Source organism: Eulemur rufifrons, chromosome 7 (genome assembly GCF_041146395.1).
Source record: "Eulemur rufifrons isolate Redbay chromosome 7, OSU_ERuf_1, whole genome shotgun sequence".
Taxonomy (NCBI): Eukaryota; Metazoa; Chordata; class Mammalia; order Primates; family Lemuridae; genus Eulemur; species Eulemur rufifrons.
Genome location: NC_090989.1, coordinates 55719283 through 55773633, shown reverse-complemented (window position 1 = coordinate 55773633; position 54351 = coordinate 55719283). Strand labels below are relative to the sequence as shown.

Here is a 54351-nt window from a genome sequence, read left to right as displayed (position 1 = left end):
CTTCTGTGTTCCTCTTCCCCATCCATGCTGTCCAAAAACACTGCCCAGCTGTGAAAACATGCTGGTCTGACTAGTGCTTTTGTCCTACTGGCGCTTGTCCAGGCCATCTTGGGTGAGGTTCCAGGCACATGGGCTTTGGCCACTGTCCCTCCCTTGCAACCTCCCACCCTCTCTGAGAATGAAAGGTTTCAAGTCTTGAAAATAATAACACTCCTTTGGTTATAGTGAGCAGATTTGCAGAGGGGTAAACAAAGAAACATACTGCTGATTAGGAAGAATTCCTTTGGGAAAAACCACAACAAAAATCCAGGACATTCAGGCCTCTTAACCTCAGGGATTCACAGAAAAGGATGTCACTTTCAAAGTTGAAGAAATGGCATTTGGTCTCTGCATTCCACATTTACCAAGTTCAGCCATATATAAGACTGAGTGACTCCAAGACCTTTCTTTCCTGCTCCTCAGGACAACATGCAGAGAGATGATCTGAGCTTGGATTTCTACAGGCAACATAAAGAAATTTCCCCTATGCAAAAAAGAGATGATTTGCAATCTCAAATAGAAGTTTATTTATACATTTAGTTGGCTACTAAAGAATGTGTAGAAAGAGCACAACCAAACCCAGTTCTAGACAAAAAATTTATGGTAGAATCAATTGCATTTTTGTCAGCCTGAAAAGGATCATACACTTAGGTCATTCCCATAGCTTCTCCACAGTGGACTTCTTAAAAAAACTTAAATAAATTTATTTTGAAAGGGAATTTTATATCACTATTGAAAACCCAGGACCACTTGCTACAAAGAGAAGGTAACCGTAAAATAAATACAATAGAAATGAAATGAGATTAAAAGTTAGCTAGATACTATTGCTTTTTGGTTTTTGGTTGATAAGCAAGGGATAGAGATGTTTCATCACTAAACTAAGACTTCCCTCTTTACTAATCAGCTCTGATTAAGTAATTATTAATATTAATGCTATTTAAGGATGTGGCCATCTTCCACCCCACATCATCTTGCATACCACCAGTGGCCCGAATTCCACTTTCTGAACAATGTTTTTAGTCCAGTAATTCTCCAACTGGCTACACATCAAAATACATGGTATTTCTAGCCACACTTCCTGAGATATACTTTAAGATATAAATAATTATAATCTCCAGGGATCAGGTCCAGAAATATATAATGATATGAGCACCTCCAGATTAGGAAGCTTCCAGACATGGCAACCACCAATAGCTAAACCCAAAGACTTTGTCTCTAGTGCCCAGTCTAGAATGAATGATCCAGTCTAAGCACCCAGCTGCCTTGACTTTCAACTGCAGAGCCCCCATGAATTTGCCACACAAAGAGCTTTCACAATCTTTTTCACTGTCCAAATTTATCTGCTTTATCTCTCATTAATTATTTCCTGCTAAGTCATTTACCAATCAACACAAAGGCTAGCATTCAATCATGTTGAAGGGATTGTGCTGGGTGCTATTTGGAGGAAGTGGGTGCAAAGTATCTTCCCCTACTGCTAAGCCTAATAGCTACTATTGAGTATTTACTATGCACCATGCTCCGTGCTAGAATGCTTTCCATATACTTTCTTATTTGGTCTTCTCAACAACCCTTCATATTAGGTATTATTAGTGCTATATTCTATATATGTGGAGATGTTAATTTGCCTAAAGACACACAGTCAGGTTGTGATGGAGTTGGGATAAAAACCCAGGTCTGTGCATTTCTGAAATACCTATTTTTAGCTTCTGTACAAAACAGAATGTTTATAACCTAGTTGCAATATGATAAATTAATCTGTGACTAGATATTAAAGAGTTCATACATAATGTAAGAGCTCCATTGTTATAGAGGCAATGTCTCAACCCAAGTATATGTTCAGAAATTGAGGCACACCAGTAGTATCTTTGCAATTGCACTATGCATGCTAAGTACAAACATGCTTTGCTTATGTTTGGATTTAGCTCTCTCTACATTGTGTCATTTATTATTAAAAACCAAACAGGAATGACTGAAAGTGGTGCTTATTAAAGCCAATCAGAGGATAGTATGGTAGATTTACTAAACAGAAACTATAAATACAGGCAGAAAATCTTGACTATGATTATGTTTTTATATTTATAGGGTAACTTGAATGGACACATAATTATCCTTAATTGCCTGTTCCAACATTTGACTACATAAAATGGATAACTACTTAATCTAATCTTTGCTAAATGCATACAGAGGACTTTCACCTCAACCCATTATTTTTATAGAGGATACGGAAGAAAAGAATTGACAGAAATTAAATGGTTTTAGATATTCTATTAAAAAGAATTGGGGCCAGGCGCAGTGGCTCACGCCTGTAATCCTAGCACTCTGGGAGGCCGAGGTGGGCGGATCGTTTGAGCTCAGGAGTTCGAGACCAGCTTGAGCAAGAGCGAGACCCCATCTCTACTAAAAATAGAAAGAAATTATATGGACAGCTAAAAATATATATAGAAAAAATTAGCCGGGCATAGTGGTGCATGCCTGTAGTCCCAGCTACTCGGGAGGCTGAGGCAGGAGGATCGCTTGAGCCCAGGAGTTTGAGGTTGCTGTGAGCTAGGCTGACGCCACGGCACTCACTCTAGCCCGGGCAACAGAGTGAGACTCTGTCTCAAAAAAAAAAAAAAAAAAAAAAGAATTGGAAAGAAGGAAAATATTGGAATCTTCATTGCAACAGAAACTGCAGTTACACCCTTATCTATTCTTTGTATACACAAATACACAATCTCCGCATTGCTCTATTTTTGGGCATTCAGCAATCACTCAAATTAATGTGGGCAAAGATGGTGGTCAGATGAGATGTGATGTCAGTATGGATGTCAGTAAGGCGTGGTCTTAGCTTTGTGGAAATTACTGAAGTGCTAAGGATGAAGCTTGGAAAAGCATGTGTGACAAGGGTGTGTACACATTTCAAGCACTACTTACCTTGTGAATTGCAGGCACGTTTAGTTAATCCCAATATGTTCTAGACATGCCTGAGAGAGTTTTCATCCAATACTGTATAACAAAGTGTTTTATTGACGTTGAGTCTATAGCTCTTTAAAACAAAATTAGAAGTGGCCAATAACAAAATGTTCATTCAAACAAAGGAAAAGTGCTTGCCAAAGTTTTATATTTATTATTAAGTTTAAGTCTATTTATGTAGTTCAAATCAAATACAATAAATCACATCATGTCACCATATCTATTTAAATGTTTTCACTGTCAAAATGAGGTATTCTGGCTTTACAATGTTATAGGTTGAAGTAAGTAGTTTAATCAAGGTTATAAGAAAGAAGATGAGAGAGATAATCGAACAATTACTTCCTAGGGGAAAAAAGCCAAGTGAAATGTGTGTGAATGAGATAATTAAGCCACAAAATACATTTCAGAGTATTAAGCAGCATATATGCAAAATTTTAATCCTAACCTTAAAATTGGTATAATTTATTATTATTATTTTTACTTAGCAAACAGCATGCACTGTAGTGTAAAGCAAGCAATAGAGGATAAAATATCATACCTATTAGAGCATTTATCAGATTCACATGTCATCTGAATTGACCAAGACTTATTTTCACTATGATAATTTCTGTATTTTCTAATTGCTGATCAGTGAGGTTAAGTATTACAGTTGGCATATACACAATATAAATAATGCATACACAATCTGCATTTAATACTTATTAATACTGGGGTATAAATTAGTAAGTATAATAGCAGCAAGGTACCACTATTTCTAGAATATGTTCTAAGATTTATCATATTGATACTATAGATTCATTACTGAAGTGTTATTAGTGCTATAAACTAATAACAAATGTAAAATTGCAAATGTACAAAGCTACCAAAGGCCTATTTGACTTTTCAAAGTGCTGTGCTTTGTGTTGGGCTTAGAGCTTGTGAGCAAGCTCCTGCTACTTGAATTAAGTATTGGTCCCAAGTTCTGGGCCCCAATCAGGTATAGTTCTAATGATGGGGGCACAATAATGCATTTGAGAAGAGTAAGGAGCAATGACCACTATAGTAAGAGTGTGTTGGATGGCACTGGATGCACGTGCCTTCCACTGTAATTTGCCAGCATCCTGTGATTAACAGTAATCAGCAGATGATGGAGAAAGGTCAGGAGACGAGAGGAGAAAGTGGTATTCCATGAAGGAGATCAGAAGGAATGACTTAGAAAATGCCTCCAGACAATTGATGGGGCTGCCTCCATAGACTGGGAGATTGAATTCCCAGAAAACAGAAGGGAAATATTTTATCTAAACTATTTGGCTTAGAATGAGTTTGAAAGTCCCAAGCAGAGGTTTTGTTGGAGAAGATACCAGAATACTGTATCCACTGCAGGATAGAGTTATCTTAGAATATTTTTATAATGCTAAGACTGTGCTATTTTAAGAAAATCAATAGCATTTTGTACTGCATTCTTCTGGGTTAGGGCCAGTTCAGAGATATAGTACCATTAGTGTCACTGTTTCTAGTGGAACAGTCTGTATTCTAGGAAGCTGGGGAATACAGACACTAAGGAGATAGTGGATCTCTTGGGGCAGGAAAGAGCTGTTCAGTATCATTTGGAATTAAGGGTAAAGTTTCTAGCTAAACACTTATCAACCAATCAGTTCACTCCTGTGTGTCCCAAAGCGATGTGTGTGAGTGACAAAGCTATGGTGGCTAATACCAGGGAGCAGCCTGAGGCAGAAGGCCAACATGTACTGGACAGTTGGTGGAACTTAGAGGGACAACCATGTTCTATGCCACATAAAACAAACTTCCTGTCAGTCTGGATGCCTGATGCTATCAAATTTCTATTCGTTTCCTCTTGTCATAACAAGATTGTTTAGTATGTATTGGGAAAGTCCACCTCTCAGGAGCCCACGTACATATTGGAAGATTTCTTTGAACCCTACACATTTCATTTTACAGATCTCCAAAGGTGCCATTCCTGGACAAGTTCTGTCGTCCTACACCACACTTTTGGGAAATAAACCCAAGTAGCATTCTCCACACATGTCATAGAAAGAAGAATGCCACAACTGTACCTCCCCTGAGTATAAGACATTTAATCTAAACATTAGGGACCTTATATTTTGGGGAGCTAGTCAACCAAGGTTTGCAAAACACTCAGCACTAAAGTAGCAGACAACCTCTTTATTACAGATGAGAGAACCAGGAAAGATGTAGCACAGAATCACTTGCTCAGCTACGGAAGGGGAGTCTCATGGCTGTGTTCATTAGCCCATTTTGTTTCCCAGAACTTAACAGTAAAAATCTGCAGTCAGCCAATAAAGAACATTGCAAAAACTTCAGCTGTGGCATGAACTAAATCTGTAAGATGGTCTGATTTCATGTAGACCCTTTGCTTCCCAGGAAAAAGAAGTAGTTTCATTTCAGTCCACATTTCTTGTGTTGCTCCATCTTTAGCTCTGTGCTAAGTCTTCTAGCTGGATTGTAATAATACTTCCTTGGGGAGCACTTTCTGATGAACAGATTCCGAAAACTAGAGAGAGAAAATCCTGACACACCACAAAACTACATTTAATTCTGGAATGCACCATTACATTGTCTTCTGGAATAGAAACATAAGTTTTTTTATTTGAATGTGAAGTCTTGAAAGAAGAACTAGGATTCTTAAGATCTATTATTACCTGGGCTCAGATCTTGTGCTTTTCTTTGAGTTTATATAAAATCCTGGGTTTGGACTGTGGCTTAACTGTTCTCAAGAATTTTAGAGTCTGCATTAGGTCTAAGGAAAATGACTAAACTTAATTAATATCAAGTCTAATACAGCAAATATAAAAAAAAATTTTTGGCATGACCCTCTTAGAGATCTGCCATTAATTTAAAATTTAAACTTTAATTTCTTCCATCAAGTCCATCTTGACCTTTCTCTCCAATCCTAAGAATATCTCGTATACTCATGAACCACAGCAGTACCTCTAAGAGGTTCAAAGTTCAAGACTGTAAGCTCTGCTCTAACCTAACTGAAACCTGGGATGGTCCCTTTTGCTACAAAGCCGTGGAAATGTGGCCATGTGTGAAAATGGTCCAGGGAGCTCATGAAAAACTCAGTTACATTTGGAATAAATACGATCCCAATTCTGTCAAACTAAAGTCCTCTTTGGCTCAGTCCAGTAGCTTCTTAGCTGATCTTGAAGTTAATTCTAAGTCAGTGAGAGCCTTGTTTTGCTCTGAAAATTCTCCAGAACTTGTGAGAATAAGTAATGTGGTTGGGTCACCATTTATATTGTTGGCAGTTGCAGAATGAGTCACCGTCCTAAAGTCTATTTTCTCTCTGTCCCATGTGTCTGAGTTCTCCTCCCTGGCCGTGAAATCAAGGACCAGAAGGCACACACCCTTTACAATATGTTAAGCAACTTTTTCTTGAGACAGAGATTCTGCCAATTCGAGGGTGTTTATCAAGGGAAAATTGAAAATAATCCTTTTCCTACTTCCCAGAACTCCAGTGCAGACTTTCAAAATGGAAGCAAGTCTGGGAACCCAAGCAGCACGAAGGAGTGGGCACCTGCACCCACCAGGCAGAGCAGGATCCCATGCACCCAACCTTGGTATAGTCTTCTGTGTTTCTGGGTCATGCTTGATGACTTTTATCATGCAAACGCTGAGGTGCACTTAAATATTAGAACCCAAGTGAAGTGCAACTATATATTTAAAAACTAAAGGAGAAAATCAAGTAAACATTTCACGGAACAGTCAGCAGCCCTTGGGTGTTACTGGCATCCTGTGTAGATAACTTGTCAACACACCTGGCCTCATAGCACCAAGCACCCAGACAAAAGCTGAGGCTCAAATAAAACAGAGCAGAATAGTTCTCCTCTTGCCTCCTTATCTCTTTGTCAAGTATTGATAACAAAGGTTTAAAAGAGGGGAAATGATCTAGTCTCTAGTAATTGATTAAGATTTAAAAACAAAAGCAAAATGAAACAATAACAACAAAAATAAAACCCTGAGGGTAGAGTGGGGATTTCAGAGTTTGCCACTAGGGTTTAACACCAGAATTGAGGGAAAGTTAAGAGAGTAAAGAGACCCCCTTTCTTTCTCCTATCCAGAGAAGGCCCTACAGAATTCCACAGTACTATCCCAGAAATCTCTTTGGGGAGGGGTTCAGATGCAAGAAAAGGGAAAGTTCAACCAGATTTTCCCAGAATTATTTGTATTATGACCTCCTCAAGCTTGTGGAAGCTAAAAGTCAGGGTTTAAATTACATTACAGAAAGTAAAGGCTGGAAGACCAAGAGTTGGGGGTGTGTATGTGCTTTTAGTAGCTCACCTAAGACATCCCTCTCTGCGGGTAACATGCAAAATCCATCTATGAAAATCAAAGGATAGAAATGGGAAACTGCTGGGAAGAGTCAATCTTTATGAATGCATACATCCATTCTGGATTCGTGTTTAGATTTCCTCCTTAAGAATCCAGAAGCTGACACTTCCTTGGGGATTCTCAGGTAGTGCTGAGGAGTGGCAAAGTGCACACAGTCTCATGCCCAGTTTTTTTTTCTAGCTCCTTCCTTTTCAGCACTCTTCAGGAGGGTCTACCTAAGAGCTAAGAGTTCTTCATGACCCATTTCATCTTCTGTCCCAGGGCGTGGCTTGGTAGTGACTCCTCAGATCTGGGCTGCGTGCACACATATACAATGTCCCCAGTAGGATTGGGGGAGCCAGGACATCTACAGCAGTCAGAGGCCACTCACAGCCCTGAGATGCATGGTCCTGTTGAGGGGAGGAAGACCATAGCAGCATCTGTCCTGGGTGAGAAAAGTTCAGTAAGCTCCTGTGTGAGTGCTCTTGAAGTAAGAAGCACTGCAGATATTTAATCTATAAGTAAATAAATTAATTAATAAGTCAATCAATTAAATCACAAGAGGGCTCTTTATAGATAAGCACCTCTTATCTTTAAAAAAAAAAAAATCCCCTCTTGTGTTTCGGAGCCCTCATGCAATGGTGATTTGTAGGCTCAAAACAACCCGCAGAAAGTAGAACAATTGAGACAAGGACTGGAAATGTTCCAACGCTGGGTATTTCTCACTTGATGACACACAAGTCATCCTAAATGTCCCCGAGGTAGTCTTGTTTTCAAGGAGTTACAGAATGGCTCCAAACCCACTTGGAGTGCCCTCCTGTAATGCCATTGCACTTTCCCATATATCCTGTGTCTGCCTCCTTGGTACCACCGACAAGGTGCCTTCCACCTAGTGTTGCGTCCCACACAGCGCAGACCCAAGTCCTAGGTAGACCACAGTGAAATGCAATTCCAAGATCTGGCTTGAAGACCGCACTCCAAAGAGGACTTTCCCAAAATGATGCAGGTACTTACCTGGCAGCCATTTTGTTAAAAATCTACAGAATTAAATCAAAGAAGTCTGGCATGCAACAACATGCATGTCTACCTCTTGTTGGGCCCCACGCTGAAAAGATCTCCCATCATTGTTCCTTTCGCTTTTAGAAAAGGGCCAAAAGAAATAGAAAGGAATTGGTGTTTTAAAACTGGGAAACATATTTCTGACACCAAGGGCAGTATGCACTGTTTATCTGAAAAATGAAGGTGACCAGTTACCAGCACAAGCTATGCAAGAACAGCTGTGGTTGAAACACCTTGGTGATAAGTAAGTCTTACTCTCTCAGAGAAGAAACGGTGACATTCAACAATCCTAGAGAGAACTGGTGCTTGGTTTCTTCCCTGCTCAGAGCCCCAGGTTGGTGTTAGAGCCACCCCACAGGGCAGTCCACACCTGAATGAGCCATTCTGTTGACCAGGAATGCCTTTCTGGTTCAACCTTCCCACTGGCTCAAAAACAAAACCCTGGAAGACAATAGGGAACTGGGCAAATTAGGAGATATTCAATACCTCAATGGAACTTGCAGACCGTTTCTGTGTTCCATTCACCACCAGAAGCTATTGGGGAGGTCCTGACCTTGATCACAAGAAACATGCTTTCTTCCCTTGGACTTAAGTTTTTAAAAAGTCTCATTTGGGAAAAATGCAATTAAAAGCCCTGTAATTTTATCCAAATGGCCCTGTGAGGAAGGAAAAGAAAAAAAGCCATCCTCCTCTTACTTCACCATCACTGCCCAAGGGCCATCCTAATAGGAAACCCTTCAGAACTCTACCCTGGATCAACAAATTCAACATTAAGTTAAATAAAAAATTAAATCAGCATTTAGCCAGAGCTTTGTCCTCTTGTAAGAGGTCATTCAACTCGATGACAGTTGTGGCAAAGTCCACCAGGTCAACGAAGTCAGACGTGATGATGTTGACACCCATGGCTCCAGGCTTCTGAGTTTTCACCCAGTCCAGGATGGCAGGAAGATTCCTACACAGAGGAAGGTGTTGAGGGAAGAGAGAACAGACAGTACAGTTTAGAAGCACTCCTCCAGAAATGGAAAGAAAACATTTCCATCAATGTAAGAAAAGCATGTTGATAGAAGCACAAGCCTCCAGAGTTATGTCTGTTTAAGCTTTACATCTCCTTCAGGGATGAGGTGGTCTCTATTCTATCAGAGAATTGTACTTCCCAGGATTTCTTTGCTGGAAGAGGAGATTATTTGCTCCAAGCACCAAAAGAAATACGATGTCAATAGGACTTCAAAAAATTAAAATTGAGAGCTTCAGTACTGGTGGGTTCTTTAAATTTTTTTTTTTTTTTTTTTTTGAGACTGAGTCTCACTCTGTTGCCCAGGCTAGAGTGCTGTGGCATCAGCCTAGCTCACAGCAACCTCAAACTCCTGGGCTCAAGCAATCCTTTTGCCTCCGCCTCCAGAGTAGCTGGGACTACAGGCATGTGCCACCATGCCCGGCTAATTTCTTTTCTATATATTTTTAGTTGTCCGGCTAATTTCTTTCTATTTTTCAGTAGAGATGGGGTCTCGCTCTTGCTCAGGCTGGTCTCAAACTCCTGACCTCAAGCGATCTTCCCGCCTAGGCCTCCCAGAGTGCTAGGATTACAGGCGTGAGCCACCGCACCTGGCCTAAATTTTTTATCATGAAAATTTTCAAACATATGACAGCATTGAAAGAATTTTACAGTACATATATCCACCACCTAGATGTCACAACTCACATTTTACTATACTTTCTTAGCATATATATATCAACCCATCACTAGCTTTCCATCAATCCATCTTATAGTTTTAACATATCCCAACTGCAAACATATATACGTATTTCCTAAGTACTTCAGCATGCATATGATTAACAGGGGCTCAATATTTGCTTTCAGTTTGCTTTTCTTTTGACATAAAATTCACATTCAACAAAATGCACAAATCTTAAGGGTATACTTGCTGAGTTTTGACAACTATATACACATAACCCAAACCCCTATCAAGGTATAGAACATTACCAGCACTCCAGAAAGTTCCTCCATGCCCCTTCCCCCTCAATCCCTGCCCCATCCTAGAGGCAACAACCCTACTGATTTTTTTTCCTACCATAGATTAGATTTGCCTGTCCTAGAACTTCATATTAGCCATGCAAAAGGTGTTCTTTTTTGTGAGCTTTCTTTCATTCAGCACAATGGTTCTGAAATTCATCCATGTTGTTGCATGTATCAGTAGTTCACTCTTTTTTTAATCACTGCATAGTAGTAGTCCACTGTATGAATATACTGTAGTTTGTTTATCCATTTCCTACACCAGCTGGATGTAGGCATAAGCTATTTCCAGTTTTTTGGATATTATGACTAAAACTATTACGAGGATTCTTACATGAGTCTTTTTGTGGGCACTTGTTTTCCTTTCTCTTGCGTAAGTACCAAGGAATGAAATTACTGCATTATAGGGTTGGTTTACATATAGTTTTATAAGAAACTGCCAGACATTTTCCTAAAAAGATTTTTTCATTGTATAGTCTTACCAACAAAGTGTGAGAGTTCTGGTTGCTTCACCGCCTCCCCCAAATTTGGTGTTATCAGTCTTTTTACTTTTAGCCATTCTCGGGTGTGTGTAGAGATATCTTGCAAGGTTTTGATTTGCATTTTTCTGATAACTAACAATGTTGGACAGTTTGTCATGTGCTTATTGGCTTATCTACTTTTTGGAAGTCTCTGTTCAATTCTTTTACTTATTTTTTCATTTTCTTTTCTTTCTTTCTTTTTCTTTTTCTTTTTTTTTTGGTTGTTTGGTTGTTGAGTTGAAGTTATTTATATACCCTGCATACAAATATTTTGTAAATATTTTCCTCCAGCCTGTAGTTTGTCTATTAATTATACCAATGACATATTTTGATGAGCTGAATTCCTTAATTTTGATGGAGTTTAATTTATCAGTTTTTTCTTTTACGGTTTCTGTGATCTGTTTCAGAAACCTTTGTCTACTGCCAATTCACAAAGATATTCTCCTATGTTTTCTTCTAAAAGCTTTATGGTTTTCACTTTTATGTTTAGCTCTAAGATCCATCTCAAACTAATTTTTGTATATGGCATAAAGTAGGAGTGAAGGTTCACTTTTCCCATATGGATATACAGTTATTCTATCATTATGTAGGGCTTCTTAATGGACCAATACTTAACCAGTTGTCTCATGAACAGTCTTTCAGTCTCCTTTTATGAAATGAAGGCTTGGTATGTGACAGCTAGTTGTTTAGTGACATAATGTGATAATTTCTATATTAGTAGTGAGTGTAAAGTACCATGGACAGTAGAGAAGAGGGAGCAATAAAGTGTGCTCATAGCTTTACATCATGGTAAAAACAGCTCACTAAATACTCAATAGGTTGCAACTGCTTTAAGGAAGACAGAAACTAAGGCTTAAGTTTTGGTTAAGGAATGGAAATTTTTTTTAGGAGCTTCTCTAGGCCAAATTGAAAATAAAATGAAGTTCATTATCTTAATTGGTCCTTCCTCTTCTTTTGGTAACATTCTCTTTGGTTGTCATCTTCTCTCTCCTTTGAAGATGCCCTCCCTTCTTTAAGCATACATCCTGACTTCTCAGTCTGCTAGACATCCCTACTAAGGCCTTGGTAGCATTTTGTCCTTCTACTCTTTCTTTTTCTCTTACCATGACAGCTACACTTGGTCCTGGGTCTCTTCCCTCACTCAGTGGGCTCTAGAAGCCATGGGCTAAAACACATCTCACAAATCAATTGACATTTTGATATTAATAGCTGATTATGACTTAATAGGGCACCTTCTCAGGGGTACTTTCATTGTTAACTGGGACTCCTGAAGACCTAATAATCTCAATATGACCTTGACTTACTGAATCTCACTTTCCCTCAATCTCTGCCTCCATAAAATGGGGACAATAATAATACCTCACATAGACTTCGGGGAATTAAATAAAATAATACATGTAAGGTATTTAGAACAGTTCCTGGGATATAGTAAGTCTATGTAAATGTTTGGCACTAGGGAAAGAATCATAAACGGGAGAGTGTAAGGTAAAGATGTTTGCGGGCTGGGGTAAGAAACTTTCTGAAAGAGGTCACATCTTGCTGCTTAGGCTACAAAGTGCTGTGGCCTGAGAATGAGGGGCTGCAAATACAGACTTCCCTTAAAGATAGACCAGGAATACACGGTGCCCCACATGAAGGACACTGAGCCTGAGGCATCCCAGACTTCTTTTGCAAGTCCCTAGTCAGTGTTTAAGTATGACATGCAGGCGCCATCTGCTGGTCATCGCGGGGAAATGGGAATTGGCCAAGTGCAGCCAAAGCCAAACCTTGCAGGACCCCTTGGAGCCTGAGCAGAGAAATGTGGGAAAGGTGTGTACCTGAGGTCTCCGGTGACAAAGAGCTCCGTGTCAGCCTCGGGTTGCATGTGTCAACCTTAGCCAAGGCAAGGATCAAATAACCAGTATTATGTACAAAGAAAGAGAAATGTAGAACCCCCCGTGAAGAGGAGCCAGATTAATTTCGTAACTCCTGGCATTGACCAGGATGAGAGATCCTTGCAAAGGCTGAGCCAGATGTTGCTGACAGGCCCCTGAGATGACAATTCCCACAGGCTACAAAGCAGTAGGTTAAAAACTTCCCTTCGACCTTGAGGTCCACCTGAGAACAAGGCTGGTCCGCTGTGTTTCTGGGTTTCTTACAAATAGGGATGGCAGAGCTATTTTGTGCCAGGCACTGTGGTTGGCATTTTCATGTTAAGACTCTACAATCTTGTGAAGTATTATTAGCCCCACTTGACTAATGACAAAAACCCCACAGCTCAGAGGCCTCAGAAAACTTGTCCAAGGCCACCCTGTTGCTAAGAGACGGCATCAGTTTGCTAGGGCTGCCATAACAAAATACCATACACTGGGTGGCTTCAGCAGGAATTTATTTCTAACAGTTCTAGAGGCTGGAAGTCCAAGATCAAGGTCTCAGTGGGTTTGGTTTCTCCCGAAGCCTCTCACCTTGGCTTGCAGCCACCTTCCAGCCGTGTCCTCACATGGCCTTTTCTCTGTGCACACACATCCCTGGTGTCTCTTTGTGTGTCTAAATTTCCTTTTCTTTTAAGGATACTAGTTAGATTGGGTTATGCCCCACCTAACGGCCTCATTTGAACTTAATCACCTCTTTAAAGGCCCTATCCCCAAATACAGTTACATTCGGAGGCACTGGGGTAAGGACTTCAGGACATGAATTTGGGCACAACTCAGCCCAAAACCGGGACCCTGTCAACCTCAGAGCTTCTGATCTCAGTCCACGTCCCATCTGGAGTTTCTTGGAAGTCCACTTTTCAGGCTCAGGCAAAACTCACTTTCATTTGATTTTAGTGGAAGCGTTACGAACCTGAATCTTGGGGAAAACACCATAGAAATGCAGCCAGATGGCTATCTTTTTTGTGGCTTCCTTCTAGGGTGATGAACCAAGGTGAACGAGATCCTAGATCCAAAGTTTATCTAAGAGCTGGGGAGGCTAAATCTCTGCCGAGAAAACCACCTCTGCCTTTGTAAAAAAAAAAATACTTTGTCTTTTTTTTCTTGGTTTGAGCTGATAAATTAGTCAAGCCCAGTCTGACAGCGCCCCTGTGGGGCTTATCTGCTAGGACAGACCTTCTGGGTGTTGGTACTCAGGGAGAGGCCCTATATTTGTTTAATAGCCTAGAGGCAATGACAGCCACACTCTGCACTGGCCTTTGGGAACAAACTCAGCCAGAGCTGCATTTCCTACTTCTGCTGACGTGCAGGCCTAGGAATGTATGATGCATCCCTCTGATATTCTTGTGACCAGCAGGGGTGGAGATGTCAAAGTATCTCTCCAAGCTTAGGGACATCTGCTTGCTAACAGGTGGGCACAGGCTCTGGCACGCTAGTATACCTTGGTTTTGGGCTCATGCCACCATCATTACTAGTAAATGAAAGAGCCTGTATTTCATCTGCAGCCAGACTAAGTTCTAGGAATGTGCAAGTATGAAAAGCTGTGTGACATTGTGAGTTACCAGATGTAACCAGTGAGATTCAGGTACTAGTAAGAAAACTGCAGGCCTGTGGAGCAGAAAGGAACTCAGCACTAAAATATGTAGCATTGAACACCGAAAAGGGCAGTGGTCCAATGATCAGAGGTCCAGAGTTTGAGACATATTGACTCGTACTAGCTGTGTGGATCTGGGTCACTTAAGCTCACTGAGTCCCATCTTAAGTAGGGATGATATTGTGCTCTAGACAATGTGCCCTCCTAGAGGCTGGCTTGATTTAAGAATCAAATGAAATCATCTACAAAAGGACACTCTATATTCAGACTACAGTATACAGATATAACTTTTTATTTTTAAATACTCCTCTCTTATGAGTACAGCTCTCTGCACAGACTTTTTAGAGTGATTTTCATATTGCTTTATAGAAATTTTCATGTTAGTTTTACCTGCTATGCTGTGAGTTCCATGAGGGCAGACAGTGTATTATTTATCTTGAATCTTTGCATCTAGCTTCTCCTAGGTACTCAATGCTTGTTGAATGAATAAATAAAGATGTTAATCTACAAATTCACCAAAGTCATGAGGAAAATGGTGGGGATACACAAACATATATTATAAAAAAAAGTTTATAACTCTGGATCTTTCAAAGAGATATAACACTAGTTTATAAAATTCTCTTTTCCAAGTTCAGTGTAATTGATTGAGTCAAGACTTAACAGAGCCACACAGAAAGAGGTTTCTGGTTCTGTCTATGATTGAAATAACCAGGAACTTTCACCAAGAAGGAAAAATGCCGGTGCCCCTTGATATCTAAACTCCTGCTAGGTGAATTCCTGTTATCTGAACTCACGTTATCCAAACTCAAAACCATATAAACAGGGACTAGTTTTTGGATGACTCTTTTACTATTTGAATCTGCTCACTACCTGGAACTCAGGAACCAAACTGATTCTTGTAAATATCTTTTGTTAACTGAACATGTTAGCTTCCTTGGCTTAGATTGCAAGGGATGCTCTGTTATCCAAATGTATTTATAATATTCCCTTTATAATATAAAGGTACATACATATATACATACATGTACATATATATATAAACCATCCTTATCCTAAACATCTATCATTCATTGGTGTCCAAGATAAAGAACACCATCTAATACAAAATTACTGGAGCTTCTCCTGCCCAATTGTACAGTCAGGCTCAATTCTGCCCTGAGGAAGTATTTGAAGCTATGGGATGGTGGGTAGCATCCTAAGCTGCTGCTTAGGACTCATGGTCAGTAAGGAAGCCTTTTGGGAAAGGCTTGAAGAGCCATCTACCAACCCCTAGCACCTAGCACAGAGGTCTGTGTTTAATGGTTCTTCAATGAGTGAGTACCTGGGCCAGCTCAAATTGGCCATGTGTCAGAAGTGAATAGAAATGGCATTGGCTAAAATTGGTTTGTCTCGGTATCAAATATAGACAATACAGTATTTGTGGCATAATGTGTACTTATTAATAAAGTGTTTAGAGATCCTTGGTTAATATAATCCACCTCAAATGCACAGCTTTTTCAAATATAGGGGTTTTATTTCTGTTGTTTTTCTAAATCCTCCAACTATGTGATTTTACTGCTATTTATTCAGAATAGAATCAAGATAAATGTTTTTTAAAGAACATCTACTTGTAGGAGTGGAAGCAAATTCTTACCTATGAACCAGAGTGTTCTTGAGGCCACCCACCAGGCCTCGGGCGATGGTCTTCACTCTGGGGGTGAGAATCGCTTGGGAGACGTGGAAGGAGCCGCGTGGGGCCCGCTCACTCAGAGTGGTCTCCAAGAAGAGGATTAGTTTTTGCACACTTGTGGTATTTGCCCAGGGTGCTGGAATCTTCTTTCCTGGCCACAGGAAGGGGTATTGCTTGTAGAAGGGACAGTGGTAGAAAATAAGAACCTGAAACATTCAAGACAGAAAAAATGAGAACAATTCATGAAAAAGCTACATCTTAACTCCTTGGTTTTATACTGATAGCTGAGAAAAAGGCAAGCAAATATAATCATATGTGAAAATTCAAGAATCGTTATATATATATTTTTAGAAAATAATTAAGCAAAGATTTACTGAGCACTTACAATATTTCTGACTCCAAGTTTCTTAACTATTTTTTCTTTTTGTCATGAACACCTTTGGCAGTATAGTAAAACCATGGACCCCCTTCTCAGAATTATATTTTAAATGAATGCATAAAATTAAATCAACAGGATTACAAAGGAAGTCAATAATATTGAAATATAGCTATCAATGTATTAAATAAACACATAATAAATTAATGTATGTGTTTCATGATAAATGCATTAAATAAAAATATTTGGTTGTGAGTCTAGTAAGTCTCACAATTTGAGTTAGTGATGAGCATGAATGGTATTTTAAGATATCTGCCATAACTGAAATAAGATATGGACACATCTGTGGAGACAAAGGAACAGACCCAGTGGATCACTGCCTGCTCTCACAAACAATGGGTATAGTAACTTGCAGTTGAATCTTAGTAAAAATGAATATTTAATTTTTCCCATCCAAATTCACAGACTTCTTAAATTCTACCCATACATATGCCCTGGGGAATCTTCCAACTTCAGGCTGAGAATTCTCACGTTGAGTTGGCCAGTAAAGTCTAGAAGTTATGTCTCCTATACTCATGAAATGACACGTAGCTCTTGGAATTGAGGAAAAAACACTGAAATAATTTGTGAGCAAATAGATTTTCAATTGTGCACGCTGACTTGGAATGAAACTGCCCTTCCCATGAGGGGGAGGGAGCGCGCAACTGGAGACAGGGAAGATGTCGCAGAGGAAATGGGCCTCCAGCGGGACTGCTCAGGACGGTGGCGATTTTGAAAATAATTAGCAAACCACATTCACAGCATTAATTAGTTTCTGGGAGGCAGCTGTGGGACAGGGAATTGCTATTTTGATTGTCCCAATTCAGAGCTCTGTTGTATGGGTTTTTAGAAGTAATTTTTTTTTCCCCTCCCGGGCACCAGTGATCTTTTCCTGGAGGAATGTCCTGTACGTGTTTATGCTGCCTGGACCGCAGTCCTCGGATAGCTGGACACAGAGCATAATCCTCTGGGCACCCAAGAACAAGTGCTCTGAATGCCAGTCTTGTTTCCAGTGTACATTTAGCGCGTGACTAAGGTGCCTGACTAACTGCTCCTGAAGGGGAGAGCCAGGCCGGAGCACTGTGCTGGGTAATGGCCGTTCTTGCTGTTTTTAATGGTTTTGAGTAATGTCTGACTGACTGCTAATGATGTCTGGGGTAAACACGTGTGTTAATGAGGTTAATCACAGGCTCATCGTAAGCAGATTGCCTGGGAGAGCCAGGAGGATTTCCTCCTGGCGTTGTGCTTGGCTGGTTTGGAAGGCCGGGGCCTGTGGGGAAAGCCGGCCTGTGCGATGGACCCTGGGGAGGCGGGAGGCTGTGCAGCCCCGTAGCAGCACCTGTCGGACCATGACCCGTGTGCCTTGGCCCTGGGCCGCGTGTCAGGGGATGCGAGGACAGGGCTGTTCTTTACTCTGCCTGGGAAAAGGTGCACAAAGTACAAATTATCCAAAAGGGGGTTTATGCCTTTCTCAAGTCTTCTTGAGCATTCCGATCCTGAAAGTTACAGAGAGAGTTTGTTTACAGCGGAGGCTGGCCTTGCAAACCAGCTCCTAGTCTATAAGGATCTAGTGACTCTGGCCCAGGGCCTGTGTTTTGCATCTGCCTTCCCACCTCGCTCTGCTGTGTTTTTCTCTGAAATACTCTCCCCTCTTGCTCAGCAGTTCATGTTCATTTTTTGAAACTCAGATTAAAAATCTCATTTCCTTTAAGAAATATTCCTTGATGGATCTCTTTTTATGCTGATCATTCTTTTATTGGGGGCCTCTGGGAGTCGGGCTTAGGTTATGTTCTAGCATTCAATTGATTTATCGTAGAACACTTTTCTTCATATAGTACAGATCATTTGAGGCAGTTTTACCTTGTAATTGTCTATCCGTTGTTTTGTATATCCCTAGTGTTACGTATTCTTACCTTCTCATTAAGATCATAAATACTTTCAAGATGTAGATTAAATCTTCTAACTCATTCTAACCATCAAAACCCATAGCCACTAAAGTACAAATAAATACATACCTGTGAGCTGCGATGTAATTGCATGTTAAGTTAATGAAATTTGATTGAATGGTAGTGCACTCCTTGCTATTAAATTGTAGTAATAAAATACTCAGGGAGTTCCATGCAAGGCTGCTCGTTACATAATAAATATTTACAGTTCACTATGACACTGCCCCAGCAGGGGGAGATGGCTGGCGACTCTGTTTGAGATCTCTTTGTTTAGCTTTTAAGAAGAGATGTGGCAGGGAAGCATGGGGAAGAAAGGGGCAGAGAGGGACTTTAGGATTTAAATTGGTGACACTCCTTTTTTCTGATATGTCATCACAGTCTTTCTTCTATAACTTTAGGAGGATTTGTAGTTGGATGACACAGTTAAATTAGCCCATACTTAAAAACTATGATAGATCATCACTCAGATGCTAGAGATTCACTGTCCACATTATTTATTATTCCTGAAGATACCTTTTACTCCTGCAGATTTCTAAACAGTTTAGTACGCAATATGCCAACCCATCCAGGATACTATCAGTGTACTAAATTATAAAATTATATCTGTACTCAAATTTAACCTTACCTGAATCCCAAAACTCAAAAGCTCTCTTATAGATCTCTATCCGTTCCTCCCATTCTGCTCTCTGGGATCTTCTGATAATAGGGACTCATTAATGAAAAGAAAGTGTTTCATTGGCCTAATTACGACATCAGTTGTGAAAATCATGAAGATGTGTAAACAGCACTCAGAGAGTATCAGAGGCCGCAGGAACTCTGAAGAGCCAGGCAGCCTGTGATTGAGTCCTGGTTCTCACTAACCGGAGTTTTAATTCACGCCCAGCTTTCCCTTGGCAAGTTGCTTAATCTCTCTATGCCTCAGTTGCCTCACCTATAAAATGGGGATAATAACAAAGTGCCTATCTCATAGGGTTGTTGAGAGGATTACATGAGTTAAGCCATGTACCTGGCACATTGTAAAGGTTCAAGTAAATGTTAGGAGTTGTTGTCGTTATTACTATCATCTAATGTTGTAAAAGAGAAACTTCACTGGGAAAAAAGTCTCTCTAAATTAGACCTGCACAGATATAAACTTAGGTTTAGGGGGGAAAGGTGTGATAAATATTTGGCAAAATATTACTTACAGAAGTTTAATGTGGAAAATGGCTTGACTATATTTTAACAGCTACTAAGAGTTAACTCATTAAGCCTCTATGGAGTCACTTTTAGGGGTGTGCAAAACAACCTGGTACTACCCCCAGGTACTCAGGCTGAGCCTGGGAGTCATCCTTGAGTCCTCACTTTCTTTCACATCTCGAATCCTATCCATTAGGATACCCTGTTGGCTCTACCTTCTGACAGATTCAAAATCCAACCACTTGCCACAACCACTGGGTTCCTTACTTCTGGCTCCCCTGCTCCTGGTCTCTTCCCAGCACAGCAACCAGAAGGATCCCATTAAGACCCAAGTCAGGCCACATCCCCCTGTGCTCAGAACTCTCCTCACTCCAGTGAAAGCTGGTGTCTTTGCTGGCCTCCAAACCTCACGAGATCGCCTGTCATCTCTCTGACGTCCTCTTGCTACTCTGTCCTCACCCTTCTTCATCCTTCCCCAAAGATGGCAGGGGCATTCCTGCTTTAGGGCCTCTGCACTGGCTACTTCTTCCGCCCCCACAGATCCATGTGATTAAATCCTTTAAATGTCATCTTTTCAATGAAGGCTTCTCTGATCAATCTATTTAAAATTTCAGCCAACTCTCCGACCCACAGAACCCTGGTTCCCACTTACCATACTTAACTTTTTCTTTTCCCACAGCTCTTATCGCTTTATAGCATTATATCATTATGTATATATAAAATCCTCATTATCTGAGACCGATCGCCTCCACCTGAATAAAAGCCCCATTAGGGCAAGGTATCTTTGTCTGTTTTATTCACTGATTTACTCCTAGTCCTTAGAAGGTTGCTTGGCACATACTTGGTCTTTAATAAATATTTTCAAGTGAATAATCTTTAACTGATTTTTAATCAAAAGCTCTTCCTTGAGTTCAAAAATATCTGCCTCTAAGCTGTGTTGGTTAATGCATCTACTGAGCAAGTGAGCAACTTTATATGAAAGGTATTATTGCCCTGAAATATTATCATTCAGGATCAGACTGGGATACGTCTGGGCCCACATTGCTTTTCCTGGGCATGTCCCTCATGGGCCTGGGTTTGGAGGCTCTTCTCAACTTCAGCAGTCCGGGGGATGCTCTCCCAGCTGGAGCCCCTTCAAAAAGCTCTTCCTCCCTTCACTTTCTCTCCCTCTGTGACCCAGATTCTACAAAGAAGGCCTTTTAAAATATTAAAAGGCCTCCTGAGATGAATCACTTCATATGCCTTTGTCAGCTAATGCTTTTCCTTATCAGGCAATATCTTGGCAAGGATTATCTGGATTATCCACTGAGTTGAAGGCAAGATGGAACAGACTATCCCTGAGGGGAACGAGGTGGGCGAAATGGACCTCACAGAGATAGAATGGTAATGACCAACTGGCCTAATTTCACAACATTCCCTGGGGTTGGTTCTGCCAGGCCATCAAAGTTAATTTAAGTATTAAACAGGTTGCTAGACAAGCTTTAAATATTTGGCAAGTGTTAATCCCAACCCTTGAAGCTATTCTAGAACCCAGAAACCAGTTTGCATATGTTTAATATTTCTAACAATCTATACCTTGTGGCCTAAGAGCCCTGGATTGGCCTATTTTACAGCTGGTGATACAGGAATAGCAGAAAGAATTAAGTCTTGCCCTTAGAAGCTCATCTCTCCTTGCCTCTTACCTGGTACTTCTTCTCCCATAGGTTTTTCAGCGTCATACTTTCCACACTGCAGGTTGGACACAGCTTGTTTTCAAAGGCCTCCTGGATCCGGAGAACCAGGCATTTGTGATGGGTCTCATCCATGGCATAGAAGTGGTTAAAATCCAAGAAGACGATCTCCTGGGGGTGCTGTGTAAGAAATGAGTCAATTTCCATCAGCCCATCCCACACCTTAATGCCAAAAAGCCCGTGGATGAAGTAGATCTCCTGATCAGCATCCCCTGGTTTGGAAGACACACGGAGGTCAAAATAGCGGATCCCAGCTTCCAGTTGTTCCCGGAATGTCAGGTTCTGAGTCACAGACCATTTCTTCATTAGCTTCTTCACCAAAGAGATCCTGGCGAGGCGTTTGATAGCCTGAGTTTGGTCAGGCCCCACTGGGGACTTCTCGTCTACCCAGTAGCTGAATGAATCATGGGAGCCTATGCAAAGGAATAGAGATGAGGAAATAAGATGAGACAGGAGTTGAGAAAAATAAAACAATTCATAAGAAAAAAAAATAACCAAATACATACAGAAAAATTTATAAATGAGTAGTTGCAAAAATTTTCAAGCTTGCTAGGGACGAAACACAAAAATAATATAATCTTATTAGCTTGTTAAGCCTGGGGTAATACTATAGTTCTCATATTAATATATTGCTAGTGTAAGGTAAATTAATAACTAATCTTTTAGAAAGCTATTTGAAATGTGCTTACAAGTAGGAGCTTTAAAATATTCATATCATTTGATCTAGTAATTTCATTTTGGGAAAGCTATTCTGAGGAAATAAACTCTAACAGTTGGAAAAACAAAGATATTTGCTGAAAAATATTCATAATAAAGACAAACCAGAGGTTGCCCCTCAGAGAAGAATGCTTAATTGTGGCATATGCATGTACTCATGCCATCATTGAAACAAAGGGTGTGAAAATACTGTGCCTATCTCAATAATGCTGGGATAGGCATTTAAATTTTAGGAAAGGCAGAATTAAAAAAAGAGTGCCCCCTTTTTATGATTTTAAAATATAAAAAATAAGTAAACAAAAATTAAAAATAATAATTGTACATACTATTTTACTATTGTAAAAATCGGAGTCAGTGGAATGATTTCTTGACAGATCAGATAAATATTTTGATGGGCTCAATTCAGTTAATACATTCCTCTTTTTAAATTCATATCTTAATGACCCAAAATTGCTACCAGTGGTCCAAATGCACATTCTATTTCTCTGCCTTAAAAAACAAGACAGTGGGATGAAACGTTCTGTAAATGTCTGTTAGGTCCATTTGGTCTATAGTGTAGATTAAGTCTGATGTTTCTTCGTTGATTTTCTTTCTGTGGTCCCCAACCCTGGGGCTGCAGCCCAGTACTGGTCCATGGCCTGTTAGGAAATGGGCCTGGGCTCCCCACCACCTCCCCCTCACCCACTACACCCCATACCCCCACCCTCGGTCCATGGAAAAATTACCTTCCATGAAACTGGTCCCTGGTTCCAAAAATGTTGGGGACCGCTGGTCTAGATGATCTACCCAGTGCTGATAGTGGGGTATTAAAGTCCCCAGATATTATTGTATTGAAGTCTGTTGCTCTCTTCAGCTTTAATAATATTTGCTTTACATATCTGGGGGCTCCAGGGTTGGAGGCATGTATATTTACAATTATCATATCTTCTTGTTGAACTGATCACTTTATCATTATGTAATGACTTTCTTTGTCTCTTTTAATGTTTTTTTTTTTTGCCTTAAAGTCTATTTTGTCTAATATAAGTATAGTTATATCTGTACACTTTTGGTTTCCATCTGCATAAAATATTTTTTTTTACCATCCCTTCCCTTTCAGTTTATATGTGTCATGAAGTGAGTCTCTTATAGGCAGCAAATAGCTATGTCTTTCTTTTTTTCCCATTCAGCCAGTCTGTATCTTTTAATTGGGAAATTCAAACCTTTTACATTTAAGGTTGTTATTGATAGGTGAGGACTTACTCCTGTTATTTTGTTAATTGTTTTCTAGTTGTTTTGTATATCTTTTGTTTCTTTTTTCCTCTCTTATTGTTTACCTTTACTAGAAGAAAACATAGAGGAAATGTGTCAGGATGTTGGTCTAGGCAAAGATTTTATGGCTAAGACTTCAAAAACACAGGCAACAAAAACAAAAACAGACAAATAAGCCTGTATTGAACTGAAATGCTTCTCCACAGCAAGGAAAGCAATAAACAGAGTGAAGAGAAAACTTGTAGAATGGGAGAAAATATTTGCAAACTATTCATCCAACAAGAGATTAATATCCAGAATTTACAAGGAACTCAAAAACGCAAAAGCATAACAAACTCATAATCCAATTAAAAAGTGGGCAAAGGAACTGAATAAACATTCTCAAAAGAAGACATACAAATGGCCAAGAAACACATGAAAAAATACTCAACATCACCAATCATCAAGGAAATGCAAATCAAAACCACAATGAGATATTATCTCTCCCTACAGTTAGAATGGCTATTATCAAAAAGATAAAAAATAACAAATGCTGGTGAAGATGTGAAGAAAAGGGAACTCTTAAACACTGTTGGTGGTAATTCAAATTAGCATAGCCATTATGGAAAACAGTATGGAAGCTTCGCAAAAAAACTAAAAATATAACTACCCTATGATCCTTCAATTGCACTACTGGGTATTTCTCGAAAGGAAAGAAAATCAGTATATCAAAGGGATACCTGCACTTTCATGTTTACTGCTGCACTATTCACAATAGCTAAGATATGCAATCAATTTCAATGTCTATCAATAGATGAATAGATTAGAAATGTGTATATATATATATATATATATACAATGGAATCCTATTTAGCTGTAAAAAAGAATGAAATCCTGTCATCTGAGGCAACATGGATAAGCCTGGAGGACATTATATTAAGCGAAATAAGTTAGGCATAGAAAGATAAATATTGCATGTTCTCACTCACATGTTGGAGCTAAAAAAAAATTTTGAACATGGGGAAAGTTTGGTTAACAGATATAAAATTATAGCTAGATAGGAGGAATTAGTTCTGGTGTTCGGCAGCACTGCAGGGTGAATATGGTTAACTATGATTTATTATATATTTTGAGAGAGCTAAAAGAGAGAATTTTGAATGTTCACAACACAAAGAAATGATAAATGTTCAAGGTGATGGATATGCTAATTACCCTGATTTGATTATACATTGTATAGATGTATTATCACTCTGTATCCCATAAATATGTACAATTATTATGTGTCAACTAAAAAATAAAAGGTGGAGGGCAGAGGGAAGGTATCCTCCTGGACACTGAGGTTATATCCTGTTATGAAGTACAGGTGACCACAATAGGCACATTTTAACTATAGTGAGAAAATATTTCAATGGTAACTATTTTTAGGTGAAAATCCTCTTTAGCAAGTCTCTTTCATTTTGTCATTGGATTCCATCCAGTGTCAGTCATCATTATGTCTATCATGCACTAACTCATGCAGTAGGCGAGTCTGGTTAGTGCTGGGACTGGCTCTGAGGCTGGGGACTCCACAGAGGTGGCTGCACTTCGCAAGCAAAATCCAGGAGGAAAATGCCTTTGTTCTGACACTACTGATTTTGTTCTTAACCACTACCCCCATATTGCAGTCAGAATTCTTGTATCCATACTAGTTTATTGTCACCAGTTTTCCATTTTACTACATTTTACGGTAGACATCTCATACATAATATTGAATTTTACAAAACTCTGTTTTATATGATATTATTTCCATGTTTTTGAAAATCATTTTCTGATGGCTTTACTATTTTATCTTCTCAGAAATAAAGTGAAAAAAAGAAAAAAGCGAAAAATAATGCTTTATTTTTATGTAGCATCTGGAACATGGAGGATATCCAGTTAAGTATTAAGAAAAAGCATATTTATTAATCCTTAGGCAAATTGAATTTTGCAAGTGAGAATATTACCAGCATATTTCAGGTAAAAAAAAAAATTGCCATTACTAATAGAAATGTGGAACAAGTCCCACTGGATTTTCCACACTGGTTTTCTCTGTTAATGAGACTCATTGTATTTGCCTAATGCTCTGCTTCCTTTGGCTATACAGAAAAAAGAAATTTTTCTACCTCCTCATTGAGAAATTTATTATGCATACATTATATATGGATAGAGAACAGCCAGTTCTCTCTTTTTAAAAAAATTGTATTAACAGCCCAGCTGTTCAGGATTGAGTGTGTAATATAGAGCAAGGCACATATTGAACTTAATTCTTCCCTGGGCATCAGGGAATAACCATTATCCAAGCATGGAGAGACAAATCCCCTCTGGTGTTCTCTTGTTGGTGCTCAGCCCAGTTTCATCTCCAGAGGGAGATGTGCTAACAACCTCCAACGCTTTTCTCCGTGTCTGAGGACTGTGCAGAAATGTGACAGCAATGGGACCCCAGGGACCATTTTGAAAACACAGGGACATACATGGTACCCAGCTCATCCCACAGAAGAGGGAGAATGTGCTCACCCCCTGAGAACACTGAGTTGTCCTTTACCTCTTTACCCCCTTTTCATTTCCCTGGCCCCACCTTATCCTTTCTGATATCCTGTGCCCAGCACCATCCCCACCCCGTTCTCCGCCCTCCACCTTTCCAGGACAGGACAGGACAATGGAGCAGATTGCTGAATGTTGTATAGCGGTTGCCCTATATAGCCCTACAGCAGTCAAAGCCAACTATCACTCATTAACCACTATCAATATTTTTGCCCTTCTGCTTAAAGATTTTGTCTCATATGGAGTAGATGAAATAACATTCAAGTACTTAAGTGCATTTAATTATTTCTTTTTGGAAAAACAGGCTAAAAATGTCCTCCCCTCTCCCATACATGCAATAAGCTATGCAATCTTCAAATGGTATTTACAAGAAGAAAATCTTAATATTTTACAATCCAATTTTTTTTTCTTCATTATCAAAGTTTCCTCCTTTTTTCTCCCCACAACTCATGGAAGTTATTTTATTCTCTAAAAACAGCGATTTTCCCTTTCTGGACTGAGATGTATGAATAAAATTCAAGCACTTCCCCAGATGAGGAGGAAAAAACTCTGCCTCATGGGTCCTTGCCTTATTCTCTAAGAGAATAGCTGCAGGGGAATTGGCCGGGATAGCAGTTCCATGCATTCTGGTTTGTTTTATAAGGTCAGAAAACGGTTTAGAACTGTACCCCTTTCTGATTTCTACCACTGAAAGCCTCTTTGCTGCTACTACTTGGCATTACTTGTGCATCATCACTCGCCCCTCTCTATGGCTCCTTTATCTCTGTCTAAAGTAGATTTAAGTGGCACCCCTTTGTCTTAAAACAAAACAAAGCCCTTTTCCTCATGTCTTACTTCTACATGCTACTATCTTCTTTCCTCCTTGTCGTCAAATTCCTGAAAGTGTGAGCCAGTCCTGCTGCCTTTGTCTGCTGTGACCGCCTCATTCCTTACCATCCGAGTCCACCTCCTACCCTTTATCACTACTCTTATCCTGACAACCTGCTAATCCAAATGGCTTTATTCTTGGTTTCTCTGAGGGCTCACCAAAGCAGCTTTCTTCTGGATTTGCATTCCCTGGTGTACTTAGCACATACTTCGCATACTTCTGCAAACTTCCAAGTGTTTCCAACCTTCCGTCTCCTATTCTGGTTCCTCTTCCTCCTTCTTGTCTCTCAATTTAAATGTTTTCCAAGGATCTGTCGTCCGTTCTCTTCCTTTGCCTGCTGCCAGAGACTTCATTCTCTCCCCCAGTTTACCGCAGCACCCTTATGCAGATGACACCACGAGCCTCATTTCTAGCCCAGACTTTCCTAAGTTCCAGACTCTGGTTCCCACCTTCCCGCTGTGGCCTGCTGTCCGCCTGATGGCCTGCTCACACAGCACCTTGCATATTTTGAAAGTCTAGCTACTCCTGCTGGCCCTCTCACTCCCACAAATCGCTTCTCCTGGATTTCTGCCAATAGTTCAGTCAGTCACTCAAACTTGAAATTTTGGATTCTATTTAAATTCTTCCCTCTTCCTCACCCCCTTCACCCAACAGATTCCAGAATTTACATTTGACCATTGCAACACATATCAAACCTGTCTCTGCCTTTAACTTTCAACTGCCACTCTTCTCACTGATACACTCATGACTCGTCAAATAATCAGGACAAAAACCCCTAACTCGGGTCCTTTCACTCTAGCCTCTTTCTGATTTGTTCATACTCAAAAGGTAGTTTTCTTAAGATACAGCTCTGATGATGACACTTTGCTCCCACCTCGCATATGAGGTTCAAACTCTGAACACTGGGGTCTAGAGCTCTCTCCGATGTGGCTCCAGTGCGTTATTTCAGACGCATCTCTCACCAGGCCCCTACATGTAGCCTGGCAACTGTCGGTGTGCAGTATACGTAGGTAGGCAGGCCTCCTTCTGGACTCCCTTCACTTTCTTTTGCTGATACCTTCTGTGAAATGTTCTCTCACCCCAAATATGTCTATGTCTTCTCCCCAGAGTTTACAACACACATTGAGCAAGTTGCTTACTCTCTGTCTCAGTTTCCTCATCTGTAAAAGGGGCACAACACTGCCTACTGTCACAAAATCGCTGTGAATAGTGAAATGTATGCAAAGTGCTTAGAACAATGCTGACACTTAGTAAGTGCTGAACTATCATTATTGTTATTAAATATTAGTCATTCTTTATTAGTTAGAAACCAGAGTGAAGGGCTGCTTAAATGAAGTTTCTTATTTTAAATACTGAGGGTCTGCAAGCTTTTCTTCTCTGTACGTGATCCATTGTTCCTCTCCATATCATTGGTTGACATGCAGGTGACAGCTCAGTCTCCACTCTGTTGACTGCAGCCACCAATCTCGTGGTTGCAGCCTAACCTTTGCCATCACCCACTTCTAAAATCTTAACATTTCATTTCCTACTTTTCAATCACGAGTTCTTTTACTTCTGCCTCATTGCAACTTGATTTCTGTATTTACCCCTAATCTGAGAGCCCAGCACTGGCTTTACTTCGTCTTTTGCTATATCCAAGGTGACTCACTAGCCACTTTCACCTCTGGAATTAACAATTATAATGATCTGAAAGCTGGCAGGATTCTGTTGAGACACATTGCCTGTTTATATATGTAGAACATGTATACAACCCAGAATGAGCATAGAAATATTAATATGACATTTCTAACACACTTTGTGACTAACAACAAATGTTTTTCTCCTCTTTTCCAGCATTTTTCATTTATAGACTAGACAATATGATTTTAGGAAATAATTGGCATCAAATATTAAATGACTGTTTTGGACTTCTCTGGGCAGAGAATTCTGTTGTCATCTCAAAACTATTCCATATAGCAGGAAATATGGACATGCAAGTCCCTCCTTAGTGTTCTACACTCCTAGGACCAATTTAAGCCCTTAGAAAGGTAGAGTTTTTTTTCCTCTAGTTTCTAGAAACTTATTTTTCTGCAATCCCTTCATTTTCACAATTACTACTCCTGTCTCTTCTTATTTTCTTACATAGTCAACAAGCATTAATGATGTTTCTTTTCCCTCTCTTTGTGTATACAAAACTCTGGAAAACATATGTGGAAGCACTTCGTAATCTAAAGCAGTAATTCTCAACCTTGGATGCACATCAGAATCACTGGGGTGGGAGGTCTGTGAAAAAACACCAGTTCCCAGTATCCCACCTCAGACCCACTGAGTCAGAATCTCTCTGGGGTGGGAGTTGAAAGCTCCTTAGGTTATTCTATTGGACACCCAGGCTTGATACTTATGGCCATAAATATAAGATTATGGTTTCCCAAGAAGTCCTTTGGCTTCTGGGCGTGGCCTTCTCCAGTTGGTCTTCTAGTACTTTCAAGTCTTCAAATAATCTGGTGACTGCCTTCCCCTATCTTGGCAGATGCTTTCTTTACCATCCCTTTTGTTCCAGGAATACCCCTTGCCTTTCGACCAATTGAGTAGCTACACCTTGTTTGTGAAGAAGAAAAATATGGGGAGGCGTTGCTTTCCTTATCATGCCTCTAGTGGGTGATTAGATAAGGTTACTTAAGGTTTATTAGGACCTTTGGGATGTGCACTGGGTTACAGATTTCAGATTAAACTCACTGTGGCAGTGAAACCACAAGGGAAGAGAGAGATTCGAGTGGGAAAAGGTTAGTAAAATTTTTGGTCAATGTTATGGTTGTTTCCCCCAAGACAGTGTTAGATAATCTGAGAGTCGAGGTATGAAAAAATGTGCTGGCCTTGTGAAGACCAGGGACAACAGTTTGCTCTTTATCTGGAACACAAATTGCTGCTTAATTCTGAGCCTTGTTATTTGGGGATTAGAGATTTCAAGTGAGCGCACAGCAGTTTTTAATGAAAGTTAAAGCACTTTCATTACCCATTTCTTGCAAATTGGAGTAGTATCCATTTTCTGAACTCACATTTTCATTACCCATTTCTTGCAAATTGGAGTAGTATCCATTTTCTGAACTCAATCAAAGCGAATTTAAAGCAAGCTTTTTGGGAACCTGGTTTCTAAATAAAACAAAAAGAATTCAAACTACATACCCTGAAATAATACATTTCAATGGCATTTCAGATTACATGGCGATCACACTTGTCACTCCGGAGGGAAGAAGGACACAACACTCGATGAAGCATATGAAAAAGAGAAAGAAACTCCCCATCTGGAGAGATGGGGATGGTGACGCCATGTCAAAGAACTTCTGATCTCATATATTTAAGAGAACTCCAGTATCAACCTCCCTTGTGTACTCCTCTGCCCTTGGTGAGCCCTTCTAATGCTGAAGCCCATTGGCCCCTCCAGGTTGGTTCCTTGACTCCACCATCCCCACCCTGTGGGTTCTCACACCATCCAGGGTATTTGTGTCTCTAGGCACTGACAGCACAAAAATTGGTTCTTGGACGGTGAAAAATTCTTACTCTTTTATATATAAAGCACAGATATATCTGCAATATTAAAATTTCATGGGGTGGTACAATTAGAAATGTCTAAAAAGACTCCTTAGGGGGGCAATATGAGCAAAAGGTGGACACACTGCTCTAGACTGAGATTCCTGGCTTGTCTGAGCTGGACCTAGTACCCTGTGCTTTTTTGATCCTTAATTGGCATCAATGCCTCCAGCAACTGCTGCCCACCCATCCATAAGGTGACCCAGCATTGGAAGGTTTTATTCCTATCCCCTACCCCCCAGAACACTAAAGGTTGATAGCCATTCAATTCCCTCTTTTCCAGTTATCTTTAAAGTATTCTCACTAGCCACCTCCAGGACCAAAAAGACATTTCTCTGTCTGTTCAGCCCTAAAGGATCCATACTTGCAGTTTACAACATGTCAGTTAAGAAGAATGTTACAAAAGGTGAGTCCTGAGACCCAACCTAGTGAATTACTATAACTCTGAATAAGCTAAATGGAGTGTTCCCACATTGGATAAGAGCATAGAGCCTGGTGCCAGGCTGGCTGAGTTTATAGCCTTGACTCTATTGCTTACTGGCTATGTGACTGAAATGCTGTGCCTCAGTTTCCTCATCTGTAAAATGGGAACAACATCAATACCAACTTCATTGGTTTGTTGTGAAGACTAAATGAGTTACACTTAGAAAAATCCCTGATCAACAGAAAGACCTTAAACATATTATTGTTATTATTTATTATTAAGAAATTTGTGTCATCTCCTACAAGGATGATACTTATCTGAGAGACAAATAATTCTGGTTTTTAAATAATGCTGTGAAATCTTAGTAAAATATTTATATTTGAGAATCTGCCATGGTAGCTAATATTTAGAGCTCGGAAAAACAGTATTCAGTTTAAGTGATTTACTTTAGGTAATACCCCAAACCAACATCAAAAGGAGTAAGTGCAGATTACAGCATTTTAAAGTTTAAAGGTAAATCGGCACTAAAATTAAAATTATAGATTTTCTCTAGTTTGCTCCTATGTCAACACCTGGAAGTACATGAATACAGTGACTACATAGTTTGAAAGAATAGGAAAGAAAATTCCAAGGATGGTCTTGAACTTTTTATTTTTAACATCCCAGAATTAGACATCCTCAAGTGATTTCTATAGAAAAACAAATATTAATCAAAAAGATCCAATCTGTTGTTAAAAACATGTTGAATAGCAGATTTCGGGGGAGTGAAAGCCTATACAATCCATTACTGGAAATGGAAACATATAACAGCAGTGCTTTGCCAACCCATCACAAAAACCTATCAGGTTTTACAAACATCACTAACACTCAAACATCTGCAAAGCCATCCACAAAGAATCATTCCCTAATATATTTTACACACCAAACAGGAGAATCAACAACACTTTCAGAAGTTTTTCTGTATTTTCTTACACACTTAAAACACTAATGCATAGTGCTTAGGGACATGAGAATGGCCCAGCCTATGTTAGGTTGCCTCTCTCAATATGCTTTATCACTTCCTGTATTTCTTCACGTGTATGGGCTTTTTAGGCCTCTCGAGTTTGCCTATTTTATTCACAGGCTTTTCTCTTTTTTAGAAGACATTTCCACTCAATAATGTGGTAAGTTGAGAGCCCTAAGGCCCAGCTCCAGTCTCCTGGGAGGGCAGCTGAGCCATGGATGCAACACAGTTTCTACCTTTTCCACTGGATATACTGACCACTTAAATGTTTTTGCTAGCTCACATGTGTGAACTCACTATCAGGAGATTTTTGATTCAGATAGTGAATTCCAGGTAAGACAAATCTTGTAAGATATTATAGCCTGTTTAGATAGCAAGAGTCTGGATAGGAAAGGATATCTATAGAAGTGTTTAGAACTTATGTCCTTAGTCACCAAAGTATTTTTGTATATCTATATATGTTGACACTAAAACTGGCCGATCTGAATGAAATCCAGAAAAAGCTCTTATTTGGGTGGAAAAATACCTTTCATTTATTTGGAAAAGTATGTTTAAAACAATTGAAAAAAATCTATTTCACTGAACTATTTTTACTAATATCAATAGAGAGCATCTAATAGATATTAATAATCATTCTCCTAAAATTATTTTAAAGAAAATATTATTTTGAGATTACTTTTGAAAGAATCATCTAAACTCTGTGTAAACTCCAATTTTTTATCAGGACTTCATCATATTATTTCTATCAAAATTAAGATGGTCTGGTCCATTGTAAACTTGGACTGAAAACATATATCAAATATGCATGTATTTTCTATTAGGAATAGTCAGAATGTTCAATTAGGGCTTGCCTATTTTATCTTAGTCTGAATTTTACTTCACATGTATGCAATTTGCATATTCCTTCTCTGACTATTAACCTATACCTTGTCAAGTGAGCTCTGAGTAATGCAGGCAGCTTGCAAAAAACAAACAAAAAACAGGTTCAGCCATCCTCCCAGTTACCCACCGGAGCTGATGCTGCACAAAACTGCATTGACTGTCAAATTTATTTTTATAAATTAATATAAAATATGTGAACAAAAAATGTTCTGGGTGAATTAATAAGATCTTAGCTGCAAAGACTCTTTCCTGTCCAAAAACAACAGCAACAACGAAAGGATATTAAAGGTGCCCAAACACAAAAGATAAAAAAAAACCTTGCTCACATTTTATCTTAATAAAGGATGCTAGCTACCAGAGTGTCTGGGCAGCAGTAAAGGCTCAACTAGGTCAGAAGACAATCAGTGCCAACAACAGAAAAGAAACCAGCATCATGCTTATAAAGAGAGAGAGAAAAGAGATTACGTGTTTAAGCCAAAGAAAAAGAGTAATTTGCTCCCATCTCTGAAGGAGGAAAGGGAGAGAACAGACTCCAAGTGAAACTGGGATCAGAAATCAAGGGGCCCAGCTAAACAATTGCTCTTCCTCCTTCTGTCAGTCCCTATTTGAGGGTTTTAGAGATGACGACCTGGTACTTGTGAAGCAATTTTTAAAGAGTTGACTTTTTCTGAGAGTATACAGTCCCCCTAATCCAGGGGTTTCACTTTCTGAGGTTTCAGTTACCCGAGGTCAACTGTGGTTTAAAAATATTAAATGGAAAATTCCAGAAACAAACAATTCATAAGCTTTAAATTGCACACCATTTGGAGTAGTGTGATGAAAACTTGTGCCATTCTGCTCATCCTTTACTTGGCATATTCATGCCGTGGAGGCTCCCTGCCTGTTAGTCACTCAGTAGCCACCTCAGCTACCAGATGGACTGTCCAGTGTCACAGTGTTTGTGTTGCAGTATCGCAGTAAACCTTATGTTACTTAACCATGATCCCAAGAGTAGTGATGCTGGTAGATTGCTACAATTATTCCATTTTATTATTAGTTATTGTTGTTTATCTCTATCTGTGTCTAATTTATAAATCAAAGGTATGTATATATAGGGGAAAAAACATAGTATATACAGTGCTTGGTACTATCTGAGGTTTCAGGCATCCACTGGGGGTCTTGGAACAGACCTCCTGTGGATAAGGGGGCGCTACTGTAAGATTTTATGTAGATCAGTGCAAACAGCAGAAGAGAAAGCAGCATCATGCTTACAAAGAGAGAGAGAAAAGACATAAGTGCTTAAACCAAAGAAATTTACACACATCACAGAGAACTCTCTATATAGAATTTCTATTAAGAAATCTCTCAACAATTTTTTTTTTAGAAAATGGGCTTGAAAATGAGATTTAGGCCCTCAAACACATTATCTCACTAAAAGTGCCTGTGTTTTAATGATTGGTGATTTTTAAGATATTCAAAATTTTTTCAAATATATTGAAATGAAGGCAGTCAAAACATTTCTACTCAAGATCATTTGATTGAAAACTCTGCATATTTTTCTGAGGTTCGGAGAAACCACTCTTAATCTTACAAATGACTAAAACCATATGTCTCAATATGCACACGGAGCCTATCAGCCAGGACAAGTTTCTGAAGGAACAGTCGTTTAGGAACTGCTCATTCCTCAGCGTGAATATCCACTGGCAGACTCAGAGTCAGACGGGATGAGGAATATGCAGGAACTGGTCTCCGGCCCTTCAGAGGCCATCGGCCCAGCAGGACTCCAGATCCCCCCCGCTGTCCGACTCTGACTTCCCGTGGAGGCCATCACCTGCTCACTGCCTTTCAAGCGTTTTCCTAACTCAGGACAGCAGCCAGCTCTGTCAGGACTTGGGCTTCCAGGTGTAGCCATGTTGAAGGGTACGCCAGCAGAGCTGTGGCTGAGAGGACCAGTCTACAAGGATGCCAAAGCATTGCTGGAATAAACCTCAGATTTGGTGCCAATTGATGCAGGGTTTTCACCAGTGACTCCTTACTCAATGGGCAAGATACTGAGGAACAAAAACTGTCTTCAATGTACACAGTAAACTCTTTATCTTGAATATGAACATATGATAAGGCAAGTACGTCATTTTTAATTCCCACTCTCCTCTAAGCAGAGTGAATCCTGGTAACTGTAGCACCTTCTGTTTGCTAAGCACAACTGAAATGTTCATTGCTGGCATTAATGGCTTTTAACGTACTTGAAGCAGTGCGAGGCAGTGGGTGGGGCATGCAAGTGTGGGGACAGAAGCTTGGAAGGGCTTCATCTGCTCCACTGAGGAGGAGGAGAGAGGGTGAGAAGCCAGAGGGCTGAGGAGGCTGAGAATCGGAGAGGAAGGAGAAGGGATCAGAGGGGCTGCAGGGCTGAGGAAGAGACTTGGGAAAGGAGACAAACCTCATGGTACAATTTCACCTCTACGTTTCTTACTAAATGATTAATAGATATTTTTAAAGTGACAGTTGCAGAGGTGCCCTATTGTTAAGCTGTCTGAAGCACACGTTGGATGTGTCTTGGTCCAGCCCTGTTTGGGGGCCCAGTCCCACCGAGGGCTCTGCTCCGTGGGGCCTTCCCTCCGGGCTTCGTCTCAGCTAGTACCTGGACCAGAGTCCCCAGGAAGGGGCAGAGCTAGCTGGGAGTGAGGTGGTGCCACACAAAGGGGAGAAGAAGGTGGAAAAGTACAAGAGGAGGCTTCCCTTTGATTGAGATGGACCCCTGGAAAAAAGACCCCTTTATGAATAAATTTTTTCTTGGTATACTAGAATTAAACCCTACTACAAGGGCTAGCAATACCACCATTGATGTCGCTTATGTCAATATATCAATAAGCAAGATAGATCTGGGGGGCATTCTAAGGAGAAAAATGATATAGAAAAGCATAAAGTAGAAAATGAGACAAACACCAGGAATAGAGTGTTTCACAAATACTATTGAAGTAACTACCATAGCCAGAAGAGGTATTGTTCAGATAATTCACACAAATAGAAGACTTTCATTTATGAGGCAGGGAATTTCTTTTCATTAGTGGACTAAATATTTGTGGCCACAAAGAGTCCAGCTGAAGCTCCACATTGCCCAGAATAGCCCTGCAACAGGGTAGAATGCAGCAGGTCACCTCTGCTCACGCGCAGCGGCTCCGACTCTTTCTCCACAACCAAGATGAGTCTGATGAGGAACTTTCTATAAATAATAAATGCCTCAGCCTCATGTGCTGCACTTGCCTTATTTAAAGGTAACAGATTACCAGAAAGGGTTAGGCTCACAAACTCTGAGTGCTCTTTATCAGCTCTTGCAGTAGCAATTGTTCCATTTAGAATAAGTAGATAACGGGAGGCCAGACCAATTCTTCCTTCGCTTTTCCCTGATTATATAACAAGAAGATGGAGGCACGGATGATGTGCTCCTTCCACCTCTCCCTCTTCCCCATTTGCACACTGTCGGACTATTCCCTTAATTCTCCAATAAGCTGCTGGAGGCACAGACATAACGGCCAGACTCTACACTTCCACTGACATTTAAAGGTCAAGTCTCCTTGTATCATAAATAATGATATCTCTCGCCCACACGTAGGAAAAGGATGGCTTTGAGAATTATTGGGAGGAGAGGGACCTTTGAAAGAAGATTGGGGCAAATGATCTTGATTTACTGCAATTTTGCTGAACACTTTAGCTGAGATTGCTTGTTTCCTAAAGAGTTGAAGAAAATTAAAATCAAAGGATGAATTCATCCAGCTATTGTTATTTTCCTCTGTTCTTTATTAATTTTAATATGGCTAGCCTCTCAATAAATAAAGACTTCTACAAGAACTGGGTCAATGACAATAGGTTCTGGTTTTCAAATATTTTCTTTCATAGTAGAGGCTTTTTTTTGTTTGTTTGTTTTGTTTTTTGACTACTGGACCCTTAGTGCCAGGTGTTACCTCTGAAAGAGCTTCCATCTCTGGGAAAGCCATTTGGTTTAGGTCCATTTAGATGTCCCCATCTGAAGGAGAAAGTTATTTTGAAGGAATCCCATATTCAGTACATATTTCTTTAAAAATTCTCTCTCCTTGTTCTCTGCCCCCAGAGCTCATGGAAACCTTTTCATCCAGGAACTAAAAGCGTCCTGAAGATATTCTGTTTACCTCTGCAGAGTTTACACCTCAGCTCCTTCACCACTAACTAGCTGGTGTTCTCTGGTGGGGGTTCTTGTCTGAAAATGACTAAAACAGTTTCAATTTATTCAGTGCTTATTACGTACCAAATGCCAAGCTGGGCATTTTACTTATGTGGCCTCATTTGATCTCTGCCACAATCCTGCAGGATGGTGATTAGCTGCATTTTACAGACGAGGAAACTAAGGCTCAGACTGGTTTTGCAACTAGTTCAGGGTTGCAAAATCTCATGTGGCTGCCTGGGACAGAAACTCAGTTCTGTCAGACTCCAAAGCACACAAAGATACCTTAGGGAAGCTGTTATTACTTCTGTATCCTTACTGATTAAATAAGTCAAATGCATTGCTCATTTATTGCTGATAACATGGTGATCACAGGGTTTGTCTTTAGAGCTAAATGCCTGGCCCTCACCCCAATGCAGAAAAATTAACGGAGAGATGAAAGCTATTTTAGATTTTGTAAAGACCTAAAGAATTTCTATATAGGGACACACGAGGGCACTCTAACCTTCTCTCAGTTGAGGAAATATTTTCTTTGTAACTCCACAGTTCAGAGCCTTGAATCTCAGGGCCGGTTCTGCTCTCTTTACTTGTGTGAACCTGGGCTTACAAGTTCATCTGTGGAGCTCAGTTTCCCCATTTGTAAACTCAGGAAGGTGGGTGAAATAAGACTTAGGGTCTCTCCTATCTTAAGAATTGTAAAATTCCACATATTAACAGCTCATTAAAGGAATTTATGATGCTACTTACCAAGGACTATTAATCATTTCAAAGAAATAATACGTTTCTTTCATACTTACTATACTTAAACAGAAAATGTGCTTATAGATTTAACTCATCATATTTGCAAAGAGCAAATCCCACCTAAGCCTGAGGTGGTAATATTTCTTTTTGGCTCATCTGGGAATTTTATCAAATTTCTGGAGATACTCTTCTCCCTCACAGAGATTCACAGGGACCATCTTCTGCCAGCTGGGGTTGGGTCTGCTCTGCATCGGCTGGTAGGTCACTTCTTGTTTAGCATTTATGTGACAGTTCCCTTTGCTCCAAAGGCTGGTGTTTCATTGCTTTGTGGGCATTTTTATGAAATTTATTGTGGGGACTTTGGAACATAAAAAACCACCTTCATAGTCACCTAGCTGGGGCGGAGTTTTTCACAGGGTAGGGTTGTTTTAAGATTCATTTGACAAACTGAAGAATGGCTGAGATGCAGGGAAGCTTCTCAGCAAGATCCCCTGAACGACAAGAAAAGGTCTTTTCTCTTTCCTGTAAATGAAGGACTAAGCCAGGTGCTCTGACAGAGAAAAGGGAAAAAGGAGGAGGGAAAATGCAGTAAGTAGCAGTCTAAATTACATGAAATGATAGGTTTAAAGGAAATTTGTACATTACACACAGCAGGGAAAGTGAATGAAAACACACCCCACCCCTGAAGACCGGTGTTCTGAGAGCTTACACGCCCGCTAAAGCCTCATGCTGGTCTTTTCGTACAGAGGCAGAAAGAGTTTTTTTCTGACAGAGCCTTGCTGGGTGATTACTACACAGACCACTTAAACCACTGGGCTGCTTTTGTTCTGAGTCAATAAAAAGCCTCCTAGATGTCTGGTCTTGAAAAATAAAAGTGACTTGTTCAGCCGGAACAGGTCAGCAGGCAGTCCTTCAAACAGAACCGTCCTCATGGGGGCCTGTGAATTAGAGTCCTGGCATGGAAGCAAATGGCCTCAGATGGAAAACCATGCTTTATTATAACCAACAAAAGAAACTGAAGTTACAGCCCAACACTGGGTCAATCTCCAACTCTATAAATGTCTTTTATTCAAATGCAGTTAAATGAATTTGGCAAGATCTAGTTTTTACAATTTTAGTAGTAGTATTATTATTTTTGCAATCTGCTTAACCTCTCTGTGCCTTACTTTTTTCATCTATAAAAAGGGGCTATATAAGAGTACCTGCATCACTGGGTTGTTGTAGGATTAACCGAGTTAATATAAACAAGTAGAGCATCATTTTGGGCACCTACTAAGTGCTATATAAGTGTTGCATAAGTAAGCTATTTTTCTTCTGCATCTATTATTACTATTATCATATTTGCTCTTATTTTGAAGTCTGGGGAAGACTTTGAGAAGACTTTGGAATGCTGTAATGTAATGCAATTCTATAAAATGTCATAAGATTTGGTCTTACCCTAGGCATTATTACTTAGTTCCTGCATGTCCTAGTTTCTCCTTAACTAGAAATATCTATTCTATTTTTTAATAATCTGTTTTTTATGGTTAAATTGTTTGATATTTCAAGATTCCATGTCTCTCTCCTTCTCCTTCCCTCCACTTTTTTGTAAGGTGCTTATTCTGAACCAGACACCAAGTATACAGACACGACAAAACAAAATTGTACACAGCAGAGGGATAGCGAAACAGTCCCGAAGGGATATACTGTATCCTACAATGAAGATGTGCACAGAGGTCATACCTGAGCTGAACTGTAATTGGCCAAGCAGAGTGGAGGGTGCGTATTGGGAGGAGGGTGTTATGGTGGAGGAAACAGCATCTTCAAAGATTGGAGTCATAAAAAAGACAATGTATTTTCTCTCAGGATTTTCTTTGGGCCCTAAAGTGTCACTGGCTTCCTGTGGTCTACAACACAAAGCATCAAGCGCTCACCATGACATTGAAAACCTCTCTCAACCTGGCTTAAGTTTATCTTTCCAGACCTTTTCCATTCCTTTCTCCTGTCACTTCTACAGGTAGCCATGGCACCCCTTCTCTGTTCCCTGAAGGTGCCCTCGTTTTCCCATCTCTAATTTCGTGCATTTGCTTCTCCCTCTCTGGAAAGCCCTTCCTGCTCATGTTGAAACCCTACCCACCTGTCCCAGCCCAGCCCGCAGGTGCCCTCTTCTGCAAAGCTGTTCCTTAGCTCACATCTGGAAGTAACCTCTCCCTTTCCAGGTCCCAGCACAGATGATGGCATTCACCTCATTCTATTTTTATCGGCTTTATTTGTACTCTTGTATATCGCCTACAGGATATACAAACAACATCTTATTCACTTAAAAAAAAATTCCTACAGTATCTACCATGATACTAGGTACATATTAGGTAATCAAAAAGGATGGTTGATAATAACAGCTATATATAAAAATTTTATGTTTATTTTGTGCTAGGCAATATTCTAATCACATTGCCTATATTACCTTATTTAATTCTAAAACATTTTTTTTGTGTAGCAAAGAATTTAATCTTACCCAAAAAGAGGTCTGGTCTTTGCCCTTGGCCCCCAGGAGGTAATCTCTTAAGCCCTTGGAAGGTCCTTCCTGATAAAAGTATCTTTATTTACCCGGGGGGGGGCGGGGGTGCCGGTTTGAGGCCACACCAGAAAGTCTAAGGATGTGATTTATGATGAGGGCTTAACCTCTGAAGGGGCTGGATCCTGAGGTCAGCTATGTGGAGGCTCAGTAAAGACTCTGGACACCGAAGCTCAGGTGAGCTTCCCTGTTGAGCAATACTTCATGCGTATTGTCACACATCAACACAGGAGAGTCACGCTGTCCGTGACTCCACGAGGAGAGGACAACTGGAAACTCCACATTTGGAAGTTTACTGGACTGTGCCCTGGGCACCTCTTCCCTTAGCTGATTTTCATCTGTAGCCTTCTGTGGTGAAAAAACAGTAACCATGAGCATAACAGCTTCCAGTGAATTCTGTGAATCCTTCTGGCAAATTATCGAATGTAAGGATGATCTTGAGGCCCCAAAACTTGTAATTGGTGTCAGAGTGAGTGCAGTGGTATGGCTCGCTCTTCCTCTAACTTTGTACTTGTGAAGTGGAGACTATAATTATCCCCATTTTACTGATGAGAAAAGTAAGGGACAGAAGGTTAAGCATTTTACTCAAGGTCACATAACTAGTAACTAGGATTTGATCCCACATATCTTAACAGCAGAACCCATACTCTGAACTCCTTCTCTATCCTGCCTCCTATGTGACTAAAAATTAAAGATAGAGATAAAAAGTATTAAGAGCAGACATAACAATGAACATGTGTCCTTAAATGCTGAAGATACAATGCAGCTTTTATAGAGAAACATCTTATATTACAACTCAGGTATTTGACCTCTACAAATATTATAATCTCTACACATACTTCGGATATGAACAGATAATAATTATGTTTGTTAAAATATTTGAGGCCTGAGCTAAGAATATAATAATTTACAAAGTTATATATGAGAAGTGGGCCTTATAGTTATTGAATATAGTGGAAAATTTACTTTAAAAAACCAAAAATCTCTTATAGTCCTTGGGAACAATCTTATTGTCTCTTGCCTTTCCATTTAAATTATCTGTACATGCCGGGCGCAGTGGCTCACGCCTGTAATCCTAGCACTCTGGGAGGCCGAGGTGGGCGGATCGTTTGAGCTCAGGAGTTCGAGACCAGCCTGAGCAAGAGCGAGACCCCATCTCTACTAAAAATAGAAAGAAATTATATGGACAGCTAAAAATATATATAGAAAAAATTAGCCGGGCATGGTGGTGCATGCCTGTAGTCCCAGCTACTCGGGAGGCTGAGACAGGAGGATCGCTTGAGCTCAGGAGTTTGAGGTTGCTGTGAGCTAGGCTAACGCCACGGCACTCACTCTAGTCTGGGCAGCAGAGTGAGACTCTGTTTCAAAAAAAATAAATAAATAAATAAATAAATTATCTGTACATGACTCAGCCCACAATCGTTAGTCTGTGAGCTCACCTGACTGAAGCAAACTTACCTGCTCTTCCTCTGTGTTTCCACGGCATTTTGTTTACACTTGGTGGACTTAGGATACCGGGTGGTATTTATCTCCATATCTGTCTCTGCCATCTGACTATCAGGGCAGGATCATGTCTAATTCCTGTCCATCTCTCCATTCTTAGTTTCTGGCATTTAGTAGGAACTGAATATATCTATATAGATAAACGCAAGCATGAATACATGAATGAACAGATGTTTAGAGAGTTGCTGGTAAGTCTAGGTCTCCTGATCCTTTTCCAAACTTCTCTTTGGCCCATCCATCCTCTTTAGACAAGTAGAGTTCACCCGCTGTACCTCTTCACCCCTAGTACCTGTTAACCCCCAGCTCCATTTATTTCCATTTGTCCTTCTAGCTTGAGTTATCTGGGTCAATGGAGAGGTATGTGTCAGAAAACAAAGAGGACAAATGTTAGCCAGAAAGGATGGCTAATGGAGCAACTGTAATAAAATACTGCACTGAACAATTTAAAAAGAAAAGTCTCAGAGAGTAGATTTCCTGCAACTCATGCCTGTGTAAATTATCTTCTAATAACATCTCCTTGGGGCCTCCAATCTCACACAACTGAATTAGGTTCTTGGGGAAAATGCAACATTTGTGAAGAACTTGACTCCATATTAACAAGTGCAGAAAGGCTGAGGCATTTCTAGGATATACAAAATTAGCCAACATGTGTCTACGATAACATCTCTAAACCTTCTTGCTAACCCAAGGGGATAAAATTCACCTATGAGACCTGATTATTTTCCATGAGGCATATGGGAGGGTGTTAATAATAACCATAAAACTGCCTGCAAAATCTGAGAGGGCCATGTGGCCCATTTAATTTTTAATCAGTTGCCTTTTGAATTTATAATTATTCACAATGCAACAAAGCAATTGTGTCAGGCAGAACACTTGGAAACAGAGGATGCCGATCAACTCACTCTTTTTTATGTGGTGAGAAGCCCAGGGGAGGACAGACATTGGCCTGGAAACCAAGAGAGCTGGTCCTGGTCCACCCCCAACTGGCTGGGTGGGTTAGAGAGAATTAGAGTAAATCAGAGGTTTTTAGGGTGCTTTTCAGTCCTGGGATGCTTTCAAACAAAGTGCTTATGTGTAAAACAAATGCAAGGAGAGCTTCTCTAGTAAAAAGCCTCTCCTTTACCATCTCCACCTCTGGCCCTGATGTAGCTGTAGGGGCAACTAAGGGAGTACCTCCTCACAAGTCTGCAGGAAGCCATGGATATTGCATTGTACTAGATATTATCCAAGTCAAAGGGTTTTCAATCCTATATATGGGAGGCATTTTAAAGCCCTCTCCATATGGATGGGTATCTATTCTCTTTTGAAAGATCTTCTTTTCCTCAAGTGTCCAATAGACCCCAATACCTACCCCTAAAGGTATTGTACAGATAATTAATTAGTAAGAAATTATTCCTCCATTCTGCTAATGTGCATCCTGCTCTGTCTCTGAACAGATGGCATCATCTTTTGTAAAGTAACCCCTTACAAGGCGCACTTGGTTATCCCCTGATGAGCTCTCAGATAATCATATTTCCTTTAACAACCGTTTAGCTCGTAACAAAAAAGAAAAAAATGATGCCAAGATTCAGGGGAAACCAGGGAAATGTTTAGGGTAGAGGAAAAAGTTATATTAAACTGAATATTCTACTACAAAATTCTCTTGCTTTTATTGAACCTCTTGGAACAACTTGGCATTGTCAGTATGTGAAATAAATGATGTTTGATGACTGTGGTAAAGCAACTAGAAGTTCCCATTTTATAGCTAGTTTGTGGTATGGTACACACAGCTAGCACTACACATACCCTGAGTGGCTAATAGGGTTGGGGAGGCAAACAAGAAATGAGAGATTCACACAGAACGGGTGGAACACTAGACATTAGGAGAGCCCATGAGGGGTCACCTCTCAGGGACTAGAAATTCAGGACAGATTTCCTAAAAAAAAGTACAATCTTAGTTGAAATCTAAAAAAATAAAAAAAATGAGGATATCTTTAACTCAAACCATATGATATTGGATATAATAGTAGCTGTGGGTGAGGGTAGAAGATTGAGTGTGAAATGTGAGATTTAGCTCTGAAATAATCTCCACTGGGCACTACCTATCCCCTTCTCCCAGTTCTGAAATGTCCTACAGGTTCCTTGAACTCAGCACGCCCCAGACTGAGCACATCTGCTTCCGTCTACCACCCCTAAACCTGCTTCCTCTCCAGCATCCATATTTCAGGGAATGCCACCCCTTCCTCTCCCCTACCAAGCCAGTTGCACTCCCTTTTTTTACCCTCCAGTTAATTGCCAAGTCCTGTTGACCACTCCTTCCTAAGTAGCTCCTGAGTCTGTCCCTTTTCCTTTGTCCATGCTGCCACTGCCCCCCTCCTTCAGCGCAGCAGCACCTCCCACTTGATGACGTCAGCAGCAGCCTAACTGGTACCAATTCCAGTACCTTTTCTGCTGCAGGCAGAGAGATCTTTCCAAAACACCAAGGTTTTTGTTTTTGTTTTTTTTTTTTTTTTGAGACATCGTCTCACTCTGTTGCCTGGGCTAGAGTGCCGTGGCGTCAGCCTAGCTCACAGCAACCTCAACCTCCTGGGCTCCAGCGATCCTCCTTCCTCAGCCTCCCAAGTAGCTGGGACTACAGGCACGTACCACCATGCCAGGCTAACTTTTTCTATTTTTAGTTGTTTGGCTAATTTCTTTCTATTTTTTTAGTAGAGATGGGGTCTCGCTCTTGCTCAGGCTGGTCTCGAACTCCTGAGCTCAAGCAATCCTCCCGCCTCAGACTCCCAGAGTGCTAGGATTACAGGCGTGAGCCACCAAAACACCAAGTTGACCTTGCGATTTGCCTGCTTAAAACACTTTCCACTCCTGTTCAGGCAAAGTCAAATCACTTTAACATGGCTTATTAGACTTCCAGGTAACTGGGCACTTTACCCCTGACACTCTCCTCCTGGCAACCTATGGTACAACTATAATGAACTCTTTTGGTTCATTGAATGGGCCATTCCCTCTCTTCAAGATCACCACCCATATTATTTCCTTTCCTAGAACATTGTTGCCCTGTTCCTCTTACCCTGAGGACTAGTTCCCATGTGTTCTTCAGAGTTTAGTTTATTCACTTCCTCCAGGAGGCCTCCCTGGATTCCTGAGTCTTGTTAAGATGCCCCTGCTATATTCTTCTTCCAGTAGTAACTTATTCCTCTTGATTCATCCTATAGAGCATATTGTGCTATAACAGCTTGATTAAATGTCCATTTCTCCAACTAGACTAGAAGCTCTTTGACGGCAGGGAACATGTCTGTAGTGATCATCACTGAATCGCCAGTGCCTGGGAGAGGGCCTGGCATATGGGAGAAAAATCAACACACGTGCTGAATAGAGTGAAAGAAATAATGAGTTTCTCATCTCACCCGTTAGTGTTCCTACTAACGATGGGTCATTTTGTTTCACTTCACTCTTCTGCAGTTATCTGAAGGGCTTCCCACCCACTCCTGCCCGAGTCTTTCCATGGCTATGCTTTGCCTTCAGGATAATGTTCAATCACGACATAGCATATTATAAGGCCCATTAGGATCTAGTTCCTGCCTACTTTCCAGCCTTTTCTCTACTCCTTTCTTTAAATGAAATCTGTGCTCTGGTCACATCAGACTGCCCAGGTTTCCTCAGGGTCACCATGATCTCTCTTGCCTCAGTTCCCCTGCATTGTGACACTCTTCCCTCCACCCATAACCTAGCTGTCTCCTACCCCCTCTTAATGACTCAACCCAAGGGTCATTCTCTTCCTGGAAGTCCAATCAACCAAGCTTCCCTCCTCCAGTAACAGTACTGAGTATCGGGTTTTTGAGTGATACCGTACCCAATGCATTTTCTCTACTGTGTCTGAATTTTGGCTTTCTTCTAAGATCATAGCTTCATAAGAGTAAAGAAAAGAATCTTATTCATCCCTTAATTAGAGAATTAATCAAATTCTCTAATACAGTACCTGGCATAAAAGGATATTCAGTAAATATCTTTTGAATTAATGATTTTCCTTTAAATGAATACAATTTTTTTATATAGGAAATGAGAACCAAAAATCCAAAACAGGCACTGATTTTTTTTTAGCTAAATTAATGCAATATGCTCATATAATTCTTGTGGCAATCCCTATGGGCACCTCCAGCCAGGATGGTGACCTAAACTTATACCCAGAGAGGACAGATGGGAATGCTGTTTTCACCCTTATCTGTGTGGCACTGTTGTGGGGGAAAGGGCATCTGGTTTCAGTTGCACTTTAAAAAAATACTGCTTTCCATATATAAGCCTTCAAATCATACATGTTCATAAAATATTCATCTCAGTCTGACAGGGTCTAGGAATTTTTCAGTTCCACCATTACTGCAAACTACTGCTACACTCCAAGACATTTGCATTACAGTCCATATTTTTTCCTTTATTTTTATCTTCTCAGGTCTGTACAGAAACAAAATACTGACAGAATATTCTCTAAGAAGAAATGATACTTTACAGCCAGCAGTTTTAGAGTAATTAAAAAAAAAAAAAAAAAAAAAACCCTGTTATTTTCTTAGGAAATTTCAGCTGCTTGGTAGACAATGAATGCATAGACGTTCTGTAGTTCATAGATGGTAGAACCTAGACATCCCCCTTAGAGAAATGAAGGCCTCTGTGGCCCAACCTATTTTATCTTGGAGTTACCTAGAGATCTACTAATGTAATCCTCCCATGTACTGCTTGATCCTCACGGTGTTCTGCAATATAATCCAAATTCCTATCGATGTTTAACAACACGATAGAGAAGGTGGAAGGACTCCTGCTTAACCACATGTGTAAATACTATAACAAATTGAGTCATAGATCTCCTCCACCTAAATTTGGTTCTTGATGTGTGTTCAAATTCTTTTTCACACACACAAACACACCCACCTATTACAACATCTATAAATAATCCCTCCTCTGCAGGCCTGGTTTAAAACTCTAATTAGGGTTAGTCAGCATTTGCAAAGTAGTTTGTGATTTTCCCAGAGGCAAAGTTACAGGATGCTGAAGCATTTCACCAACATTACATTCTACTGTGCCTGGGTTCCTAAACTCCTAGAGGCAGGAAAGCATTATGGAGGTGACCTGTCATATCTAGTGGAGGTTTGATCATGTGTTGGAAACCAACTCAACTCCTCAGCTTCCAAAGCATGTCTGAGAGAGGAGCGTGCAGGTGAAAGCAACACACTCCTAGTGTCTGCAGTGTCAGTGGGCATATTTTGTAGGCTATTTATGAAGGGTAAACAATAGCAATTCTACTACGAATTTGGGCCTCCTTTAGGGTGTGGCTAAGGTTGTAGTTAAGCCTCTGTGCATATGTGTGTTGGGCGTGAGGACATTCGGGCCAATGTATGTGTTCGGAGGGATGATGGAGCTATTCCAATAGCTGGGGAAAGAGTTATAATGTATGTACACAGATTTGTTTAAAGGCAAGCATTTTGTAATATTTCTACTCTTGAGCTGGGAACAAAATGACTGGGTCAGGAGGACAAGTGATCAGGAAATGAGGAGAGCAGAGCAGAGTAACAATATGGTCCTGTCACAGACAGCTGAGTTTTTCCCAAAGGCTTTGGATGTCCGGAGATGAGAAGGTTTGACAGCTGAATTTGGGATGTATGGACAGAGTAAATAACTACAGAGGATTTTCTGGCTCTCTTGATCAGCCGCCATCATATTGCATTTAAGACTCCCTTGGTACTCATGTCCCAATCCTCTAGGTATCTGTCCCTTAACTCTAAAGCCGCCTTGAGGGGGTGACCATTTAAGTTACCCTAATCTGATCAGACAGAGAACACTGAGTCACATGGCTTAATTGGACAGGCAGTTCCCTGACTAGATTGTAAATTACCTGAGGGTATGAACTATATTTTACACTTCATTTTTGTTGTCCATTCCGGGCACAGGCTTTCAATAAATGCATATTGTGATTGAATTTTAAAAAGATACATAATAATAATTGTTATAATTATATAGTGCTTATTTTGTGCCATAAAGCATGCTATATAAATTGGTTTATTTAATTCTCACACTAAGCAAGTGAGGTAGTGCCATGATTATGTTACAGAGAAGGACACTGAGGTACAGAGAGGTTAAGCAACTTGCCCAAGGTCACACTGCTTGTGAAGGGCAGAGTCAGAATCCAAAGACATACAGGCAGTCTGGCTCTAGCATTCATACTCTTAATTAATCCATGATCCTTCTTTTTAGACTTGTATGATTCCAGAATTCTTTGTAGCTTTTGTGCGATTTGCGAAAGGGGGAGGGGCTGGGGAAATAATGAGCCTTCTTAGGAGGGAAACCTTGTAATGGGAACACCAAAGTCATAGCCTCTTTTTATGCTTAACCATGGCCACCCAGAGAAAAAAGAGAGAAACAAAACAAAAATAAACTGTTCCCATTCAAGTGACCATTTTGGTCTCATACGATTTTTTTTTTTTTCTGATCGAGTCAGCCATGGTAGATTCAGGTTGGTCCTTGGTTTTCCACAACCTCAAACCTTGTAGGAGAATAGATTTGTTCTAGGGCCACCTCATGGGCCAACCAAAACTTCTTGTTACACAATCTATTTTGCACCCTTTTAGAGTGGTCCCCAAATCTCTTCTAGAGGCACCAGACCTGGTCCGACTTCCAGGAGCAGGACCTGAGTAGTAACCCTTCATCCTGCCCTGCTAGGGAGTTTTGTCTCCATGTCACACAAGGGGGAAGAGAGTGTGGGGCCACCAGGAGAAGAGCTATAGAAATCACCAAGTGGTCAAGGGTAAAACTACATGGGAAGAAAATAGGAATTCAGAAAGGTAGAAAGGATGAGAAGGAAACGATCAGCAGCAACATGAGAACGGGAACTGGAGAGCAGCGAGGGGCACCTGAGGAAGGCTGATCCTGGAAAAGAAAGGCTGGGGAATAGGTCAGGTCAGTGGAAGGAGGGCAAAGCGGGGAATACAAGATGAGAGCAGATAGAGGCAGCAGCCAGGCCGGAAAGACAGGAAGCTCAAGAAGCTCAAATTTGACAAGGGATGAAGGCAGGCAGAAGGGATGCCGGGTGAAGGAATTGTTTCTAGGAAAGAAGTTACTCTGCTTCTGACTCTTCTGATCATTTCACTCTGTCTCCGTATTTTCATTTCTAATGGGCCTCAGTGATGAGCCTTACCGAGGGCTTCAGGAATATTATGCATAAAAACAAAGAATGGATTGGAAGATTTTCATAGGAATTCATGTGGCTGTTTATAAAAGGTGAACCTAACCGATCAACACAGTTCAGCTTTAGTCACAATGGAAAAGGTGGTGCCCACAGGCCACTTACTCTGCAGTTACCAATAACTGAACTGCTACCTTCTGCTAGTATTTAGGATATAGGGAAATAAGTCAAATTCTCTGTCTGCAAGTTGTTCAGAGACCACGGAAGAGACAGACACTTAAAAATAACAATGTGTTGAGAAGTGCTGTTGAAAAGATACTGTAACAGGGATATGGAGGTATAGGAGAGGGCACCCCCTAGCCATTTCCCACAGAAACCCTCATTCATTAGCTCAGCTGGTTAATTTCACCTGGAAAGCCCCTTTCCCAGCCCTGATCCCCAAGCCACAACCATCGAAGTCCTGACCCCTCTTCAAATCCTAGGTCAAATGCCATTTTCTCAACAAATTAGTTCCTGATCTTAGAAGCTGGAATTAATCTTTCCATTCTATATGCTTCTATAACACATTATTTACATCTGTGTTTTAACATTTCTCTCAATTAGTTCTTTTTTTAAAACTATGTATGATGAAGGTATATATATATATTATCACTAGATCATAACCTTCTTTGATAGTAGGGTTGATACCTGATTCATCTTTGAGGCTCCCACAGGCCTGAGCATGGAGGTTTATTAAAACAGACACTTAGGATCTAATAAGATACAAGTTCATTTACATCCATTAAGCTGCATCCCCCTTTTAGGATGCTGAAGCGAGTGCCCGCCCTCTGCTTCATTTTGGCAATCGTGAGTCCTTGGATGCACATGCCAAAAATAATTTCTTGTTTTGAAGAGGCATAAAAGAAATGGCCTTTAGACCTACATGATCCAATCATTCTTTCCATCTCTTTCTACATTTGAACAAAGAACAGGCAAAAAACCAAAACAAAAACCTCAAATTAATTAAATAATTTTTAATCTGGAAAGGACTCTGTATTTCATTTAATCCAACATCTTAATTACAAGTGAAGAAACTACATTCTAAGAAATTCAGGTACTTCTTCGATATCACACAAGAATCAACAACAAATTTCAAGACCCTTAAGTTCAAGGCTCTTCCCAATAGACCAAATAGTTTACCTTTAATAAAAAAGAAACAGCATGGTTAATAAAAAAAAGGAACAACACTAAAATACACAGAGAAAAAGAATTCATTGAAAAGCAATATACATTATAGAAAAAATTTTTCCTATCAGTTCATTCGTCCACAGAGAAAATTATGCTTTCACTAACATCAGTGAAATGTCTGTAGAGGTTTAAAGATTTAATTTAAAAATCTGACTTTTGTAGTTTCCAGAACCTTTATCCTTTGGACATCAAATTATTCTATAAAGTTGCAATTAGCATTATTCTGAGGTTCTTTTCCCAGATATTTCAATATTTCTGGGTGACACTGGTCCTTAACAGGTGTTAGTAACAGTTGCAGAAGTAAAATAATACATCAAGGCTCTGTTTAGAGGTGCACATTCACACATGTTCTCTCCCATCAGGACTTAGGCAAATGCAGCAGATGCACTCAAATCTGACTTAGTGTACTCCATCCCAGTTCTGCTATTGTTGGTTGACCACCCTGCCTTTTCCCTGCCCTCTCCCATGTCCTGCTGCTCCACCCCCATCCTGACAGATCTGACCTAGTCTTACAGACGCCCCAGTTGAGCACGTGAGCACACACACACAAACACAAAACAGGTCGATGCACTATATTCGAATTGAAAACTTACTGGGTTCCAACTCTAAATGTGTACATACATATATATATAGAAAACTTACTGGGTTCCAACTCTAAATGTGTATATACATATGTGCCAGATATATAATATGTATACATGTAAGTGTCTATCTATATATAATTACTCAGATAAAGACTGCCTAGTTTTTAAAAATTCTCTCATTCACTGCAAAGGATGGTCTGTTAGAGAACATTCCCACTGCTCTGCACTTCCCAAGGACCCCTCTGGGATATAGGGACAGTGCACGGGTTTGGCAGCTACATAGGAGCTTAAATTCTAGTTCTGCCACTTACTACTTATGTGATCTTCAGAAAATTACTTAACCTCTCTGAATAATGATTTCCTTATTTCTAAAAGGAGGATGTTAATATCTACTCCATGGAGGTGTTAGGGTTTGAGGTAATGTATGCCAATGGGTGCTACATGGTAGTGCTCAGTTAATAATAGCTATTGTGATGACAGTGACTATAAGTGGGAGAAGGAAGAGGGGAGAGGGGAGGAAGATGGTGGCCCCCACTGCCTGAATGCCTTCTATATTTCAGAATTTCTCGGCAAGGCAGGGCAGAACTTGACTGCTAGTCTTTATCTGGGGAGTATCAAGCTTGAGGTGGAGATAGAAGAACTAGCTGATTCTGGGGAGTCCATGAATAGTTAGCATTTAATATGTGATTTTCCTGTCTTTACCTTACATATACATACACTTACTGTCACTTCCACGCTGGGAAAAGGGCATTTCACAGTGGTGAACTCAGTATCTTTTGAGGAGTCAAGGCCATTTTTTTTTTCTTTTTGCTTAGCACGCCTGGACTACACAAAGCTGGATGAATTCCTGTGTCCCCAACGATGGCTAATCATAGAATTTCCAGTTCCAGCAGCAGACCCTGGCTATTTGCTCCCTCCCTCCAATCCCCACCTGCCCCAGATATTCTAGTAACTGTGAGATACCCTATAGATCACAGAACAAATGCCCAGCTCATTTCTGGAGTCACAGAGTCAGAATACACAGCCAAGCCACCAGCAGACCTGCTTGCTATGGTCTGGGCTGTCCAAAGTACAAGGAAGGAGGAAGCCCCAACCTACCCTGCACATGACCTGAATGACAGCCATTTAGAGCCTGCCTAAGATGCCATTCTGTTTGAAAACACACATACCTGCCATATCACTCAACAAAATAATTCCATCAGAAAGCCTGAAGGCAAATGACTAATGTCAAAGGTGGCCCATATATCATTTTGGTGATGGCTCCACAAGCGTCAATTAAACGTGCAAAAGACCTGTTCTGAAGCATGCCCATCTGGCATTTCCTAAGGAGCTGTAGTCAATGTCTGGTAAAATGTAAGTGACCATATCTATAAAGAAATTTAGCGGCCCTCTCTTTGCTCAAAAGCAACCAGGGCCCATGAGGACAATGAACCTGGAAGATCTCCAAAAAAAGAGGAGAGTAAAGAAAAGCCTGCATTGGAAGTCAGCACTGCTCTTCCTCATGCATAGAAAGCAAAGACCAGGGTTTGCATGAGGTCATCTCTTTAACCACCAAAAAGGCAGACTGGTCCAAGGAATGTTTGGGAGTTTGTCTGGTAGTCTAGAGGTGAACTTCAATTGTTATGTCTCCAAGTGAGAGAAGGAATTGGCAGTATTCCATCCCCTGCTGCTAGGAGTGCTTTCCAAGTATCAGCACCATAGGACTTTGCTCGGTACACTAGGCCAAGCTCACTGCCCTAATATCCTTCCCTAGAAACCATAATTTAACTACCTTTTGAGTGGAAGGAAAAGAGCACATCTAACAAATGATGTCAAGGTAGAAAACCTCCAGCAGAGAGGTTTTAGCACAGTGGCTGGAGCAGAAGTTCTTTTCAAGGCTGCAGTTTTAGACCAGTCAGGCAGACACCTGTATATATATAGACAAAGCTTCAAACACCACAGCCTCATCACACCTAATGACTGCCTGTGATGAGATCTTGCATTCTCTATTTCTGGCTTTTCCAACAACAAAAATATGTGTCTTTATAATCAGTTCTGATTCTGAACCTATTCTCTAATTCTCTATTCATTTTTTGTTTCTGTCTCCCATATACAAGGTCAGATAAATGAGAAAGGAAATATTTTTCAATTTTAATTTTGATCCAGATTTAAAAGTGTTAATGGCTTTTTATTCATTACTCTTCATTTCTCCTTTTTCCTTTAAGTGATTCAAGTAAATGACCTCTCATGTACCCTGGCCCCAACATTAAGAAGGATAATATTCTTAGAATGAGTCTATCAATATAAACAATACCAAACAAACAAAAAATCACAAGCAAAAACAGCGGTGCTTCCATTCTCCTGAGTCCCTTTGCCAATGATGCAGTGTACTTAAATCTCTTTAAAGCAGCTGCTTCAGTGTTAAGTTTTTGGTTTGGAAATAAAAAGGGGTCATTGACAATTTCTCAGCACAATAGAAAAGCAACTCAACCCATTAACAACACTAAAATGGCAGAATTAAACACAGTGGGAACAAGTAGGAATAGAAGAATACCTGGGATTGCCAGATTGGAAAGGGGGAGGTTGTGGAGGTGAGGGGGCAGCGAGGCCATCCAGTCGGCATTGCAGACCTCCGATGATGTCTTTGTCCCGCTGGGGTTGGGGGAGCAGATGGTCCCCATTCTTAGTTTCCTCCTTGCCTTCCTAAGTGCTAGCATCCCTCTTGTCAACAAATTGGCCAGTCTCAGCCCAGTGCCACTCACTCAGATCATCACTTCTCGGGCTCTGTGGACATTTCAGAGCCACCTTTGTCACGACAGTCTTTCCAAAACGGCTTTCTGGCTGGGAGAGGGGGCAAATAGGTGGTTCTCTACTCCCCAGCACCCGCAGTCCCTACCCTCTCTGGCCCAGCCTCTGCTCCACTCACTCCCTTAATCTGCTCAGTCCCAGCTTCGTTAAACTTCTTACGTTTTCCCCTCTGGAGATGGGGGAAGGTAGGCCCCTAGAGATAAATCTTACAGAAACTGAGCGTCCGAGGAGCAGCCACGCCCGGAGCCACTCACACGACAGGTGCCCAGACAGCACACAGACATGCCTGTGAGTCTACACACATGTGCGCGGCCGGGCGCACCATCTCTGGCCTGATTTATGCTTCCATATATGTCACTGGGCTGGTTCCTAGGCTGGACCTGCCTGCGACTTACTCCCCCGGCTCCTCTGCACAGACGCCCCCTGCCCTGTGGCTTCCTGAAAGGCACTCAGAAGTGTAACCAGCGGCACCCGGACTCCTGGCAGCCCCGCCCCGCACTGCCGGGCAGATTTGCCGGGCTAGGCGGCCCGTGATTGGCCGCTGGCGGAGCGCGCTCCGATTGGCCGGCGCGCTCTGGGCTGCCCCTCTGTCCCGCTCCCACGCCTCCCCTGCTCCGCAGTCTCCTCCCCCCGTTACTCCTGCCTCCGTGAACGCCGCTGTCGCGACCGCGTTCGTGGAAACTCGCAGGCTTCGGCCCCTCGATCCTCAGATGGGTCTTCTTTCTTCCATCCTTTCACACAGTCTGCACTCAGATGTTCAACGCAACCACTAGATTTCCTTCCTTCCTTCTTTCCCCTACACACACACACACACACACACACACACACACGCTCTGTGACAATTACACAGAAAGCGTTACATTTTCCGTGAACCACAGAAATATGAGCGGTAAAGAAGCTGAGAAAGGTGCTGTACCACATATTTGGATGACATCAAGGACGGTTTGTGTTTCAAGCATTACATAATTAGGATTCACCTACACGCTACTATGCAGCAGTTCCTTGCTTATTCTTGTTTTACAGAGGAGAAAAT

At 40.7% G+C, this 54351-nt stretch overlaps 1 protein-coding gene across 1 annotated transcript; it reads right to left on the bottom strand.

Moving 5' to 3' along the window:
- Positions 1-3017: 3017 nt before the first annotated feature.
- PLCXD2 (phosphatidylinositol specific phospholipase C X domain containing 2) lies at positions 3018-53805 on the bottom strand. The gene is made up of 4 exons (XM_069472589.1): positions 53065-53805; positions 21307-21767; positions 16052-16293; positions 3018-9334 (listed from the first exon to the last, which is right to left on the bottom strand). The coding sequence occupies exons 1-4, from the start codon at positions 53225-53227 to the stop codon at positions 9175-9177; spliced, it is 1026 nt and encodes a 341-aa protein (XP_069328690.1). The 5' UTR covers positions 53228-53805; the 3' UTR covers positions 3018-9174.
- Between the last annotated feature and the right edge of the window lie 546 nt (positions 53806-54351).

What these genes read in the sequence shown, in the direction of transcription:
- PLCXD2 (XM_069472589.1), bottom strand. Translation starts at nt 53,227, where the DNA reads ATGCTAGCACTTAGGAAGGCAAGGAGGAAACTAAGAATGGGGACCATC. An exon ending in TTCCAATCTGGCAATCCCAG is followed by an intron (nt 21,768 to 53,064) that starts GTATTCTTCTAT and finishes TCCTTTGCATAG; the next exon opens with GCTCCCATGATTCATTCAGC. An exon ending in AAGAACACTCTGGTTCATAG is followed by an intron (nt 9,335 to 16,051) that starts GTAAGAATTTGC and finishes TCCTCTGTGTAG; the next exon opens with GAATCTTCCTGCCATCCTGG.